Source organism: Phoca vitulina, unplaced genomic scaffold (assembly GCF_004348235.1).
Source record: "Phoca vitulina isolate PV1807 unplaced genomic scaffold, GSC_HSeal_1.0 scaffold14, whole genome shotgun sequence".
Taxonomy (NCBI): domain Eukaryota; kingdom Metazoa; phylum Chordata; class Mammalia; order Carnivora; family Phocidae; genus Phoca; species Phoca vitulina.
The window spans coordinates 36,124,566-36,196,654 of NW_022589717.1; positions in this window are offsets into that span (position 1 = coordinate 36,124,566).

Here is a 72,089-nt window from a genome sequence, read left to right on the forward strand (position 1 = left end):
TTAAAAGTAGTATATAAAAGACAAGTTATATACTTATCTGATACCTCTGATCAAGAATCTTCCAAAGCATTCTTCTCAGATGGTGATAAAGATAGATAGTGAACAATATCTTCTTTAACCTCCTGTCAGTGGCTTTGCCAAGGCACATGAAATATGGCAGATTTACAGTGTATCAGTAAATGAGTGTAAATGACCATCAGACATTTCATCGTTACAGTGGTTAGAGTCGTTTGTTATAAAAATCTAACACAGGTCCTTGATTGATTTCTTAATATTCACTTAGTACTAGTATGAGTTTGGCTGTATATATTATTATGAAGCTCAGAGATCTATGTTACACTTGAGCAGGACATATCCTATTTATATTGCTTCTAATCTCTTGGGAAAAAAAGCATAGTATCTGAATCAAATGTAGTCTTAAAATATTTTTTTTAAGATATTTAATTTCAGCTGTTAATTTCAGCTAGCAATTGTAGAACATAGCACCTTGATACTATTAGGAAAAAAAAGTTAAAATAAAGATATGAATAATAGTCTCTTGCTGTACCTGCCAACTTGTTATGGTGGAAAAATGTTAAGCAGTAAAGCTGAAAAGAGTTAACTGCTTTTATTGACTAGAAATATTTAGGCTGTGACAATAGCAATGGGAAGTCAAACTACATATATTTAGAATTTTTCAAAAGACACCATTTTGTGTTCTAGGTGCTTTTTTATGTAATTATTTCTTAGTCTATAATTCTTAGAAATGGGAGTGGATTAAAAAGGGAGATGAGAAAATAAATTATCAAAAAAACAAAGAAAAGAAATCACAGAGGAAGTGATCTGATTTTTCTAGAGTGACCAGTCTTACTAGAAGTTTCCTTACCATACTTAATTGTGGCATAGGAGTGAATTGACTTTCTAAAAATATTGAGAGTAAAGATGAAATAAGTCACTGGAACTTAAGCATCTGTGTATACAAGAAAGCTTATATCAACGGAGATGTGAAGTCATTAGAATGAGTCCTATGTAGCCAAGAATCTAAACTGGTAAAAATAGTTCATGTATGTGGTTTGGGGAGAAAATAAAATACATTAAGACATTAACACCATGTTTCTACAGCCTAGCTCTTCAGTCAGGATTCAGTGAGGCAAGCAGAGTCACTATGGGTATGATGGGATAAGGGATTTACTGGGCTAATTTGACATTTTACATTTATGGATGAAGGTTGGACAGCCAAAGCCTGCAAGGAGAAACTAGGAAGAAAGAAGTCAGTCACTAACTAGTCAGTCTGCAAAGACAAGCACTTCTGCCCCCAAATGTGGGCTTGGGAAGAAGAAACTTATGGTGAGATCTATGGGCAGTTGCTGCCTCTGAGTAACTTTATCTCTTTCCACAGCTAAGCATATGGTGGTGAGCTTAGGGTCTCTGTTGTTCAACAAGTTCAACAATCTGAAAGAAGAGCTAAAGAGATCAAAGAGAAATTGAAACCCATGGATGTGTGACAATCTTCAGTAATGGCCCCCTGCTTCTTTTCTGTTTTCCAAATCTTTTGGCCAACTCTCACCTAGGATCATGCAAGGAAGAAGATTCTGGAAAATATTGTTCCAGCTTAACCGAATCATGAGAACACAAACCGTGACCAATGTTTTTGCCCTTTTGAATACCAAGTTGTCTAAAACCAGCCTTTAGAAGAGGGAGTTTTACAAAGAAAGTGTACAACCTTGAGAAATGCATTCAGAATGGCACATATTCAGTAGAGGAGATAGGCAACATTTTAACTTGATTAAATCTAACCAATTTTGACGAAAACTTCGGTATTTATATAAGTATAGCTTTTGACTGTGACTATAAAAGGATGGCCCATATTAACTAACTCCAATATAGAACAGTGTAATATGACAAAAGCAAATTACAAATGATTGAAGAGTTGTTTTCCTAATAGACAGAGGAACTGTCTTGCACTTAGCAGTGAAACATAAAGAATGAATATACAAATGTAAGGAGACTGAGACAGATGAAAGATGCAACCAGTTGTAATAGCAGCAGGAACTAAAGAAAAGTAGCACCCATTACAGCTTGAAGAAATTAGTGTGTAGGGAATCTGAGAGGCCCTGGGACCAATAACTTTTAAATACCACTGCCTCAGGAGAAAATTACTAGTTTGGAGAGACAATAGAGATTCCAAGGACAGAGTGACAAAACAGAAAACTGGGACAGAACAGGACATTGTCTTTGGCTACTTTTTGTTAAAATATTTAGACAATTCTTGACAAAAGAAAAATGGGCCACTAAACAAGAAGAGGACTATTAATAGATCATAAAATAAATATGCATATCAATATACATATTACCATATTAGTTATTTTATGACCATTTCCTTGTAGTGGTATTACAGATTATTTTAGAATTGGTCTTTAATTCCTAAGCACAATTTGAAGTAATCCATTTGTTGTAATCCATTTGTTGTTAAAATAGAAATCCTTTCATCCAAGTGAAATCAACTAACCATTTGGAAATGATCTTGACATACTTACTGGTGACTGCTAAACAACTGGCACATTTACAGTTTATTGAGCTGTCTTTCAAATGTGAACTGACCATAACTGGTGTCTCTCCCAGAAACAGTCTTATATGTGGTGCTGCATAACCCAACTGGAATTTATCAGACATTTTCAACTCTTCAACCCCTACCCTCCTCTTTTATCACAGTGGTTGGGAAGCAGAAGCTGCATTTGTTATTCTCCCTTGAAGCTACAGTTCTGCAGCTATTTACATAATAGAAATAAAGAACACACTCTTGGAATTTGAAAGAAATTTTAACTTAGACCATTTTCTTGCACTTTTGATGTCTCGAAATCAAGATCCAACATGTATGAATATTTGTAGCAGATTCCATATTTTTGTGCTTAGCTCTAAGTTTCATAGATACGAGACAAACATAGAGGGTGTGTAACTGAAGATTCCTTACATTCTGCGTTTCTAGCCCTTCAATCAATATTGTAACCACAAAATTCCTTGTATTAAATTCTTGTTGGTTGAAATACCTCAAGTGGATTCTTACACTGTTTGTTTCATTATACGCTGACAGATACTCAGGTACCTCTTAGAATCCTTATTTGATCATGCTTACACTGAAATCCTAATAAAACACCACAGTAGAAACTGAATTACAACATTGTAATATAATATCCACTTTATTTGGAAAAGAAAACATGACCAGTAGGATTGTGAGATTATGACTGAATAGTTTCAAATATCAAAGTAACCTGAGAACATGAACAGTAGGGCTTGCCTTAAACTTTTGTGTGATCTTGCTCAATTGGCCCAAATCATCTGCACTTAGAAATAAGATGAGTCATGTGCAAACATTGGAATACTCCTAAGCAGCAATTATGAGTTACTTTCAACAATTACATTTGAAGTTATTTAAAGGTAATGTGATAGTATTTTTTTTTAAGTTTTAATTTATTTATTTGAGAGAAAGAGAGAGAGAGCAGGAACACAAGCAGGGGAAGTGGGAGAGGGAGAAGCAGGCCTCCCACAGAGCAGGGAGCAATGTGGGGCTTGATCCCAGGACCCTGGAATCATGACCTGAGCCGAAGGCACACGCTTAATGACTGAGCCACTCAGGCGCCCCAGGGTGATAGTACTTCTTACCAAAGCAGATATTTTTGACTCTACAACTTAAAAAAAAAAAAAAGGAAACAAATAGGGGAAATGTATTTAAATTAAATCAGTTATTTGGGGAAAACTGGTCTATTATCTGTTTTTTTCCTACCATTATAATGTTTCAGTTATGTTTAATATTAAAGACTCACTCATTTGATCTGTTGGTTGGCTTATTTAATTCAGAATATGGTATCCAAACTTGCTTTACTCCTTGGCTTTTCACAGTTTAAATTAAAAATGTTTATTAACTAAAGGCTCAGTCTGCCCATATCTTAAGCAAAGTAGTCAATACATTGGCAATCTCATATTCAGCAGCTGATAGGCTCTGCAATTACTCTTGCTGAAGACCTGGTATTCGGTGTGCAGGAAAGCCCTGGTTATATGTAAGTCCACTGTCTTTTCTTTCTCTCTTTCATCACTACCCTTCCCATTGCCATATTGCTACATCAGTATAACTAAACCTCATCCAGCCTTGATATCCTTGCTCAATACTTACGTGTTCAAATCTGGTACTACATCAATCAAAAACAAGCTAGTTGGAGCCTTGACACTCAATCTTCCTTTTGTCAATCTCCCTCAAATTGTGCTCCTTCAGCAGTGACGCTATTCTAAGCAGGCTGGTCCACTATCTCCTGTCTGATTCCAAGCATTGCTTATCACCGATCATCTCACTGTATCATAACTCAACCATTTTGATGGGTCTGTTAAGTTTTCCAGGGCTGCCCAAACCAAGCCAGAGTTAAGTATGACCTCTTGGAAACAATGCAGTTCTGAAGTACCATATTGTTCTGCCAAACATGACATCCCTAGTCAAGTTACCTTCATCTGTCTTTTTGCTCCTGGATCCCATTTGCTTCAATGCCTACACATTTTTGTCTGAAAGCCAGCTTTTTCTCTCTGGGACATGATGAAAGCATTTCAGTTTTCCTTTTCTGTCATATTTCATGGATCTCATAAATCTTACACTCCTTGAGAGCAAGATAAATGGCTTTCAAGCATATAAAAACTTATTTAAGCATGTTTTCCTGGATGTGTAGCTTTTTATCCTGAACAATTGGAAGTTTATATGAAGCTAAATAATTATCAACAGATAGTATCAGACTATTTCATATGCTAGGAGCAAAAGAAAAATTGATTAAAAAGACTTTCAAGCTGTTCTATAGCACATAAACTCTTTATAGCCTTTATACTTTTTGATTTCTCAACAAATCTTCCTGACCTGCTATTTCAATGAAAACATCTTCCCCAGAAGTTTACATAGATCAGAAACATGGGACAAAGAAATGTTAGATGTCTTCTTGTCTATAACACCTACTTGCTTCACATATTTTTCTTATGAAAAGAAAATCCCTTTATGATGTATTAACTGCTATCAATTATAATGAGTACTATTTGTATTTAAGATATATTTGGCATACTCAGAGTTAATTTTGCTGACACATTAATAAGAAGTTATAAAATGTAAAATAGGAAAACACATATTGAAGAAAAAATATGCAAAATAAATGAATGCTTAATAGTTGTACATGAATGCCCATTACTAGAGAAATATTTGCATAATTGAAAAACAATCCTGTGTAAATTCTATTTTCTTGATCTTCCTTTCATATTTTTAATAATTCAATAAATTAAGAAAATAATTTATATGATTGCATACAAGCCCTGAAATTCTATAGTTCTAGGAATACATAATAAGCCGAGATCTCATACACTTAATTCAGTAAATATGTCTCAAAAGATAGTGCCTCATGAAAAGATAAATTGCTCTCATCATTTCGTTGAATTGTAAAACTGTCTTATCTTGAAAATCAACTTAATATAAAACTCTCATAAAATTCTTTTTTTTTTTTTTTAAAGATTTTATTTATTTATTTGAGAGAGAGAGAATGAGAGAGAGCACATGAGAGGGGGGAGGGTCAGAGGGAGAAGCAGACTCCCTGCCGAGCAGGGAGCCCAATGCGGGACTCGATCCAGGGACTCCAGGATCATGACCTGAGCCGAAGGCAGTCGCTTAACCAACTGAGCCACCCAGGCGCCCCTCTCATAAAATTCTTAAAAAAAACAAGTAAAACATCAAACTATCTTTAAATAAAATAAAACTATTTGAAAGTTAAGCATTCTTCCAAAAGGCTGAGCACACATTGAATATATTCTTAATGGGAAATTTCCAAAAATAATTGAACTGTATGGTGATGTGTAATAAAAAATAGATATTCTGAATTGTGACTTTTTAAAAATCTAAATTCCACTAAGTTTAAACTAGAAGTTATAATTCAAGTGCATTTTTATTCTTTAAATCTATTACTTTTACCATTATGGCTAAACCACCCATATATTTTATCCCTCTTCAATCCATACCTAAATGTCAAATAAAGAAATGCACTGTTAATATAATGTAATTATTTGTAACTTGGGTTCTTTGGCAATCTAAAAATAACTTTAGACAACAAAAGCAAAAATAAACAAACAAACAAACAAAAACCAAGTGGGACTACACTAACCTTAAAACCTGCATGGCAAAGGAAACCATCAACAAAATGAAAAGGCAACATACTGAAAAGGAAAAAAAAATTGCAAATTATATGTCTGATAAAGAGTTAATATCTAAAAATATAAAAAACTCATACAACTCAATGACAAAAAAAATCTGACTAAAAAAAATGGACAGGGGGGCGCCTGGGTGGCTCAGTCGGTTAAGCGGCTGCCTTCGGCTCAGGTCATGATCCCAGCGTCCTGGGATCGATCCCCGCATCGGGCTCCCTGCTCAGCAGAGAGCCTGCTTGTCCCTTTCCCTCTGCCTGCCGCTCTGCCTGCTTGTGCTATCTCTCTGTCAAATAAATAAATTAAAAAAAAATTAAATTAAATTAAAAAAAATGGACGGGAAATATGAATAGACACTTTTCCAAAGAAGGCACAGATGGCTGATCGGTACATGAAAAGACACTCAACATTATTAATTGTCAGGGAAATTAAAGTAAAAAAAATGAGATATCATCTCACACTTGTTAGAATGGCTAATATATAAAAAAAAAAGACAAGAAATAACAAGTGTTGGCAAGGATGTGGAGAAAGGGAAACCTTGTGCATCGTTGGTGAAAATGTAAATTGGTGCAGCCACTATGGGAATCAGTACGGAGGCTCCTGAAAAAAATTAAGAATAGAACTACCATACGATTCCACTTCTGCTTATCTATTTAAAGAGAATGAAAACACCAACTTTAAAAGATAGGCACCCCCATGTTCATTGTAGCATTAGGTACAATAGCCAAGACATGGAAACAACCTACATGTCCACTGGTGGATGAGTGGATAAAGAAAATGTGAAATATATATACACAGTGGAATATTCCTTAGCCATAAAAAAGAGTGAAATCTTGCCATTTTCAACAACATGGATGGACCTTGAGGGCTTTATACTAAGTGAAATAAGTGAGGGAGAAAAAGATAAACACTATGTGATCTCACTTATATGTGGAATCTAAGAACAAACAAACAAAAACCAAGCTTATAGATATAGAGAACAGATTGGTGGTTGCCTGAGGCAAGGAGTGGAGTTGGGTGAAATGGGTAAATGTGGCAAAGGTACAAACTTCCAGTTTTAAATGAGTACATCAAGGAGATATAACGTATAGCATGGTGACTATAATTAATAATACTTTATTGTATTTTGACGTACATAGGAGAGTGGATCTTAAAAGTTCTAATAACAAGAAAAAAAGATTTTATAACTATGTATGCTGAGAGATATTAACTACTTATTGTAATGATCATTTTGCAATATATACACATTTTCAGTCATTACATTGTACATCTAAAACTAATATGTTACATCAATCATACCTCAATAAAAAATAAGCAGTAAATGCAATACACTATATTGTTCATACATCTTACAAGAAGCATTAATTTATGATACAACATGTCAAATGCAATATAATAAACAGCTTTAGAAAAAATGCAGAACATAGTATACAATTTAAAAAAAAATTAGCTGGGGAGGGGCCAGGTGTGGTTGAGGAGATATGAGAATTGGGATCAGCAGCCGAAAAAGGTTTTGGTACCATCCCTGATTATCTGCATTACCTTGATTATTCTTTTAAGAAGTCTGACATAAAATCTTTCATAAAATGGGTGAGCTGGACTGAAAAATCTATTTGGCTCCTTTCAACTCTAAGATCTTGAATTTTTATGAGTCTTAGTTTTATAGATGTATTGCCATTTCTTTCTAAATCAAAAATCTGGACATATAATCTCCTGATGAAATTCTGTACTCCCCCATTTGTGAGAGGGCAGTTTAGGCAATGTGAAGATATCAAAATGATGATGTGAGAAAAACGGCATAGCATAGTGCCTGGAGCATAACAAGCATAGAACAAGTATTAGCTTCTCTTATTTTTACTCTCTATCTATACACACTATAGCTACAATGATTTCTTAATAGTAAATTTTAATGGGTAGAGGATGTGCCGGAGTTGATTCTGGAGAAAAAAAAAGTAAAGTATACAAACCCGTCTCCACCCTGTACGTGAAGTTGGCTCTCAATCTTTTCAGTTCACATCTAAGTGTCCTGGTCTATTCTGTTGTGTATGTCTGTTACTTATTTATTTATTTTTTTAATTTACAAATATATTTGTGGTTTAAGTACAAACTTGCACTGAGGATTACTTCACAGACAGGCATCCTAAGTAATATTGATTTGATCTGGCTCATAGGAAAGACTTCTTAAAAAAAAAAAAAAAAAAAAAGTGAGTCATCTGAGCAAAATATAAACCCTGAAACTTACTGTGTTCAACACTGAGAAGAGTTTCTCAACAAAATCACTTTCTATCTAGGTGCATATCACAATAACTCATGGAGCTTTTCCAAACTACAAGTACTGCTCTTAACCTGTCTGGTGAGTATGTATGGCACATTGCAAGTTCTTACCCCTTCTCCCTTCTGATAATTACTGCTGTTGTAGTATGGTGAGACATGATGTAACCTTCACGTAAGGATAAATGATAGTACAAATGGTTGAAAATGTAGCATACTGCTACATTTATTGATTAGTCCAAGGAACCTGTTGATCTTATGTAACTCTTCCCATTTTTACAGTATATCACCTTATCCAATGTATATCATTACAGTAGATGTTATGTAGTTTCTTGCTTTGATGCATTTACTAATGAAATGGCACTGAAAGTTGAATGAAGTGACCGTTTTTTAATTCCCACCATTTTCTAACCATGTGAACTTGGGCATGCAGTAGCCAAGCTGCCTGAGGTAGACATGTACAGGCATATATCATTTTATTGCAGATATTGTGTTTTTTACAGATTGAAGGTTTGCAACAACCCTACACCCAACAAATCTATTGGTGCCATTTTCCAACAACTTTGCTCATTTCATACCTCTGTGTCACATTTTGGCAATTCTTGCAATATTTTAAACTTTTTCTTTATTATTATATTTGTTATGGTAATCTGTGATCAGTGACTACAATTGCTGAAAGCTCAGATGATAACATTTTTTAGCATTGTTATTTTTTAGTTATGTACACTTTTTTAGACATAATGTTATTGCACACTTAATAGATTATAGTATAGTTTAAATATTTATAAACTTTTACATCCAGTAGGAAACAAAAAAAAAAAATCATTTGACTCTCTACTGCAATATTTGCTTTATTGTGGTGGTCTGGAACCAAACCCACAATGTCTCTGAAGTATGCCTATGTAACAAATAACTGTTACATATATCTGAAACTCCAGGCCATGCCAGAGATACTGATAGGAGCAAGCAGTTGTTTAAAATTATCTGTGCTAAATAAATTTAATTTTTTTAGATTCTTCAGAGTCAAATTTATTCTAATATTTAAGGAAGCTTGGCTGAGAAAATAAGCAATGATACTTTGAAAATATAGATGTATATTGAAGGGAAGGGGTGACAGTTAAAGATATTTAAGAGCTGCGAGTGAGTAGAGATGAAGACGGTAAGAGTGTAGAAGAGAGATAGAACAGAGAGTAATCAGAAGAAATTTGTTACAGAATTTAAGGGTCATACAACCAACGGCCACATAAACAAATCCCATGTGTTTTCAAAATTAACCACTCAAATCACTTACTGAACATCATGAATTTTCACTCAATGAATGTTTATAGAATGGATGAATAAGATATATATATATATATATACACACAATATTTTTACTGTGTGTGTATATATATATATATATATATATATATATATATATATATATAATAAAAGTGTTATGATTAATACTTTGGCCTCTACAGCATTTGAACCACACTGTAAGGAAACAAAATACTTCAAAGGGAAGATATTTTGATGAAAAAGTACTCAAAGTTGTTCAGTGTATAGAACAAAAACTCTATGACATAGAAAATATATTTGTCATATTCCTGCACTTTCTAAGTCACGACTGATTAATAATTTACTAAATGAAAAGAAGTTCTAAATTATGATTCTCAAAATTCCTGACCTTGTGGGATTTCCCTTCCAAGAAAAGGAACCAAAGCGAGTTCCAAAATAAATAGCATTCTAAGTTCTAATATGTCTAATATTTGGACAAAGTTGATTATTGTGCAAGATATTTTAATCATACAGTTATTAAAAGAAGTGACTCTATGAAGCGATAGATTAAAATTGCTGAAGTAAATTCTAAATTGTGGATTCTTGCATATTTTAGAATCCATTATAATTTGATTGTTTTTGTTTGATTCCCTCCCCCCCACCTTCGGGAGATTTAGGTAATGAGAGGAAAACTGTTCTGTTTTTTGTTTTTAATTTTTCCAGATTCTTTCATGTTAATCAGTTACCCTCAGTATAGACATTCACTCAGCCTCTGGAATGATCTGTAACTGCAAGTCTCTCAAGCTTACAGCTTATGCACAAGGCCACATACAATTAGGTTTTTGATCTTGCTCTATACTTCTTTTGATCAGCAGGCTCCAATAAAAACATAATGTGAGCCACGTATCTAATTTTCAATTCTGTTAGCCACGTTAAAAAACAAAATAAAATATCTATTTGGAAAAATAGATCTTATTTTTTAGAACAGATTTAGATTTACAGGAAAACTGATGTAACTAGTGCAGATAAAAAATGTGAGCTGAGATTCTCTTAGGGATTGCGCTGAATCCATAGACTAATTTGGAAGTATTGTCATTTTAACAATATTAGGTTTACCAATACATGAATATGAAATGTTCTTCCATTTATTTTGAATATCTTTTATTTCTTTCAACATTGTTTTTTAGTGCAGAGAATAAATTTTGCATTTCTTTTGTTAAATTTATTCCTATGTAGTTTATTCTTTTCGATGCTATTATAAGGGGAAATGTCTTAATTTTCTTTTTGGAATGTTCACTCCAAGCGTACAGACATACAATTGATTTTTGTAATCACCTTTACTGAAAATCTGCTGATTATAAATGTTAACCACATCTACAAAATATCTTTACAGCAAAGCATAAATTAATGTGTGATCAAATAACTGAGTGCTATGGCCTAACCAAGTTGGAAAATCAAAATAATCATTACCTTCCAACCCTTGTCAACTTAATACCCATACACATATCCTTAAACCATAATTAATCTTTAAGTAGTGACAACAGCAAAGTCACATTTCCACATAACATGGTAAAATTATCCTACATACAACCAAAAATGTATTAACCCTTTTCCCAAAAGAGAAAGCAAATTTCTTGGATGATATTCACTCTTCTCATAGTTACAACAAACATTGTGATGTTAACTGTATAAATACGTCTTATGTTATATGATAAAGGAATAAGAAGAAAGCATATATATCTGATGTATATCACATACACACAAATATATTCATAACAAAATAAGGAAGAAATATTCATAATAATTATAGTCTTAGTCTATGCACCTTGTCATGTGGTCATAGCTGGTATTTATAACTATCTTTTTCTAATACCCATTTGATATTCCATTTTCTTTCATAAACTACTTAAGCTATTTGTGGTTCTTTGGTTGGTGGGGTCACCCTAAATTTCACTCCTAAAGTAAATGGGCCATAAGTAGTCCTGCCTGGTTTTGAGTTGTTGTAATTATCCATTTTTTAATTTAAATTCAATTAGCCAACATATAGTACATCATTAGTTTCAGATGTAGAGTTCAATAAATAATCATTTGCGTATAACACCCAGAGCGCCTCACATCATGTGCCCTCCTTAATGCTCATCACGCTCACCCACCTCCCCTCCAGCAGCCTTCAGTTTGTTATCTATAGTTCAGTGTCTCTCATGGTTTGTCTCCCTGTCTGATGACTTCCCATTCAGTTTTCCTTCACTTCCTCTAAGATCCTTTGTGCTGTTTCTTATATTCCACATATAAGTGAAACCATATAATTGTCTTTCTCTGATTGACTTATTTAACTCAACATAATCCCCTCCAGTTCCATCCATATCAATGTAAATGGCAAGTATTCATCCTTTCTTATGGCTGAGTAAAATTCCAATGTGTATATATATATATACACACCACATTTTTATCCATACATCTGTCAATGGACATATCGGCTCTTTCCAGAGTTTGGTTATTGTGGACATTGCTACTATAAATATCGGGGTGTAGGTGACCTTTCTGATCATTATATTTGTATCTTTGGGGTAAATACCTAGTAGTACAATTACTGGGTCCTAGGGAAACTCTATTTTTAATTTCTTGAGGAACCTCCAAACTGTTTCCCGGTTTGCATTCTCACCAACAGTGTAGGAGGGTTCCCCTTTCTCTGCATCTTTTCCAACATCTGTCGTTTCCTGACTTGTTAATTTTAGCCATTCTGACTGGTGTGAGGTGGTATCTCATTGAGGTTTTGATTTGTATTTCCCTGATGTTGAGTGATATGGAGCAGTTTTTCATGTGTCTGTTGGCCATTTGTATGTCATCTTTGGAGAAATGTCTGTTCGTGTCTTCTGCCCATTTCTTGACTGGGTTATTTGTTTTTTGGGTGTCAGGTTTGATAAACTCTTTATAGATCTTGGATACTAGCCCTTTCTCTGATATGTCATTTGCAAATATCTTCTCCCATTCCGTAGGTTGCCTTTTAGTTTTGTTGACTGTTTCCTTTGCTGTGCAGAAGATTTTTATCTTGATGAAATCCCAATAGCTCATTTTTGCTTTTGTTTCCCTTGCCTTTGGAGACGTGTCTAGCAAGAAGTTGCTATGGCCGAGGTCAAAGAGGTTGCTGCCTGCTTTCTCCTATAGGATTTTGATGGATTCGTATCTCACATTTAAGTCTTTCATTCATGTGTAGAGTTTATCTTTGTGTATGGTATAAGAAAATGGTCTAGTTTCATTCTTCTGCATGCGGCTGTCCAATTTTACCAACAGAGTTTGTAGAAGAGACTGTCTTTTTTCCATTGGGTATTCTTTCCTGCTTTGTCAGAGATTAGTTGACAGTAGAGTTGAGGATCCATTTCTGGGTTCTCTATTCTGTCCCATTGATCTATGTGTCTGTTTTTGTGCCAGTACCATACTGTCTTGATGATTACAGCTTTTATAATAGAGCTTGAAGTCCAGGATTATGATGCCAACAGCTTTGCTTTTCTTTTTCAACATTCTTCTGGATTCTCAGGGTCTTTTCTGGTTCCATAAAAATTTTAGGATTATTTGTTCCAGCTCTGTGAAAAATGTCTATGGTATTTTGATAGGGATTGCACTGAATGTATATATTGCTCTAAATAGCATAGACATTTTAACAATTTTTATTCTCCCAATCCATGAGCATGGAAAGTTTTTCCATTTTTTTCTGTCTTCCTCAATTTCTTTCATTAGTGTTCTGTAGTTTTCAAAGTACAGATCCTTTACCTCTTTGGTTAGGTTTATTCATAAGTATCAGATGGTTTTGGTGCAATTATAAATGCGATCAATTCCTTAATTTCTCTTTCTTCTGTCTCATTGTTAGTGTATAGAAATGCAACTGATTTCTGTGCATTGATTTTGTATCCTGCCATGTTGCTGAATTGTTGTATGAGTTCTAGCAATTTTGGGGTGAGTCTTTTGGGTTTTCTACATAAAGTTGCAGGTCATCTGCAAAGAGTGAGAGTTTGATTTCTTCTTGGCCAATTTGAATGCCTTTTATTTCTTTTTGTTGTCTGATTGCTGAAGCTAGGACTTCTAGTACTATGTTGAACAACAGTGGTGAGAGTGGGCATCCCTGTCATGTTCCTGACCTTAGGGGAAAAGCTCTCAGTTTTCCCCATTGAGAATGATATTCACTGTGGACTTTTCATAGATGGCTTTTATGATATTGAAGTATATTCCCCCTATCCCTACACTGTGGAGAGTTTTAATCAAGAAAGGATGCTGTAGGATTTCTGACATCCTTTGAGCCACGTATATGTTCTGTGTAACACGTTCTGATCAATATCTATGTAAGGATCAGCTTCAAGGAAACATCTTAAAACAAAAGCTGACAACCAAGTGCTCCCAGAAGGGTCATCATTCCCAAAAGCACTGAAAGAGCCATCTTCCCTCTGATAGAGAAGTTCTCTCTGGTAAACTTGCCTCATAAATGAAAGGGCTTTTTCTTTTAACTTTTCTGTCAGTTGTCTCTTTTTAGTCAGGTAATCCAAAACATAAATATTGGGAGCAAAATTTATCGTGTTCTGTTCACCACAGCCATAAGGCATCCAAATCAATGAGGCTAAGACATTGATGGAAGAACCGAGGATATCTCCAATTGCAGTGATATGAAGTTCCCCCCTCACCCCCAGTGGTCTCAGTATATCCTTTTTAATTGGATAGCACTTCTTCCTTTTTAGTGGGGGGTAATTTTTTTTTTTTTTTAGTTGTGTTTTTTTTTTTTTTTTTTTTTTTCCACTCCAATTATAATCTCATCCCCCAACCTTTACCTTTCCTGTTTTTCTTCTGGAGAGAAGGAGAGAGGGAATGTGTGATTCAGAGCTTGAGGAGTGTACAGAAAACTGCCCTAAGGAGGAGTCTTGGGTGCACTGCCCTCCTTCTCACTTCCTCAGCCCCACACATTGGCTCTGGTTCAGGGATGCAAGTCAGAGGGCATGGCAGTATGTGCCCCGGGTGATTTAGACTAGAAGATCCTAGGCCAGAAGATGCAGCTTTGTTGGTAACAGGGGACGATTAACCAGGGCACTACAAGATCCTGTCGAAGACACGGCAGGCTGACCTCTCTGTGGTCTGGGAAAGAAGCTGGGGCTTGACAGGGACCGAGAGAGGTGAACATGACTGCTGACCTCAAGTATGGTAGGGGGTTGCCCCGGGTCCTTTAGAAGCTTTCCTAGACTCAGGTGTTTGAGCGCAGAGAGCCAGCTGTCTGGTGACATCTAATGCTTGTGTGAATCTTTAAGATATCTGAACTTTGAACACCTGGATAAATGGTTACCCTGTATTCTGAAGGGTAATATTCATTTATCTGGGTGAAATTTTTAAGAAAATTTTAAAGAAAAATTCCTTTCCTTCCACCTCCCTCCTTTTCCTCCTTTCTCTCTTTTCTTTCTTACTTTCCTTCCTTCTTCTTGTCTTCTTTTCCTTCTAAATACATTGAAATATTTAGATATATCAAAAATAAAGATCTCTTATTAAAAAAAACAAAAAGAAATGATGCTGTATTTTTTCAAATGCGTTTTCTGCATCAATTGAGAGGATCGTATGGTTCTTATCCTATCTTTTATTAATGGAGTGTATCACATTGATTGATTTGGGGATCTTGTACCATCCTTGCAGCCCAGGAATAAATCCCACTTGGTTGTAGTAAATAACCCTTTTAATATACTGTTAGATTTTATTGGCTAGTCCCTTGGTGAGAATTCTGGCATCCATGTTCATCCGGGGTATTGGTCTGTAATTCTTTTGGTGGGGTCTTTGTCTGCTTTGGGGATCAAGGAAATGCTGGCCTCATAGAATGAGTTTAGAAGTTTTCCTTCCATTTCTATTTTTTGAAACAGCTTCAGAAAAATAGGTATTAGTTCTTCTTAAAATGTTTGGTAGAATTCCCATGGGAAGCCATCCAACCCTGGGCTCTTATGTTTTGAGAGATTTTTGAGTACTGCTTCAATTTCCTTGCTGATTATTGGTCTGTTCAGGTTTTCTATTTCTTCCTGTTTCGGTTTTGGTGTTTATAAGTTTCTTGGAATGCATTCATTTCTTCCAGATTGCCTAATTTGTTGACATATAGTTGCTCATAATATGTTCTTAAAGTTGTTTGTATTTCCTTGGTGTTGGTCAAGATCTCTCCTCTTTCATTTATGATTTTATTAATTTGGGTCCTTTCTCTTCTTTTTGATAAGTCTGGCTAGGAGTTTATTAATCTTATGAATTCTTTCAAAGAACCAACTTCTAGTTGTGTTGATCTGTTCTACTGTTCTTTTGGTTTCTATTTCATTGATTTCTGCTCTAATCTTTATTATTTCTCTTCTCCTGCTGGGTTTAGGCTTTATTTGCTGTTCTTTCTCCAGTTCCTTTAGGTGTAGGTTAGGTTGTGCATCTGAGATATTTCTTGTTTCTTGAGAAATGCTTGTATTGCTATGTATTTCCTTCTTAGGACTGCCTTTGCTGCATCCCAAAGGTTCTGAACAGTTGTGTTTTCATTTTCACTTTTTCCATGAATTGTTTAAGTTTTTCTTTAATTTCCTGGTAACCCATTCATTCTTTAGTAGGATGCTCTTTAATCTCCAAGTATTTGAATTATTTCCAAATTTCCTCTTGTGATTGAATTCAAGTTTCAAAGCATTGTGGTCTGAAAGCATGCAGGGAATAATCCAAATCTTTTGGTACAAGTTGAGACCTGATTTGTGACCCATGATGTGATCTATTCTGTAGAATGTTCCCGTGCACTCGAGAAGAGTGTGTATTCTCTTGCTTTAGGATGGAATGCTCTATATATCTGTGAAGTCCATCTGGTCCAGTGTGTCATTCAAAGTCCTTGTTTCCTTGTTGATCTTCTGCTTAGATAATCTGTCCATTGCTGTGAGTGGGGTGTTAAAGTCCCCTACTATTCTACTATTCAATATATTTCTTTAATTTTGTTATTAATTGGTTGATATAATTGGCTGCTCCCAAGTTAGGAGCATAAATATTTCTAATTATTATATCTTTTTGTCATATAAACCCTTTATGTATGATATAGTGTCCCTCTTCATCCCTTACCACAGTCTTTGGTTTAAAATCTAATTTATCTGATATAAGGATTGCTACCCCAGCTGTCTTTTGATATCCATTAACATGATAAATGGTTTTCCACATCCTCACTTTCAACCTAGAGGTGTTTTGGGGTCAAAAATGAGTTTCTTGTAGACAGCATATGGATGGGTCTTGTTTTTTTTATCCAATCCACTACCCTGTGTCTTTTGATTGGAGCATTTAGCCCATTTTCATTCAGAGTAACTATTGAAAGATATGAATTTAGTGCCATTGTATTACCTGTAAACTCCCTGTTTCTGTAGATTGTTTCTTTCTGTTTTATTTCACTTTTGGGCTCTCTCTTCTCTTACAGGATCCCCTTTAATATTTCTTGCAGGGCTGGTTTAGTGATTACAAATTCTTTTATTTTCTGGTTGTCCTGGAAGCTCTTTTTCTCTCCCTCCATCCTGAATGAGAGCTTTGCTAGATAAGGTACTCTTGGCTTCATGTTTTTCTCATTTAACACCCTGAATATATCCTTCCAGCCCTTTCTGGCCTGCCAGGTCACCGTGGATAGGTCTGTTGCCAGCCTTATGTTTCTACCTCTGTAGGTTAAGGATCTCATGTCTCGAGCTGCTTTCAGGATTTTCTCTTTATCTCTGAAATTTGTAAGCTTCATTATTATACGTCAGAGTGTTGACCTATTTTTTTTTAAATTTTGAGGGGAATTCTCTGTGCCTCCTAGCCTTGAATGCCTGTTTCCTTCCCCAGATTAGGGAAGTTCTCAGCTACGATTTCCTCCAATATACTTTCTGTTCCTCTCTCTCTTTCTTCTTCCTCTGGGACCCTGATAATTCTAATATTGTTTCACTTTATGGTATCACTGATTTCTTGAAGCCTCCCTCATCGTCCATTAGTTGTTTTTCTTGCTTTTCCTCAGTTTCCTTCCTTTCCATCATTTTGTCTTCTATGTCACTTACTCTCTCTTCTGCATCATTTACCCTAGCTGTTGAGTGTCTATTCTAGACTGCATCTCAGTTAAAGCATTTTTAATTTTGGCCTGATTAGACTTTATTTCTGCTCTGAGACATTCTGTAGTGTTTTTAGTGCTTTTTTCAAGCCCAGGTAGTAATTTTATAATCATTATTCTGAATTCAATTTCTGACATTTTACTTATATCCGTATCAATTAGATCTATGGCAAAGAGTATTACCTCTCATTCTCTCTTTTGCTGTGACTTTCTCCTTTTAGTCATTTGTCCAGAGAAGAATAGATGAATGAGAAAAAAAATCAAAAATATCAACCATGACCCCAGCAAAATACACACTAGATAAATCTGAAGTGGTCAGGAACAACAACAAAAAAAGATAAGAAAAGAAAAAAGAGAGAATATAATCTCCTAAGTAGACAAAACAGGGTGATCCACTTAGTCTTGGGTGTATTTTTGTCTGTTTGTTGGAAGACACTAAATTCCAAAATTGTAAAGAAAGAAAAACTTATATATATTCAGGTTATTATATATATATATAATTGAATACAGTGAAAGAAGGCAAAAATACAGAATATATGTATAAAATATAAATGTAAATCTGAAAATTAAAAAAGACTTAAAAACAAAGAGTTGATAAAATGAGAAACTAGTTGAAAAGAAAGAAAAAGAAAAAGAAAATATTAAACTGAAAGACTAAAGACTCATGAGAAAAAAACCTCGAATTCTATATACTATTTTCCCCTCGCACAGGAGTTTTTCAGATCTGAGTGATCCATAAACCTAATATTCAACTGATGTTCCTGCTGGTCTTCTGGGAAAAGGGCCTGTTGCCCTCATCCTCAGGTGTCTTTGCCTGTGCAGAGTTGCACTGCCCCTTGCCAGGCGGCCAGGCTCAGTGTAAGCTGCTTTGGGTTTCTCTATGTGGCTTTTGTTCCCTGAATGTTTTCTGTGCCTCTTTAGAGGTTGAAAAAAATAAAAATAAAAAATGGCAGTGCCCCATATCTAGCCCTGGAGCTGAAAGATCAGGGCCCCCACTCTTCAGTGAACCTTCAGGGAAATGCAGTCAATCCCTTTTGTGTGCGCCAAACTCTGCAGTCTCCTGTGGTGCACATCTGCACCAATCCTCCCAGGGGAGGGAGGGGGGTTGCCATGGTTTTTCCACTTGCAGGACCCCTGCCCAGGGGGCTGTTACCAGATTGTGCATGTACCCGCACAATTCCTCCCTGGAGAATGAGGGTCCCCACTTTTCTGCTGCTTACAGGGCCCTTGCTCTGAGTACAAATGCCTGATAGTGCCACCGTTCTCATTTTATGGCAGACCGAGCTGAGTGCCCACTCCCAGTCTTGCTGATTGTAGCCTGTTTCCCTGCTCCAATGCTTGGCAACTCTGCCAACCTATGCACCCCCATTCTTTCTGTGACCCTGGGGATCCTGAGACTACACTGTCCCACTTAGGATTCTGCCGGGCTTTGCAACCTGAACATCTTTCAGGCAGGAACATCCCTCATGGGAGCAGACTTCTAAAAGTTCCAATTTTGTGCTCCACTGCTATATCACTTTCTGATAGCCAGCTTATGGAGGCTCCCTCCCCCCACCATTTATCTTCCTATATATCCCTTCAGATTCACTTCTCTGCCCTTCCTGCCTTGCAAAATGTGATCACTTTTCTATTTGTAGAATTCCAGCAATTCTCTTCTTCATCTCAGGTTGAATTCACAGGTGTTTAGAATGATTTGATAGAATGAATTCAAGAGACCAGATGAAACACAGATCCACTACCCTTCCACCATTTCCCTCCTTCCCTAGAAGCATTTTCTGCATTGATTTTAATCACAGAGCATGGTAGTACTCTTCCTTTTTATAAATATATATATATTTTTAATTTGAGATAAAGTGAGTGAGAGAGAGAGAGCACAAGCAGGGGGGTGGGGCAGAGGGAGAGGGAGAAGCAGGCACTCCACTGAACAGGGAGCCTGACACGGGGCTCAGTCCCAGGACCCTGGGATCATGACCTGACATGAAGGCAGATGTTTAACTGACTGAGCCACCCAGGTGCCCCCAGACATACTCTTCCTTGAGTAGCAAGCAGCCCAGTTTCCCCTTGGAGATCAGAGTCAGCAGTATAGGAAATCCTTTCTCTGCCTGCCTATTGATGCCGAGAAAGGTGGATCCTAAAGTAGCTGGGTGGCAGTTTTAATTTACAGTTCAAGGAATCATTGTGTTTCCTGATACAACTGCTCTTCCTTTGGAACTAACATCTCTAGACCCACAAACCATAAAGTAATAGGAACTGAAAATGAAAATATTTCTTAGTGGATCACCATGTATTAGACACAAATTCAAAGCATATACAACCTTGTAGAGAAACTTGCCACAGCCCTGCAAGCTATTGCCACCCAGCTGGCATTGTCTACATATTCAAAAGGCCATTCCACCATTGGACTGAGTGGATCATATGGGCCAAGTAGAAGAGGAGCTTGTGTAGCAGCCTGGATCTGTTACAAAACCTTCTTTTGGTCTGGGACCCAATCAAAAGTAGGAGCTTTTTGAATGACTTGGTAAATGAGCCAGAGTAGCACATCCAGATGAGGAATATGTTGCCTTCAAAATCCAGAGGCCCAGTAGGTGTTGTGTCTCTTTTTGTGTTATAGGAAATGTTAAATGCAGCTATTTATCCTTCACCTCAGAAGAGATATCTCAACGGGTGCCTGGATACTCAGTGGTTTAAGCATCTGACTTGATTTTGGCTCATGATCTCAGGGTTGTGAGATTGAGCCCCGTATTGGGTTCTGCACTGGGCATGGAGTCTGCTTAAGATTCCCTCTCTCCCTCTCCTTTGTCCCCCACCCAAAACCCCCCATACTCAATCTATCTCAAAAAAAAAAAAGATATATATAGATACCTCAACATGTTCCACACCACTGGCTCCCTAGAAATTTTACTGAGATATAAGGCACTGAATTTTTCTCTGATTTATTTCTCAACCTCTGGCATGTGAATGTCTTACCAGTAAGTCTAAAGCAGTGGCTATTTCTCAGTCACTGGGTTCAAACAGCATAATGCCACCAATGTAGTAGACCAGTGGGATATCTTATGGAAGGGAAAAGTGATCAAGGTCTCTGTGGACTAAATTATGACATATGACTACAGAGTTGGTATACTCAGGAAATAAGTAGCAGACATTCTTGTCTTATGTCTGATCTTAGGAGGAAACCATCTAGTCTTTCACCATTAATTTTGTTGTTAACTGTAGGGTTTTTGTAAATGTTATTTGTCAGGTTGATGAACTTCCCTTCTATTATTAGTTTGTTGATTATTTCCTCATGAAAGGATTTGGATTTTACCAAATGTTTTTCTACATCTATTGAGAGAATCGTGGGATTCTTGAGTTCTATTATTATAATATATTACATTAATTGATTTATTGTAATCAATTAGTATATGTGTCTATACTAACATCTGTGTGTACATATATCTCTAAAAATGTCTTATATGCAACCACCATATCTATATTAAGCTAAATATGAATTCATACTATCTCCAACTTTATTCCATTGCCAGATGGATCATTGCAGCCTCAGTGCTTACTTACCCATAATTCATGCTTCAACAGTGAGAAATCTGTTTGCCACCATCAACTGTTTATATACTTAATTATACATTTTCAATATACATGCATAACAGTATCAGAATACTTAACCTGTACCCCTGGAATATTATTTATTTTAGCAAATAAAATACAGTACTTACATGCAGTTATTTTGGCTTTCGATCTTATAGATGCCCTTGTTTCTAAAGTTACTTAGGTCAGCCATTCCATCTTCCTTCACTGAGGGTGTTCCATGTATTTGGAATTCCAAATTTGGTATTTCGATTAGATTCTCTTGTCAGAGTATGAATTCCTTTCTATGATTCTCTCAATTTCCTACATGATTTTTTAGAATTTGCATACATAAAGTCCACTCTTTCTACTGTAAATGTCTACGGGTTTTAATAAATGCAAAATATTGTGGATCCACCATTACACTATCAGAATAGTTTCACCACCCCCCAAATCCCCAAGTTTTACCTGTTTAAACTTTCTCTGCTGCCCTTCCAAACTCCTGGAAATCGCTGATCATTTTACTGACTATAATTTTCTCTGTTCAAGAATTCTGTCTAATTGGAATCACATGGTATTTAGCCTTTATAGACTGGCTTCTTTCACTTAGCAATATGCATTTAAGGTTTACCCGTGTATTTAAATGGATGTACCAGTTTGTTAATCTACTTACCTATTGGAGGACATTTTGGTTGCATTCAAGCTTTGGCAATTATGAATAAAGCTGTTATAAATACATTTTCAGGTTTTTGTGTAGACAAGTGTTTTTAAATTAGTTAGGTAAATACCTCGGTGTGCAAATGCTGGATTGCATGGTAATACCATGTTTATCTTTGAAAAAAACTACCCAATCACCTTAAAAAGTGGTGTACCAGTTAGCATTCCCACCCCAATGCATGAAAGGTCCTGCTGTTTCAGATCCTCACCAGCATTTGGTATTGTCAGTTTTTCAGGTTTTAGTCATTCAATAAATATAAGTATCTTATTACTTAATCTGCAGTTCCCTAATGCAGAATATTTTGGTATCTTTCTATATACTTGTTATCTGTATATTGTCTTGGTGAGATGTTCAGATCTTTGCCCATTTTTATTTGTGTTCATTTTCTTATCATTGAGTATTAAGAATTTTTTGCATATTTTGGATATAAGCCCTTAATCGGGATAATATTTATTTTAGTAATCATTTTATATAAAACAATGTAGATATTAAAATGTGTATTTTAAAGAACTGGCTCATTTGACTGTAGCAGTCGGTAAGTCTGTAATCTTTAGGAAAGACTGGCAGGCTGAAAAGTCAAACAAGAGTAGATGTTGCAGTCTTGAGGCAGAATTTCTTCTCCTCTGGAACACCTAGGTTCTGGCTCTTAAAGTGTTTAGATTTATTGGATAAAGCTCATCCACATTATAGAAGGTAATTTCCCTTACCTAAGAGTCAACAAATTGTAGGTATTTACTACATCTACAAAATACTTTCACAGTTATCCCTAGATTATTGTTTGATTAAATAAATTTAAATAAACTTAAATGTCTAGAAATATTTTTATAGACTGGGTAATATAGTCTAAACAAGTTGACACATAAAACTTAACTATCACAGGGGGCGCCTGGGTGGCTCAGTTGGTTAAGCGACTGCCTTCGGCTCAGGTCATGATCCTGGAGTCCCTGGATCGAGTCCCGCATCGGGCTCCCTGCTCAGCAGGGAGTCTGCTTCTCCCTCTGACCCTCCCCCCTCTCATGTACTCGCTCTCTCTCATTCTGTCTCAAATAAATAAATAAAATCTTTAAAAAAAAAAAAAAAAAACTTAACTATCACAGAAACCATCAAATTTACAATTGAAAAAATAAACAATACCAGAGTTAGCATATATGTAAATATTTTCCAATGCCTAAGTAGAATATCAATTTTTAAACTGAAGGTTAGATTAATTAAAATGCACAAAATTTAAAATTCAGTTTTTCAGACTCACTAGCCACATCTCAAGGGCTCCATAGCCACATTTGATTATTTGCTATCATATTAAACAACACAGCTCTAGACATCTTACTGGTTTTCTTGCCATCAAGCATCAATTTATTTGGGTAATTCTTAAATATATTTTCCATCTTAACATTTCTCAACATAACTGTATATTTCCAAAGGAATTCTATGAGACAGCTTCATTTGTTCTTAACACTTAATTTATTTGAAAACTGAACCCATATACTACTTTTATAATCCTTAGTCTTCATTATTAGAACTGCCTTATTTGTCTTCATTCTATAATTATATTGTATTAGGGAGTAGAAATTACCTGAAGTTAGGAACAAGACCCAGGTGTAAATACCTGTGTTAGCACTTTCTAGCTAACCATTTCATCTCTATGGAGCTTAATTTCCTAATCTTTGAAATTGGCATAATAATACCTTCCAAAATGTCTTGTTATGGAAATTAGATATGATAAGGTATGTGAGGTTATTAACAAAACAAGCAAAAGTAGCTGCTCAATAAATATCACTTACCCTATTTCCTGTTACATTTTTCTCTACATAGTTACTTTAGTTATTCTCTCATTTACATGCCAAATACATTTTGCCCAGGTCAGTTCCTTACTGTATTTCTGGACTGATTTTATATTTCCAGGCCTGTATAACCATACCTATAACTTTTGATCAGATAAATCATCACAAAACTCTAACTCTGTTTACATGCTTATCCTGTTTTTTTTTTTTTTTTTTTTTTTTAAGGCAATATCTATCCATGTTCAACCAAAACTCTAATACCTATTTAGATGAGAATAAAATAGTCATGGCATTTCACAATACTGACCCTTTCCAAACTCTTTGCAGTTTCAATCAATACCCAAATTTAAAAAGAATATATGCCATTTCCAGAGAGGTCTTATATTTTTAATTATATTAGAGTCTCTTCTTAAATACTGGTTTTCTTCAACTGAGCTATTGTTTCTATTTCAATCTGACTACTTAATTTCAGAAAAGAAGTTTATTACATTTAGATTTGTACATTATAATTCTTATACATTATATTATGAATAAAATTACACTCCAGTAAATTCTGTCTATTCAGTTTGAATAAAGTATTCCCATTAGAATGATAATTTCTCTTGAAGTAAACATGACCATTTTCTTTTTGTCTGTTAAGTTAAATCATCTCTGATTTTTTTTTTTTTCCTTAGAGAGAATTTGACCCTTTACAGCTTATTTCTTTACCTTGTTTGACTATCTGTCTGTATTCATTTGAACTGAGATTTCTTGGATCAACTAAATATATGACTGTGTGAAAACCTCACAGATGTGTAAATTATAAATTGTGTATTACAGGGCATTGGTGATATTAAAATAGCACATTAACACAGAGATAAGGTCAATGCACACTCATAGAACAAACATTGAGGCTCCAATTTGAATTGAATTTTGACTGAATTGAAGGTTACTATAATATAACATGCATCTTCACTACATTTTGAATGTAAATGAAGTTGAAGGGATGAACAGAGAAGGAAATCTGAAGTGCAAAATACCGTAGTGAGGTTATATACTGCATTTTAGTTTTGTGCATAGACTGATATTTGTAGTATCCCGGTTTCACAATTTCAAAAGCTAAAATATTTATGTCTATACCCACGGAGAGAATATGAAAAACAAAACAAAACAAAAAAACCTCTATTCAAAGCAAAGTCAAATGACTATCAAAGCTAGATTCTAATTCTGTAAAGAAGGCATGTGATTCACGTATTTGTGAAAGCTTTTAATTCTGAAGGTTTCAAGCAACACGTCTTTAACTGAAAAACTCAAAAGACATTTAAAAAATCATCCTTGAACTGGAGATTTAGAGATAATCTCTTCATGTTTATAAGTCATGTTGTTTCTTTCTAAGTTCTATAGAAACCACATACTTTACATTTTCTTGAGTTAATCTAGATCTCGATATTCCCAATATATACATATATACTATAAATATATATGTATGTATATGCAATAACTTGTACTACACTTATTTTACATTAATTTATTTAAATTAAGGATGAAAAATCTCTGGATTCATGAAACTTCCTCAGATCAAGGCAGTATGACTAAAATCTCAAGAATCAAGTAGTAAACAAGTAAACACAATGTGTAGACAGATACGGCCACAAATTCTATAAATGGGAATCTTATTTTCTGGAAACCTGTACTAGGAAACAAAGGTTTTTGATTCCTTCATTTCAAAGACATACCCCTCATGGACTTCATTGTTTAATTTCACAGTAAAGATCTCAAACTGGACACATGTTGTCTCTAAATACAAGGCTTGGCCACCTTTCTCTATCACCTCTTGACCAGGTGCTCACAACTAGTTGCCCTAAATTTGTCCACTGAACTTTGGCTTGACCAAATTTTAGTTAAGCTTCTCTTCTCTCCACAGGCCCCTGAACTTTGGCTTGCCTCCAAGTTTGGGTAAGCACTAAAACACTAGGTGCAGAACATCCCTCCTGACCAGCTCATTCTGAGAATCAGTCAACCACACAGGGAAACATTTCTTGTTGATGCACACTGATTTGCCACCTGCACATTCACAGTGCTTGACCGCCTCTCTCGCAGAGTCCCTGCTAGCCCTGCTTAAGCACTCACATAAAAGAAAAGCCTTTTTTTATTTGTTTGAGACTGACATGCTGGCAAATTACTAAGATCAGAGCCTCCTCTGTATCACAACAGTCTTTTAAAAATAAAGTTTCTACTTATCTATGTCCAGATGTGTTTTTATTTTCAATACATTCACTTTTCTCTCACCAGGATAGCTAATCACCAGTCAATTATGTCCTTTATAGAAAACTCTATACCCTACCTAGATGTGGTTAGACTAGTTATTAGTTCTTTTTTTTAAAAAAACACATAGGAAAAAAAAGCACATGGAATTTTTTTTTAATTCTTTTTTTTTTTATTTTTTTATTGTTATGTTAATCCCCATACATTACATCATTAGTTTTAGATATAGTGTTCCATGATTCATTGTTCGTGCATAACACCCAGTGCTCCATGCAGAACGTGCCCTCCTCAATACCCATCACCAGGCTAACCCATCCTCCCATCCCCCTCCCCTCTAGAACCCTCAGTTTGTTTTTCAGAGTCCATTGTCTCTCATGGTTCTTCTCCCCCTCCGATTTCCCCCCCTTCATTCTTCCCCTCCTGCTACATTCTTCTTCTTCTTTTTTTCTTTCTTAAGATATATTGCATTATTTGTTTCAGAGGTACAGATCTGAGATACAAAAGTAGGGACCCGAAAGGCTACGTGCACCCCGATGTTTATAGCAGCAATGTCCACAATAGCCAAACTGTGGAAAGAGCCAAGATGTCCATCAACAGATGAATGGATAAAGAAGATTTGGTATATATATACAATGGAATATTATGCAGCCATCAAAAGGAATAAGATTCTGGGCGCCTGGGTGGCTCAGTTGGTTAAGCGACTGCCTTCGGCTCAGGTCATGATCCTGGAGTCCCGGGATCGAGTCCCGCATCGGGCTCCCTGCTCAGCAGGGAGTCTGCTTCTCCCTCCGACCCTCCTCCCTCTCATGCTCTCTGTCTCTCAGTCTCTCTCTCTCAAATAAATAAATAAAATCTTTAAAAAAAAAAAAAGGAATAAGATTTTGCCATTTGCAACGACGTGGATGGAACTGGAGGGTATTATGCTGAGCGAAATAAGTCAAACAGAGAAAGACATGTATCATATGACCTCACTGATATGAGGAATTCTTAATCTCAGGAAACAAACTGAGGGTTGCTGGAGTGGGGGGTGGGGTGGGAGGGATGGGGTGACTGGGTGATGGACACTGGGGAAGGTATGTGTTCTGGTAAGCGCTGTGAATTGTGCAAGCACATGGAATTTTTAGGGCAGTGAAAACCTTCTCTATCATACCAACATGGTGGATATCGGTCATTATACATTTGTTCAAATAGAATGTACAACTCCAAGAATGAACCGTCAGGTAAACTGTGGACTCTGAGAAATTATGATGACAATATAGGTTCATCACTTGTAATAATGTATCACTTTGGTATAAGATATTGATAATGGGGGATTAGTTTTTATATGTGTGGGGGCAGGTGGTACATGGGAAATCTCTGCACCTTCCTCTCAAGGTTGATGTGAATCTAATAGTGCTCTAAAAAAAATAAAATCTGTTCTATTCAGGTTAGGCTCTGGTTAACTATTTTTTCCTGAGGGCAGAATGTTTTAAGAATAACAGTGCTTTGGCATATTTCAAAATGGTTCCATTTCCCTCCCACTGCTGGAAGTATGAGGTGATTTTTCTCCAACATTTACTGTGAGACCTTAGTCAAAGTTTTGGAAGCAAAACTTAAAAAAGGAAAGGGGCCTCCATAAGTGGTCCCACTAGAGTTTTTAATGTTCACACTTGTCCTCTCTCAACCTCCAATAATTTGTTAATTATAACTCAGATTTTCCTATCCCATCAGAGTTTTCTGCTTGTGAATCTCAGCTCTGGAGAACTGTATTCTCCTGTTTGTCTCACCATGCTTGGGGGCTGACATTTGCCCTGTTCCCTCTCCTCTATTAGAGATTTAAGAAGCATTGTTGTTTATTCAGTCTATTCAACTTTTTACTTGTTAGAACCGAGTGGCAATCTTCAGGTTCCTTACATGCAGAAGTGTAAACCAGAAGTTTCTGTTAGTTCTTTTTTTTATTCTTGCTCTTAGACATTAAGACAATCAGGGGTGCCTGGGTGGCTCAGTCAGTTAAGCATCTGCCTTCAGCTCAGGTCCTGGTCCCAGAGTCTTGGGATTGAGCCCCACCATCAGTCTCCCTGCTCAGCGGGGAGTCTGCTCATCCTTCTCCCTCTTCCCCTCTCCCTGCTCATGATTTCTCTCTCTCTCTCTCTCTCAAATAAATAAATAAATAAATAAATAAATAAATAAATATTTTTTTAAAAGACAATCAAATTTATGTTCCTAAAAATTAGTATTTTCAATTTTGTTATCAATGCTGTATAACAAATGGTTCACATAGATTTGAGGAACGCTGCTTATCATCTTGCTGTAGATATCTGTTAGATGCTACACAACAGTAGGCGCTTCTGCTTGAACTTTGTAAGATTAGCCATGCGAAGATTTTTACCTTAACTATTATTACATCTTTATACTATTTTCAAATAGTTGAGAATTTCTGCCTTTGATATTTTCAGGAAAAAAAGAAAAGATAATCACCACACAGATATTTAAAAGTTTTATCAAGGTCTTGCACTGGGTTTTACATGCTATTCAACACTTAACGGTATTTATCTTTTAATTAACTCTCTACTACAATTTCTCCACCCTCCTTCCTTCTCTTAATATTAGCCACAAATCACTTCAGGCAAATATCTCTGGCTCTTACTTAATTGAATTTCTATTCTTCAGTTCACATGGCCTATACACGTAGTAAACAAATGTTATTTCTTCTTATCATAAATACATACTCATTAATCACTTTATGCTTTCTTAGACATTGCTTTCTTGTTTTTCTTTTTTTTTTTTGCTTTTTAATTTCACTGCCAATATCCTTTTTCCTGAATTTTAGAACAGCCCTTTGATTTATCTCTATTTTAATTTAGTTTTATTCAAGTGAAACTTGCAGATGATTCAGTTATCCTTCCTGTATGTTTAATTATAAAATGGTCTATTCAAAACTTTCAAAAACACCTTATGTTATACTGTAAAAAGTTGTAACTCCTCATCCTATATTGAAGATCACTACTATATGTTACTGCTTATCTTTCTGGTGCATTTTTGAAGTCTCTTAAAATAACCATTAACTTAGTCCAAATAATCCATCCACTGTTTCTGAATAGACTTTATTCTTTCTTTTCCCATTATTTTAAATTCTTTAAATTCCTTCTCCTAATTTAATTCTATCTCACACATGATAAAAAAAATTCAACAACTTTCAGGAGGATTAATAACTTAAATAAGAAAAGCAAAATTTCAAAAATTTTCTACAAATGAGAATATCTTTAAATGACTTTGGGCCTGGGAAGGAATTTCTTAGAGTTACCATACAAATCATAAAAATAAGGACTAATACATTTGACTACATGTAGCCTTTTTATAATGAAAAAAAAAACACATAAGAGATGAAAAGACAAGACATAAACTGGGAGAAAATATTAGCTTTATATATAATTTCAAAAGTTGCAGTTTCAGAATACATTGTTTCCTATCTATTGATAAAAGAAACACAAGCACCGCAACAGAATATTGGGCTAAAGTCATGGTCAAATATTTCACAATAGAAAAATTTATAACTCAATGTTAAAGATAACAAACAACTTCAACTTTTAATTCTGGGAGAGTAAAAACTCACCTATGTATGTTGTGTCATTTATGTAGATAAATAATAACTTGAACATAATAGAAACATTAAAATCAATAAATATTTGTTGATTTTAATAACATTGTTTCATTGTTTATTATAAGAAAACAAACTCTTGTTCTATACACACACACACACACACACGCACGCACACACACACACACACACCATGAATGTTCTGTCTTCTGTCAACCTCTTCAGCCTCCTCAAAATAGGACATGACCTTCTGTTGGTTCTTCAGACAACATCTTCTCTGCCTTTTTATGTACTGTTTCATCTATATAGTAGTTTCTTCACTTAACTCTTTACATATTTGGCTCACCCCCATACATTAATTCTGGACAATGTTTCCCCTACTAAGGTAGGCCTTATACAACATCCCTAACCAAAACGTAAATCTGTATGACGTTGATTATATTCTTTTCATAGGGCCTTCCACAGAAATCCATATTATTACTTGTTTGTTTTCTCCTTCGTCTCAACACACAACTAAATTTTATGGAGTCAGGAACTATTCAGTCTTGCTTACCACTGTATCCCCAACACCAAAAAATGTGTCTAGTACAGAGTAGGTGCTTGATATTTAGTCATTAAATAAGTGGATGAATATATGACAGAACAAGTTAATAAATTAATACATTCTGCTCTTGAATATTGTTGGGTATTTAACAAATACTTGATAATTTCATGACATTAATTGCCTATTTATATTCTTCAGCTATCTAAATTATGTATAAGTCATGGCCTTTTTTTTTTTTTTTGGATGACCAAAGGATTGTTTTAACAAAATATTTTGCTAAATATCACAGTGATTGTGTTAGCAGAAGATTTCAGTAGAATAGATCCAAAAGTCCACATTGGTCTTTTGAAAAATATGATTTTTTCTCTTTCATTTATTCAGACAAGTAAAAATAATTCCTGCAGTATAGCTTGAAGAGTGGTGCCCTACCCCAGTTATAAAATTATTTAGATGGAGAGGTTGCTTGATATAAGCAATACTAAAACTTTTGCAAAATTGTATTAAAGATATCTATTAAATAAAAACTAGCAAGAATAAACCTATTGAGAAACAGTTATTAAACACAAAATTTATACTTCTAAATTACTTTTTTCATTTTATTATGTTATGTTAATCAGCATACATTACATCATTAGTTTTTGATGTAGTGTTCCATGATTCATTGTTTGCGTATAACACCCAGTGCTCCATTCAGTACGTGCCCTCTTTAATACCCATCACCAGGCTAACCCATCCCCCAGGTCCCCCCCTTTTTTATGATAATCTGACTTTAATATTGCCAGTGATTTTGAAACAGTTAATACACTTGACAGGAAGTTGCAGATATTTGTTCTTTTTTTTTTTGCAGATATTTGTTCTTACTATAAAATTAGGGTTTTAGAGCTACTTAAAGAAATAAGGTTTGTCTTAATGATATGAAATGAGGGTGGAAAGTGGGAAATACTTATAAATTGATGCAAACTTTATATTACTTACAAATTTTGCTTTCTATGTTTGTACGTATTCTCCCTCATTCTCAGGGAAGCTATAACTGCATTTCCCGTGTCAGTGTTGTCCAGAAACAATTTGGATTGCAAGATTATGAAGCATCTTTAAGTATTTACAAATACCTTACCCCAAATGGAAACATAATTTAATAAAGAGGTTGAGTGTAAATAGATGAGGGATATAAATGAAAACTAAATTAAAATGCCACACCAAATTTAAATAAGTAAATAAACAAACAAGAAAACCACTTTGAAACTAAAGAATCCAACAAAAATAAGGCTATTCATTGATCAGTTCAGTCTGTTACTTGTTTTTTTTTTATTTTTTTAAAAACACACTTCATGGATTATAAATAAAAATCTTCTATAGAAAACTTCGTGTTTAAAGAACAAAAATGATGTAATGAATCAAATTCCTCAGTTTCAACAATCAATGTAAGAAATCTTCCACACACAGTGACTGTGGTTCAGCAAGCTGTTTCAAATGGTCTTCTTCATGAGAGTCTGACAGCAGGACCCTCAGTAGGGAACTACATCAATCGCTGGCAAATCATTCTAGCTCGTCTAGTAATAAGAGGTAGTAAAAGGCATCATAGAGTTTAAACTGATTTAAACCTGGTATAACAAACTTGAAAAACTATACTTTTTAAGGGTTACATATCAGTTGCGAGTATCCTGAACTATCTAAAAAATAACTTGATGTGATTGGATTTCTAACATTCTTTGACTTTTTACAGACTGTTACTTTTTTTTTTCTTTTTTAAGTTTTTATTTAAATTCCAGTTAGACAATATACAGTGTAATATTAGTTTCAGGAGTAGAATTTAGTGATTCATCACTTACATACAACACCCAGTGTTCATCACAAGTGCCCTCCTTAATACCCATCACCTATTTTGCCCATCCCCCACACACCTCCCTTCCAGCAACCCTCAATTTGTTCTCTGTCATTAAGAGTCTCTTACGGTTTGCCTCTATCTTTTTCTTTCCCCGTTGCTTTTAACATAAAGTCTTTGCTTATGGATGACAGCAATGTAGGCTGCTTGTTTTTTTGATTCATACTATATTATTTATAAGAATCACATACGAGTTTTACACTTTCAGTTACGGGGTAGGTATGTCATAACAAATTCATTCATCCACTGTGATGCTAAACAAGTTGTGAATATTAAAACTCATGAAATATTTCTATAAAAAATTCACTGATTTTGAGAATTTAAAGAGAAATTAAAAAAAATATGGATGACCTACAAAATATTTTATTTATAAAATAAATAAAGCTTGTGAACTTAATAATTGATACTATTAATGAAATCAAGAACAAAACAGTATTTGACTGATTCATCAGTGTTACTTATAGAGCCTGCCACCAAGGAAATAAATAGAAAGGGTTCAATTTCTTTCCCTAACAGAGGTTCTAAAATGGAGAACAGTAATGAAAACTTTGTTATGGAAGATTATTGAAATTTTACCACAACTTGGTCTCTGCTTTACTTTAAACACTGAATGGGATACTAATAAAGCATTAGACATAAGTAAAAATTACTGGAAATGTTAGTTTGGGGTTCTCTTGTAATCAGAGGCAGCATAGTATAGTTGATAATATTCAAAAAGCACGAACAACTTTAGTTTAAGAGTAGCTGCCATACTGATAAACTTTGACCTTTTGACCAGAAAATCTGAACCTCTCTCTGTTCTTTCTTTTCCCTGGTTAAAAAAATAAATAAATAAAAGAAGAACTTCTCAGGTTTACCTCCAAGTGTCATTTATTTAATATTACACAATGCACTTAGAACGGACACTGGCACCACTATTGAATATATATATATATATATATATTTCTAGATTATTTTGAAATTTTGTAATTTTGGTCTTCTATAGGAGAACTTTATTTTATTTAGAAACAATATAAAATACTACATATTATCACTATGAACACATTTATGAGGTTTTCTAGGATTTTCTCCTTTTAAAATATTATTTTCCATTGCTTCCACTATTGTCACCCTTACATTCATACCTGTGAGGTGTGTAAGCTTTGATTATTATGAATACTAATGCCATGAAATAATGAAAAAGAAAATTCAGTTAGGAAGTGACTATAGTTAACGATACTGTAATTGTACGTTTGAAAGTTGCTAAGAGTATAGAACTTAAAAGTTCTTATCACAAGGAAGAAAATTGTATTACTATATATGGTAACGGATATTAGCTAGACTTATTGTGGTGATCATTTCACAATATATACAAACATCAAATCATTTTGTTGCACACCTGAAACTAATATAATGTTATATGTCTAGTATATCTTAGTTAAAAATAGTCTAAAACTCTTTTTTAACAAAAATTAATAAACTATACTATGAAACAAACAAAAATCTAATTATAAAAAAATGTAAATAAAAGCAATTTGACCATCCTCTATAGGACTACATGTCTTTTGTGCTACAATTCATGAATGGTAATGTTTTCTTTTCACAAAACACAGAAGTAGCCAACACAAGGTTTTTCTAAGGGCTTTCATATAAAATAAAAAGGGCTCTGTCTATCATAATTCTAGTGTCTAAAAAAAGGATTATTGGGATGAAATAAAGTCAAACACCTTGCTCCATTGAGTATTTAAGAATGTCTATCATAACACCAATAAGAGGTAAGTATGAGTAGGGAAAGAAAATCTCTCAGGTAGTTTTTAGAATAAACGAGAAGTGGAACTCTCAAACTGTCATGCTGAGTGTTTTCCTAAGGGGCCTTTATTTTTACTCAGGGCCTAACTGTCTGAAACATTTCTTTTCTGCACATTCGGTAAGTCAAATTTAATATCGCTGTTTCTATGAGAAAACCTAGAGAGTGAATTAAACAAAAAATAGAAAGCATTTGTGCTTTATTTGCAATATAAGACAACAAAAGAACATCCAAATGTTTTCCTGGGTCTTCTAAGTCTGCATGCTTGGCCGGATATCATATATAAATATAAATGAATATTTAAATCAAATCACAGATTATGAAATTTTCATATAGTTGCTGTCATATTTGTCTCTGAAAAAACATATGGGATGGGAAGTAGTTCTCTATAATTCAATATAAGTAATTATTATAAAGTTTTCTCAAGGAAACGTGTTCTTCTAATTATATATTAGTAATCACTTTAAAAAGTATATACTATAAGACATTTCAGCTTCCACTTGAATTTTTATCTCTCATTGAGGATGACATCTTTTTATTTCTGCTTCTTAATTATCTGTGGTTTGAAAGACATTTTCCTACTTCTAGTTTGGGTCATAATTGATCCCTCTATGATACAACAGACATTCAAGCAGAGTTGGAAAGCTATTCTTCATTGAGGATTACCATTTTTAAAAAAAGGACAAAATCCTATTGAATAAATACATAAATGTTGAATAAGTCCAGGAAATTAAACAACAAATTTATTTAATATATTTTATGATATGAGTAATGCTACCCACCTGATTTATTTGCATTATTTAAAAATATTTATGATAAAATTATATATGCATATGTAAAAATTAATGTAAATGTTTGAAATATTAAAAAAACCTCAGAAAAAAGAAATTTTTTTAAATTTCTTTTACACATAACCTAGAATAAACTCTCTAAACATTTCTATGCACATACTTTTATTCATTCATTTTCTATGAATAGAGATGGTATGCAAGAAGAGCACAAGTTTCAAATGGCCAGGCTACAATTAAGTTGTTTGTATTCACTAAGGTTCTCTTCAAAAATAGGTGTATATTTGTTTTTCAAAATAGCATTTACGATAAGAATAAATTATTTAAAAGAAGTATAAAATGTATGGTGACTAACATAATAAAATAAAATTTAAAAAAATAAAATAAGTATAAAAGGGTGAAAATATACAAATCTCAGTAAATAAGAAAATTGAATGCCAAAAAATATATATTTTTAACATCATTCAACTTTCATTCAGAAGACCAAAGAGAGACATGAATGTGAAGGATACTTTCCTTCTGTCCCACTGGAACTATATAATGAAAAGATTAATCACTCCTCCAGGATTTATGTGAGAGTCTAACTTGATAAAATACATTTGAGTCCTTTGAGACTTGACTGAGGTATTGTTAAAGTATTCAGCTTAACACCTTTCCTTTATGAGTAAAACGAAATATTATAAGGAGCACTGAACTATAGAAAAAAACAGCAAGGTAAAAGGCCAGAAGTGGAAATAGAGAGTTGATGTAAGAGAGTTTATGTTATATTTGATCATTGTTCCAAAGCCTCCACTATCCCTCTGTAATTAATTACACATCCATCCAGTTTTGCAATTTGCCTTTGTAGTTGTTATCAGTAGAATAGGCAGAGTATATATTACCATCCCATTGACTATGTAACTCACTTGGACAATAAAATGTTAGTAGATGTGATGTAAACAGATGTTTCAAAATGGGCTTTTGTTTAGTTAGTCATTTGGGCTTCTACCACTGCCAGAAAAGAACATAACCTGGATAACTGTTGGTCTCCAGAATGAAGAAGATAAATGAACAAGAAGCCCAGAGTCTCAGCTGAGCCCTGCTAAAACCAAATACGTCAAGTTAAGATCAGCCAAACTTCATCAAACCTAAAGATCCATAAACCAGAAAAATAAATATTTTTTCCTGCAAGCCATCAGCTTTAGGGATTATTTGTTATACATTCACACAGCAATACCTAGGTAATACTGTGTGTAAGGCTTTCGTGTCAGTCAAGCTTGACTCAGACTGCCTGTGTTTTAATTTTAACCATCATATTTTTTTTTTTTTACATTTTGAAAACATTTTATTTGATTACAGAAATAGGGCATCTTCTTTTTTATTATTATTTAAATTCAATTAGCCAAGGTATAGTACATCACTGGTTTTTTATATAATGTTTAATGATAAAAAGCTTCTGCACAGCAAAAGAAACCACACTATTTTTTTAAGTGAATGACTTTGGTTAAGTTGCTGGCACCATACTGTAGGATCCTCTTTTATTTTTATTTTTTTTTTTTAAAGATTTTATTTATTTATTTGACAGAGAGACATAGCGGGAGAGGGAACACAAGCAGGGGGAGTGGGAGAGGGAGAGGGAGAAGCAGGCTTCCCACGGAGCAGGGAGCCCAATGCGGGGCTCGATCCCAGGACCCTGGGATCATGACCTGAGGCGAAGGCAGATGCTTAATGGCTGAGCCACCCAGGCACCCCATGTAGGATCCTCTTTTAAGAAAGAGAAGAGTAAATAAACTTAGACAATTGTGAGAATTACATGAGTTGTGGCATGCATGTTTAGAACAATAGCTGGAATGTACAAGTGCTTGTTACATGTAAATAAGTTACAATTCTTGATAAAGTCTAAAATTTCATGTAATTTCACCTAGAATGGTGATCTTTATGTAAAAAAGAAAATATATAGGGGTGCCTGGGTGGCTCAGTCCTGATCCTCAGATCCCAGCGTCCTGGAATGGAGCCCCACATTAGGCCCCCTGCTGAGCAGGGAGCTTGCTTCTTCCTCTCCAGCTCCCCCTGCTTGTGTTCCCTCTCTCACTGTCTCTCTCTGTCAAATAAATAAAATCTTAAAAAAAAAAAAAAAGAAAATATATATTAACCCTCAGCATCTAAACATAAGTAGAAAGGCTAACTAAAATTTATAGATTGTAAATTTGAGTACATCTATGTACTTCTAAATCTCAAATGTAACTGCTAAGTAATTGAATTACCTGCAATAGGTCAACATTTTAATTTTTTCTGACATTATAATATTATAGAGAAAATTAAACTGGATGGCCATAAATATTTGGATGAGGATTTTGAAAATTCTGGATAGAAACCTATCCAAATCTTTATTAGTTTCTGAATGTAATAAATTACCATAAATTTAGTGGCTTCAAAAATTCAAATTTATTATCTTATAATCAGGCATGTAGAAACCCCAAATGGATCTCACTGGACTAAAGTCAAGGTGTCCTCAGGGTTGGATTGCTTCTAGAAGCTCCAGGGCAGAACCCAATCCTTTGCTTTTTCATCTTTTAGAGGTAGCCTGTATTTTTTTGGTTTGTGGCCCATTTTTCCATCTTAAAAGCCAGCACAGTTGCAATCTCTCTTGTTTTTTCCTCCCCAATTCCCTTTCCATTTTAAGGACCCTTGCGATTACATCGAGCTCATCCAGATAATGGAGAACAGGCTCTCTATTTTAAGGTCAGTTGATTAGAAAACTTAATTCCATCTGTACCCTGCTTCTTCTTTGCCACAAAATCTAATATTCACAGGTTCTGGAGATTGGATGTGCATCTCTTTGGAGGGAAGCACTACTCTACCTAACACAAATACTCAATTTAATTTCTACAGATAAAATAAGAATATATCCAATTCTACCTATTATAGTGAAAAACAAGAATATATTGCCACAATGAAGTGTTCATCTAGTCACATTATAATATTTCTGTGTGTTGCTCTGTATTTAAATCTTCATTGGGTAACTGAATATTTTCATATGTCTTATTTTCCATTTGCATGCATGTGCATATTGGTCTGAAAGAGATTGTTTCAGTGTGCAAATCTGCCCATTTTATTTACACCAATAAGTCTCTCAGGAAATAATATTATATATTACATGTATATTTTATGTACTTATATATATTTTTTCCTATTCCAAGACTTCCTCTCAAGAGATGTATTTTTAAATTGACTGGTTTGTGATAAAAAGTCAGTACACATCTCTTTTTTATCATGGTTGTTCTGTTATACAAGTTTTATTTTCAATCCATTACTTTTTTACCCTTCTACTCTAATACTAACCATGCTTCAGTACTATAATAAAATATACTTTTTTTTTTTTTAAAGATTTTATTTATTTATTTGAGACAGAGAGAATGAGAGAGGGAGAGCACATGAGAGGGGGGAGGGTCAGAGGGAGAAGCAGGCTCCTTGCTGAGCAGGGAGCCCGATGCAGGACTCGATCCAGGGACTCCAGGATCATGACCTGAGCCGAAGGCAGTCGCTTAACCAACTGAGCCACCCAGGTGCCCTAAAATATACTTTTTTTATGAAACTAAGTAAAATTCCACTGGGTAATTTTTGTCCAGTTACGGCAGAGAATAACCCATAGAACCTCAACTGAAACATGAAATCTAAAGAGCCTATGTTTTTATTCTTTTATTTTATAATTTTAGTAAAGTTTGTGTTTTCCTATTGCTTTTGTTTTTTCCCCTTGAATTCTACATAAAAACCATATAGAGCAAGAGATGAAATACTTTAAAATTTGTTTTTAGGACATGGTTAAACATGAACATATGATATAATTATTTTAAATAGATGTGATCTGTAGTCCATCAACATACAAAAAATCAAGAAAAAAAAACTTAACTGAGGACATAGATCTTATTTCTTTCAATCCCTTCATCCTCTTTCTGGAAAGAGGAAGAAATTATTGAAAATTGGAGGGATCTAATACTATTATAATCACTATCACTCTGTTGAGTCCTGGGCATCATTTGACAGTGAAATTTTATACTTCGAAATACTCCTCTTCCTTCCTCACTTATTTTGCCATATGTCAAACAACTATTAGATTTAATATGGCATCTATGATGTCATTTAATTCTTGAGCCCTGAGAGCACAGTTGAATAAAAATTGTATATTGGCATGACCATGCTAAACAATTCCAGGATGAATCCTGCCGACAGAGAGACTTTGCTAAAGAAAATTATCATCAGCCATGTAACCTTCCAATGTGAAAGAAAAAGACATATTGCTGTGGAATCTGAAGAATGCCACAAAACATCAGTTATACTGAGCTTCTAAAAGCCTGTAGGCCTGCAAGTAGCAAAAACTACATAATTTAAAAAGAAAGCTAAAATCACTAAGGGTAGAGTAGAGCACTTCTGAGGTCAATAGGGTTTTAGTGACTAGCCCAGCAAAATTGGAATCATCATCGCGTATTTCTAACCTTGAGGTCATTCTACTATTTTTCTTTTTAAGATCAAGAATAAATTTTGGGGAAGATGGCCACCAGACAAAACTCAACTCTAAAGTTGTTTGTCTTCAGGTTTCAAAATGACAGGCCCATTTAAAAACTATCATAGTTCCTCAGATTGTTCCAAGAACAATGCTATAATCCTTTAGGTGACTTCGAACACATTATCTTTATCTTGTTTATGCATTTGTTTTTGTTTGATTTTAAGATCCTCTAAGGGAGAATTTCCTTCCTCTGTTCTCAGCTAGTTCTGATCTATCATGCTATTTTCAAGTGTTCACAACTCTATAGGGTTTTCATTTATGGCTTTAATTTTCAGTGTCATGTTCTTTCCAAATGCCAATAAAAACTAAGTCTAAAAACACAAAAGCAGGAAATGGTTGACTATGTTGCCTTAATTGGCCTATCCAAAATAGAAATAAATAAGTTACCAACAACTGATCATTTTTTTTACCACAAATATGAAAGAGAAACAATTATAATGGCAAGGTGTTCATTCTACCTCCTAATTAAATTCAAAATATACTTTAATTCCAAATGTATCTAAAGGAAATGTAAACTTTAAAAACAATGACTACACACTAATTATATTTATTCTAACAAACTATAGAAGTGATCCCTGAAAGTATAGTCTTTAATTATATTTATTCTAATGAAAAATGCCTAGATGAAAAAGAATTTAAAATACGATGTGTATGAAAAAGAATATTCACAACACAAACTAATTTTCTCTTACTCCCTTGGGCAGCCTGAAATTAATTATAGCCCAAATTATTCCCCTTCATACATTATTTGAGAATCAGAAAATACAATTATTTGCCATTACATTTTTTAATTTAAAAAATCTTTGTTAGATGATATAATTTGAAAATAATAATGAGTAGTAATAATAGTAAATAAAAAGCCTCAAAGCATAAAAATATTTCTGTACATTTTAAATGTGCATAGTCATGACATTAGATAGATGTACTGCTGGAGGAATGCTATTTTGAAAAAAATAAATTTAATTAAATGTCTTTGCCTTAAAATATGTTCCAAAATAATACCTCCCATGCCATGCCACCTTGGTATTTTGGAGAAATATATAATGAATAAAAGTTTAAAGTTTGCATGATCTACACCACAATATCCACACACTTTTCATTACTCATTTATTTCAGTTCAAGTCCAGAACCACTCATTCCATCTTTGACTCAACAAAACAGGTACATGTATAATGCAATGGTGAATCTATACAGAATTGTGTTCACTGTGTCCAAAAATAGGTTTCTTTTTTTTCCCAGTTAATGCTTTAATTTTTTTCTAAAATAAAAAATGCAGATCAATTAATATATTTTAATGTAAAACCATATCTGGAAGGATTATTTTTTGTGCTTTTCCTAAACATTCACTTTCATTTCTCAAAGAACTGTATGTTGATTCTCCTGGCACACATTCTTGGCTAAGAATGTAATTTATATATCCATCATCACTTCCTCAAATTTTCCTAGTTGCCAGTTTCCTCCTCAGAATACAGCTTTATGCAATGACCTAAAACATCTTCCCAAACTTGCAAGCTTTTGTATTATACAAATGGTATGTTAGAAAAGCAGAAATTCCTCTCTGAGCAAAATTGAAACCATATTCATTTATTGAATTACATGCCGATGTGAAAATGCATACAAAACTGTTTATTCTTCTTCCTAGATAAACAGCTAGATTACATTGTTGTTAGACATGGTCATGCAGTGTGATTAAGCAACAGAATGTAAGTTCAAGTGTCAGACACTATTTCTAGGCTTGACCCATGTAACTTCCTGTACAGCATCCTCCATGTTTTTTTCTTTTTTTCCTTTCTTTGGGCATGATCCAATGTGCATGAATGCCCAAGAGTTGAAAAGCACATAGACTCAAGATAAAAGAAATCCTGATTTGTAAATTACTACTAGGAAGGAAGACACAGACCAGTTAAGAACACTAGTCTTGGAATTTACCCAAATAATAAATAAATCTCACTCATGTTTGAGTGCATATATTTATTACAGCAACTAGCATTACATCAGTTTATTCCCAAACTGGTAACTGGAAATGGATTGTTGCCTTTATAGGCACCTAAAGTGTTTGGTTTAGTGATTGGATGACAAGTGGTAAAAAAAAATGTACATACTGCAAATTGTAAAGCTGTGTTAACTGAAGCTCTGTGTTAGATAATTGAAAAATGTTCAGTAAAACTATTTCCTATAAAACTGTTGAGGGGCACCTGGGTGGCTCAGTCGTTAAGCGTCTGCCTTCAGCTCAGGTCATGATCCCGGGGTCCTGGGATCGAGCCCCGCATGGGGCTCCCTGCTCCGCGGGAAGCCTGCTTCTTCCTCTCCCACTCCCCCTGCTTGTGTTCCCTCTCTCGGTGTGTCTCTCTCTGTCAAATAAATAAATAAAATCTTAAAAAAAAAAAAAAAAACTGTTGAAAATTTTCAAAATAGACTATATGCTCACTGAGCATGATTTCAGGAAAATGGAGTTAAAACAGATATACTGTATATTAGCTATGATTGGCTTTTAGCTTTTAGCTAGGTATTATAGCAAGCTATTATAAGATATGAGATCAAGCAAGAATTGACTGGTTTCAAATATAGATATAAATAGAGAAAATATAGAAATAAAGTTATGGGGTTGGAAAAACCACCAACCCCTTTTAGACCCACGTAAAAAGATACGACATTGGAAAAAACTTAGCAATAAAGATTCAATAATACTCCCTAATTGAACAAGCGTCCAGTCCAGAGACAAAGATCACTGAAGCTAATACTGACACATCTGAATCTTTTCCTTCAGTCTACTTCAAATTGGCCAAAATTAAGTGGGAAAAGGAGCATAAGATTAATAAACCAGATAAATAAAGTGTACCCAAGAATTATGCACCAAGAGGACTTTGTGTGAATTTATTGGCACATTTTAAATGCCTGTAAGCAAACAGATCCGAAATCTACTACATTTCGAGGAAATTGTTTTGTCAAAGAAACAACAAATCTGGAATTTAAAAAACCCTTTGACTTTTTTTTTTTTTTTAACTTCAAATCAATCCTTGATGTTCAGAGTTGCACAAGTAGGAAGAACATTGTGAAAACTCTACATTACCAAATAGGTAATTTTCTCCAGATTACACCCACTTCAGATGTAGCTTTGGAGAGTAACAAACAAGGAAAAATGTCAGAAAGAAGAGGGGAGCCTGGGTGGCTCAGTTGGTTAAGGGTCCAAGACTTGATTTCAGCTCAGGTCATGATCTCAGGGTCATAAGATTGAGCCCCATGTCAGGCTTCACACTGCATATGGAGCCTGCTTGGGATTCTCTTTCTCCCCCTCCCTCTTAGTAGAAAGAAAGGAAGAAAGAAAGAAAGAGAGAGAGAGAGAAAGAAAGAAAAGAAAAGAAGTTTTAAAAAGCCAGCAATTATAAAGAACATAATATAAGAGGAAAATTAAGGAGAGTCTCATTAAGGTGATTCTCCAACAGTCAAAGTAATCTTAACAATACTTGGACTGTAAGATTTTACTATTTCTCTGGAAAAGTGATTTCAAGTTGTCTTCCATTCTCCACTTTTCCAGATGATAATTTTTATTATGGTTATTCAGCCCCTGCTTCTCAATTATACAAACTGAAATTTGAAAACTAGATAAGATGTCTTTTGGTTTATATGTTATCAGACGATTAGGAACTCAGCAAGACCAAATGGATTGTCTAGAGATCTTGAACTTTAAGTTGGGCACAGTAATTGAATGTCTTCATTTATTTTCTTTGAAAAGGGATTGATTCTGTACTATATATGGGGCTGTGAGTGAATCTGGTATTTTGTGACCAGATGGGTTGACTGTAGCAGAGACAGAATCATGTTTGCTAAACCCATTTCCTCTTCTTGGAGAACCAGCTACAGTATTTGCTAACTCCCTTAATTGAATTATAGCCAATATAGCCAATATAATATAATATAAACAGAATTTATGTGAACCACTTATATGACTGGCCTCTAAAATCTTCCCATGTGCATTCTTCATAATTTCTCTTTTCTGTCAGCTTCTTTGAGATATGCATAGCAACCTTGAAAATCACATGTTGAAGGTAGTGGGCCTAAAAAATGGGACTGCCTTGCTCCTTGAATTATCTATTTTAGAAACACCAATTTTAGACTTCATATGAGGAAAAATAAATTAATTAATTTAATATAAATAAAATACATAATTAAGATAAATACACAATAAATAATGAACTAGAATTCTTCTATGTTCTTACCTATGCGTTCTGTGTTTTTATATATGTTTAAGGTTATTTACAATCTTCCAGCTGTGCTTTAGCTAGTTCACATAGGTTACTGCCAGGCATATGAAACATAAAGACGTAATATGTACTTTGTATTAATTATAATTATATAATTATTTTGTATTATATATTATGTCAAAACTGCCTCTCATTATATTTTTATAGTGTATTTCACAGAACATCTCCAATTAATCCACTCAATTAAGCACATAGTTTTGAATTGTTTTTGTGTGTGATCCTGGGCTAGTACTGGACATAAAGCAGTGAATAAGACAGAAACTTGTCTTGAAGAAGCTCAGGGCCCAGTGGAATTCATATAAATAAAAAATAATAATAGAATGTGGTAAATGCTACTGTGAAGAGAGTTTAAATTCTAGAGAAGTACAAATTAGAGAATTTGAACAAGTGCTAGATGGTAGAAGGACTTCAGAGAGAAATGACCAATGCTAGACATCAAGAAGTAGGAGTTATCTAGGCAAGGGTAATTGGGAAGAAGAAGAAGGAGACAGTGATGTAGAAGCTTGTAAATGTAACCAATTTTTTTTTTGCCATATTAAAAAGTTGTGATGTTTCCTAAAGACAGAAAGTCTCTATTTATAGGTTAAAATCAGAAGAGTAACAATAGTGGATTAGTAACTTTGGAAAGACCTCTTTAACCTTTTAATTAAAATGGGTTAAGTATAAATTCAAGATACAAGAGAATGTTAAAAATTCCATGTGGAAAAATGTGCATCTGAACTAAGGTAAGGATAGTGAGTAAAAAGAGAAGTAGCAATATTCAAGAGTTGTAAGGAAGAGTTATCAATAGGGCAAAGTTATTAAATGCATGATTGATGGATAAATATGTTCAGGGTGAAAAGTAGTTAATCAAGGACTTTTTAATCATGAGTCAGAGAAAATGGGAGGTGGAACAGGTTTTGAAGTAAAGACCACAATTTAAGTTTTAGATGTACCATGTGGAATTACGTGTTAGCAATGTGGAAGTGCTAAATGGGGTTATTTTATGGTTTCGTTGAAATTTCTTTGAAACCATAAAATTGAACTTCATTGAAAATAACTATGCACCCAAAATGAGCACACCAAAGACATAGAAAACTTAACATAAAAACTTGTACAATATGTTATCCCGTAATGTAGTATTTGTGGCATCATCAAAATCAACATTGTAAATGGGTACAACTAAGATGATTTGTTTTTAAATTTAATACTTCTGGGGCGCCTGGGTGGCTCAGTCGGTTAAGCATCTGCCTTCGGCTCAGGTCATGATCCCAGGGTCCTGGGATCGAGCCCCGCGTCGGGCTCCCTGCTCAATGGGAAGCCTGCTTCTCCCTCTCTCATTCCCCCTGCTTGGGTTCCTGCTCTCGCTGTCTCTCTCTCTCTGTCAAATAAATAAATTAAAAAAATCTTAAAAAAAAAATAATACTTTATTCCTTATTCCTCTGACCTTAATTTCATGGAAATGCCAAAGTCAAACAGAAAATTTTTTTAAATGAACAATATGAAACTATGTATTTCTGTTTGCTATTGTGTACTACTTGAGACATTAAACACTCTCAGTAAGCACTGTTTACTACTATCAGGCCTGAAATTTACTGGCCTTGGAGTTCACACTGTTCTCTCTTATTCTGGCATTTCATGTTCTCTATTCCTTGAACTCTAGTTCTAGATGATGTACGAAAAATGTGATGCAGATTTATCTATTCTTACATATAATATCTAAGGGCATATCAATGGAAGTGCAGTTTTTCGACTTTGTGAGAGATTCACTAAAATTAACAAAGACACTGATCAGGTACACTTAGGATATTTAGTAGTGGCACAATGTGTATGTTTACAAAATGCTCATATTAGATAACATTAAGGGAAAGGAGAAAATCATAGTTTCCCTTGCAGCAAATGCTAACATGTCTACTTTGATCTGAAATCCAGTGATTAAAAAAAATAGGGAGAAATTGTTCAATATATATCATGTATATATTGTATATCATGAAAGAAACTGCCCATGCATGCATAGCACCATGAGCGTTAACTAAAAAAAACAAAATGTGTTAATCAATTTTGTCATATGCACAGGTCTATTTAATATCATTGTGAAACCATTTAATAGTTTAAGTAGAGCAAGTCCTAGATAATGTAACAGTTGTGGTTGTATTAATACTCTCAGATAGTTCCAGCAGAACTGTGCTGACTCTCCTATTGTTTGATTATTCTTTCCAAACACAGGGGAAAGGTTTTACTGTTAAGATTTATTTATTTTATGTGGCTTGAAAGTATTTTATCACTTATTTACTGCTTTGGTGTGCATCATTATACATTATTATCATCAAAATATGCTTTTGTAAGTGCTGTATTTTTATGTTTGGGGATACTCCATATATAACATGTACTTAACTAATGACATTTCTCAGTTCTATCATTTGTAGAAATGTCTATAACCTATCCCTCATAAATGGCAAGAAATCTCTATATAAAAGGTAGAGGACTGTTTATTTATACCTCATCAGTAGAGTTGCCTATAAGTTGCATTGTTTCGCTGACAAGTCCAATTTTTCAAAATAATAGAATGTAAACTCACACTGTTTCTGTGCAATTGCAGGATTCTACAAGACTCCTGAAATAAGTACTATACTTTTGAAAACCAATATATAAATGTTTAAAGATTTTAAAATTGAGAAGAAAAGTTAGCTGTTTATCACACTCTGTACTTTGTTCATATCTGACTTCACTTTGAAGCATATTAATTGAAACTTCTTACTTTGAAAACTATATCAATATAGTTGTGTTTTATTTTTTACTACCAAATTTGTTTCCAGGTCTCTCTGTCTTTTAATTATACAACCTGAACAATATTATGAACTTAAAAATGACTGTTAGGGGCGCCTGGGTGGCTCAGTCGTTAAGTGTCTGCCTTTGGCTCAGGTCGTGATCCCAAGGTCCTGGGATGGAGCGCTGCATCGGGCTCCCTGCTTGGCGGGAAGGCTGCCTCTCCCTCTCCCACTCCCACTGCCTTGTGTTCCCTCTCTCGTTGTGTCTCTCTCTGTCAAATAAATAAATAAAATATTTTTAAAAAATGGACTGTTAAACTGAGAACAATAGTCCAATGATTTTTGTAACTATAAATTTTGTACTTTTGAGATGGCATAATATTCTATAATGATGCTGAACCCAGAAGTTATAACACTGTCCAAATATTTCTATTATATATTAATAAGCTACTATTGAATATTCACCTAATAACATTTCCCCCTTACTAATATTGTAAACGTGCGTTATTCTTTTAAATAGCAGTTATTATTTTTTATTTAAATTATAGACTGATAGTTCTTAAATGTTGTATTCTCTCAGTTTTGATTCTGTCTAATAGAATGAAAAATCAATGTGGAATCAAAAGTCATAGGTCCAAGTGCTAACTATGTTAAGCAATTCAGTTGTGAACTTTCTTTTTTGCTGAGTCTCCTTTGTCAAGAGACAGTGAGAGATTCTGGAGCTGAATAAAACAGAATATCATCACAAAGATTCCTTGCAATTCTAAAGTCTATATCAAATGTAACTCTCCATATGTTTGTTTTGTAATCTTCCAATTTATGGATAATACTCATTATTTTCATAATTATAGTTACTTTTTATTTTCATATTTAGTTTCATCTTTCATGAGATGGTGTGTATCAATATTACTGTAGATGAGGATTCATATTGTTCTACATTGAATAAGTTACATAATTGTTTTTCTTCTCTATAGGTTTACCTATTAGACACTGTGCAAGAGTTACATCCATACAAGGAGCTTCTATGGTAGCAGAAGATAAATGTAGAAACAACACACTGAATAAAATACATTTACGCTGAGCATATTGATAGTCTACAGCATCCTCTGTAATTTGTACTTGATAACACAAAAAAATGAGATCAAAGATGACTAAAATCTAAACATATTTAGCAACTTGTCAATAGATAAACTTCTGACCCACAGTGATCTTTGGGGGAGCATTTTAATGAAAGAAAATGATTGTGTTCAATCTTTATTTGGTCATCCAGTGCCAAAAATATAGTGGCAGATCTCAAAAGCAAAGTCTCTAATGACTGTTACATGTTTGTGATAATCCCCAAACACTAATAAGCTGTGAGAATGTTCATTAAGATCTGACAAGCTATCCCTAAGTGAACAAAGTTGTCAGCAATTTTCAGTGTAGGCAAATAAAATAAATTTACTGGGGAAAGGTAATTCTGAAAATGGAAGCATGAATTGTTAGAATCGCAAGGAACGAGAGAAATCACAGTTTAAAACTCTATTCTTGAGAAAATTCTTTTCTACAATATTTCTTATAAGTCATCCTGATACTCTTTTAGTACTTCCAGTGATATAATTTTCATTGCCTTTTTAAAAAAAACATATTTATTGGCCTACAGTTATGTGAAGTTGGGTATAAAAATATGAGTAAGATATTGATTTTGCCATATGCAAACTAGGAGATTTGAAACAAGTTACTAAAATATTGTTCAATAGAGAAAGAACAATAAACCCCCCCTTTTTTTCTTTTTTCTATGCCTATCCCATTTTAAGTCTGTCACTGAAATTAGCCTATAGTGTTATGATTACTGTTTCCTTGCTCCTTTAGGACATAGTCTTTATTATTTGTATTTATAACTTCAAGATGTAGCATATGCTTTATCACATAGGAGATGACCCATAAATATAAGTTGCATGACCAAATCAACTAGAGATAAAATAAGATTTTATGAGGAAGTGATTTAATCTGAATCTTAAATATGAAAAATATATGTCTTGAAGGGAAAAGAGCAAAATATAAAAGAATGTCTTTCAGTCCTGTAAGAAATTGTATATGAAAGAATAGCGGCCATAAGGAGTAATAGCAACTTGAAGTTGAGGAGATATGATCTGTCAAAAACCCAACAGTAATCACAGGATGGCTAGTATTCCAACATAATTGGAATACATTTAACCACAGAAAATGAATCTTTGTCTTTATTCTCAAAGTGTTTAACACAATTTTCTCTTAAAAATTTTAATGTCCTTTTTTCAAACTTTAACAACTTTATTGAAATATCTTGGACATGTGAAAATGATGTATATTTAAGGTGCACAATTTGGTGTGTTGATATATGTATATCTTGTAGAAAGATAGCCACAATCAAGCTAATTAGCATACCTATCACCTCTACATAGTTACCATTTTGCATGTGTGAGAGAGAATGCTAGCACCACATTCTTGAAGTATTATGTAAAATGTCAAAAGGCTCTGTTATGATTTGCTTCCTCCTGTTGTTTTAGAATTGTATTCCAAAGATATTATAAGAATTCCTTTGCTAAGGAGAGAAAGCTTTTTTATGGGGAGTCAGATTAGAACACCAAACTATTTATTATTTAGAAAACAGTTTTTTCAGAAAATTGCATGATGACCTCAAACCAGTTACGCTTACTGAGGAAAAAAAAGAAAAAAAAAAAAAAAGATCAAGGTGAGAAGAGTGAGAATATAAAGCTGAGGTGTCAAAGATTTGGTTGATGTGCTACGGATGGGTGTGCTATGCCAAGGAGTTGTTCAATTTGATACCATAGTATCGAGTAGGAGTTTTTCAGGTAAGAAGGTAAAGGCAAGTGGTAGAGAGAAGCTACCAGGAAGGGAACTAAAGGTAAGAGAAATCTAGATTTTCTTCCAGGAATTACATGGAGTACCGAATAGCCAAATGGTAAAGTGTCCCAAGAAGTTAAGTAGGTGATAATATGAAATAGTCTTCATTAAATCTCCTGGGATTCCAATAAGAGTTTAGTTGGAAGAACACTGATGTTAATATTATTCTTAGAGTAGTACTAAAATTAATATGCATATTTTGCAGAAGGACTAAAAGTCTCCAAAATCTAAGCTCCAGATGTTTTTCTCCAGATGTTTTTTTAGTGCAGATACACTAAAAGCAAAAAAAAAAAAAAAAAAAAGGCTACAGAGTATTTTGTTACTACTAAAGCTTTCTCTGTAAGGATGTAAGTTCACTGAGGGCACAAACTCAGTCTATAGCTGTTTGCCCTTGCCCGGCATAATATAAAGCAGGTGCTATATCTACACATATTAGTATTTATCTAAGTTAGTAAAAATAAGGTTATCCAATGGTGAATTAAAGAGACTATGAAAAAGGTCAATAGCGTACAGATTGGCTGGATCTTTTTGTCATTTATATTCTTAGACCTAGCCACTTGTATTTAACCTTGCCTCTGCACTTATAATTCCTTATTGTATTATTGATTTGTTCATTTCTCTTCCATTTTAGAGTTCAAACTACTTAAGGAAGCCACTACGCATTGTTCACAGTTGTATTTTCTAAAGAAGAAAGCTGACACTTAGTTTTGAGGTAAATAAATAAATTATAGCAAAGCAATAATAGCTTAAATCATAATTAACTGATAGAATAAAGACAGTGAAAAGAAAATAGTTTTTAAAGTACTCTTAAGCTAAACAAATTATTTGATTTGGAAAAACATGACTTAATGGGGAAGAGTTTTGAGGGACTCAAGGGACAGGATATTAAGTTGGAGCCTTGACATGTGGTGATCATCAATACTTATCTACCCTAGCCAATGAGAATCTGAAAGTATCAGAGGAATTAGAGGTTTCGTTTTGTTTTGTTTCATTTCCTAACACAAAGTCCAAACCAAAAAATGATAACAGGGAAGACAAGCAAAACTATGTCATTAATGTGTAAAATATGTATAAGTCCTAGTCCTACACATGTAAGAACACATGCACATGTAAGCACGCACACATGCACAAACAATAGGAAGTTTAATGAGTTAAATTTCAACTGACTCAAAGGCAGTTGGTTTTAGTGAAAATAAATATGGTTGGAGTCAGAACTTAATTTAAATTCTGGCTATACCATTTTTTCACCTTTATTTAGGTAGACATACCAAAAAATGCACATATTTAATGTATATGTTTTGTTGATAATTCTACTGTGACCTTAGTAAGATATTTAATTATCTTGAGACCCAGTTTTCTCTTCTGTAAAATGGAAATGATAGTATCCCCTGGGCTATTTATGAGGATAAACTATAATAATATAAAAAAGTTCTAACACAGTGACTGAGTTAAAGAAGGAACTTCCTAAATATTAATTCCAGTGTCTATTATCAAATAGATATTTCTTATGAGTTTCTGTAGATTCAATAATTCGTTGCACTGAATTTGAAAGCAACAAAACTGAAAAGTTGGTGACAAATATGTGTGGAAAAATGTACACTGATGGACTTCTTGGATTAGGCAGAATGTGTAGATATTTGTGCCACATATAAATGATCATCAAAGTACATCCCCTGTGGAGGAGAGTCCCAGTAATCACAGACAAGATGACTTATCATATGACTTTGGTGCAGGGATAAGGCTTTCTCTGGGATTAATAACAAATTCTTCCCCTCACTGAGGCTGTTTTGTCTGCCAGAGCTTTTGAATGAATGCATAATCTTCCAAGAGCAAATTCCAACACTGAGCTCTTAATATGGTGCCAGAGGGCTACCTGGTATCTGGTTCATTATAGTGAACCCCTTTTATCACCAAGGAGCATTACTGTGCTCTAAGAGAGATAGACAAATATTCCAGATAAGAATATGCCTCTCCTTTCCCCAGAGCTTCTGTCAGCACCATGATCCCTTAACCTTTATTTTTTAAAATTATCTGACACAGAATTCTTTGGGTTCAGGAAGCACGTTGTGCAGCAAAGGAATATGGCAATTACACTGAACTCATGAACTGCATTGATTATAATACATGTTCCACCACCCAGAAGCAGCAATCTTGTTCTTATCAATCAAGTCTCCAATTTAATGTCATGTTACCTAATAGACCTTGATGAATATATATATAATTCTTGCTTCAAGAACTTCGTAACTACTAAATATCAAATTATAAGCCCAAGTGAAGGATTCTAATTGCATATCTGAAGTCCTACTGTTTCCTAAAATTGCAGGGTGACATTTATAATACCTAGTAGACATTTAAGTAAATATACCTGAATGTTTTACCAGCAGCAGCCTACATTCAGTGTTTTCAAACCTGAAAGCCCAAGATATCAGAAACCATCAAGCCAAGAGAGAATCATCAGCACAAGTGTGGACTCTCCTACTCTTCCTATACCTGAATGTCCTATCCCATCTACCTCTCCTTTCCCTCCACTTGCTGCCTGAATTGAGTAAACCAATAGAATATGAATTAAATAGATACATCCCAGGCTTGTATTACAGGATATTTTGACTCAAAAGGTCTCTTCCATCTAAAGATGCTTTCCCATTTCTTCTAATCAATTCAGCTGTTATTTTGGGAAACAACACTCCATTAATATTTCATATCTCCACATGGTTTGGTTCTCTGAGCAAAAGGCACTGAAAATCTTCCCTGAGGAGCGTAGGGGTGGCTCAGTCGGTTAAGCGGCTGCCTTCGGCTCAGGTCATGATCCCGGGGTCCTGGGATCGAGCCCCACGTCCGGCTCCCTGCTCAGCGGAGAGCCTGCTTCTCCCTCTCCCTCTGCCTACTTGTGCTCTCTCTCTGTCAAATAAATAAATAAAATCTTTAAAAAAAAAAAAGAAAGAAAGAAAAAAGAAAATCTTCCCTGGAAGCTAGAGATAGTGTCTCCATCTGAGTCAAAGGGCATTTGTTTCCTGACCAATATAATAAACATAGAGAACTTTATTATATACTTTTTTTCCAGGAATCATTCCAGGCAAGTAAAGTATCCTTTTCCTCTCCAGAGATTTGTTTATCTTCCAGAGTAAAGATAAGGCTTTTTTTTTTTTTTTTTCCTCATTTAAGGGGAGAGTGGGTAGGTCACTAGCAGCCCTAGGTAAGATCAGCATTTCTTAATTTCTGAGTTCCTCTCCTGTAATGTACCCCACTACATGTGCAGATAGAATCTGTCCACTGTGTCACCATATGGGGATTTAAGCTTAGGAAACTAATACAAGCTATTGCTCTGGGTGCTGCTTTCATCATCAGTTGTAGCTAGTCTTTGTCTCTGACAGTAGGTTCTCATGTTTACCAGGTGTATGTATAATACTGAGGCAGGCTCACTTGTTAACTTGCAAGTAAGGCAAAATCTCAGCCCCTTCACAATTTCTAACTTAATACCCACCTTCGAGAGGCCTTGCAGATCCTTCTAAATGTAATCTTTAAACCCTCTAGGATTTTCTCATTTTTAAATCACCTAATCTCTTTTTTTGTTGCTATACTTAGTATAGTCACAATGAACTTCTTTACCAGTAGTATGTTACCAGGAGGCAGAATTATACTGATGGTAGGTAATAACTCCTTTCTTTTGCTTTGCACACATTGTCTGGCCCTTAGGAAACATTCAATAAATATTGAGTTTTATTAATATAAACCGAACTAGACTTCAGAATATTCTTTAAAAGTCTGACATTTTCTCCTACTTGGAAATTTGCCTTATTTTCACTTTTCTTTGAGTTTTGAGCATTCCAGTGTCATATTTCTTCATGTGCAGTACTTTTCCCCCATACATTAAAAATTGCAAGAGCAAGAAGTTTTGTATTTAGTAACACTTGTTCTAGTAGCATCACGTCTGCCACAGCTGTTCTTGTTTTAAATCAGACTTAATGGTTTTTCATTCTAATCAATATTTTCTGATGTAGCTATAATATGAAGCTATTTTATCATGTTTTCTTTATTATCTAAACAGGTTATATATTTTTTTCTAATTTTTGTATTTTATACACTGTTTATGTAGTTTTTAAGTATGCTAAAAATAAGAAATTCTTATAAACAAATATTTTTCTATGAAAGGGATTGAATGAGGTATCTGGAGGGATTAATACAATATCTATTGACTTTAAAGTTTTAGTGGTAACATTTGACCGGTACAATTTGCTTTAAATAAAAGATTATATCATCAAGCACATCATCATGCCCCTGTTCAGATACACATTATGTTGAAGAGCCTCTGAAAACATTAATATGTGTACTTAAAAGTATTATAATTCTCTCTCAAGATACTTTTTCTTCTGTTTCATTTTTAAAGGAACCATTCTTTGTGTGTTTGACCTCCTGCTGTTTTAAATAGGCTGCTTAATCAAAAATTTAAACTACTGTACACATATTGAAAACAAATCTATAATAAATCTTTGAACTTCATTCCATCTATGAAACTCCATTCATGCTGTAGCTTTTTCATACAAAAAGAATGTCAATATTCTATAAATAGATTTTCAGTAGTGATCCAGTTTTCCGTAAGTAACCTTGCAGTTTTGCTTTTCAGCAAACACACAACAAATACGCATGCGTAACCACAAATGCCTGTGCCTTTTCTTTGGGGTAAGACAAGATACTCAATGAAAAGGCACAAGCATTTGTGTTTATACTTGCATATTTGACTCTTAGTTATGTGTTTGTGAGTATGAGTATGTTAGAGTGTATATGTGGATATGAGTGTGTTGTGTGTGTGTGTGTGTGTGTGTGAATGTGTTCTATCTCTTTAACTAGCAAGGATGGAATTTCACCTAGAGTTTGTTGTTGTTATCACAGACCTGTACCCCTGAAACAAATAATACCTTATATGTTATTTGGTTTATTTTTAAGAAATATATTTCACTTTAAGAACAAGTCAAAATCTTCACATAATTTAAAAAGTACTTTTTATTGCTGGTTCAAGAAAAATGTCACATTTCCTAATGAAATTATAATAATAATGTTAACCCTTTATCTGGATGGTTGTGCCCCATGTCTTAATAAAAACATCTTCTTTTCTCTCAGAATTTTATGCTGCTGCTGTGCCAAGGGTCCTCTGTGTCTTCTAGCACAAGTACTTTCTTTACTGATTAAGTTCACCCAAGCTCAAATGTCTACTACTTCATTCCTAGAAAGAGAAATAACTTACTCTTAAAGTTCAAACTACAAGCATATCATTAACATGTCAGGAGTTTTAACTGATATAAAATAACAATCAGATATGAATTATTAAATTTGGGTAAGAACAGTCATACATTATTTAACGTGATTTAAATTACTTAATTACAATAATAATTTACTAAAGTACTTTTGAAATGAAAAGTTATTATCTTATCTATCTGCTATCATTTATACTACTCTTCTTTGTTTTAATTTGATGGTAGCATACAGATTTTAATCTTTTCTGAATTTATTGTTGCACTGGGCCGCCATGGTGTTGGATTCTTTTGTTCTGTCCCACTAGGGCATTAACTCCACCCCAGCATGCATCCTTTTTGCTCAGCTGACATTGTTGCACCTGACAGGCTCCCATGCCCTTAACCCAAGCCCGTTCTGTCCCTGCTTGACCTTCTGGTTTCTATCAGTGACTATTCTCTCAATAATGTTCAAACATTTTCTAGGTTTGAAAGCTTAGATCCCTAGATTGCATTTTCTGCAATCCTTAGGTACATTTTCCTTATTGAAACTTGTCTTTTACTAAGGGCAGTCTTTACTTTGCCTTCCTTTTGAGTGGACCTCTTTATTTGGTCACCAATTATTAAGAGCTGAAGCTTATAAGGGAAGCTGCTAGCATTCTGTTAGTCTTCTGATCCCTGACCAGAGTGTAAGGGAAAACGCTTCTGTTTCTCCTTTACTCTCAATATGTCTCTTCTGAAACCAGACCTGTGAATTTTCCCATACATCCAACAATTCTCTGACACCAGCTAGGGGTCCTGCAATTCAACTCAATTCTGACACCATCTAACTGGATTTATCATCAGATCCCACAGGTTAAGGGCTCAGTCCCTCAACTGCCCCCACTTCAGATATTAATCTCAAGTCCCAGTTGTCACCTGTGTTTATGACTGGCCAACTCTAATGGGAGTTCCCCCTGACTCCCTATTCTGGTTCATTAATTTGCTAGAGGAGCTCACAGAACTCAGGAAAACTGTTTACTTCCTAGCTTATCCATTTATTATGTAAGGATATAATTCAAGAACAGTGAGATGGAAGAGATGCACAGAACAAAATATGTGGGAAAGGGCATGAAGCTTCCATGCCTTCCCCAGGTGTGCCACCATCCCAGCTCCTCCACAGGTTTGTTCACCGATCCGGATGTTCTTTAAACCCATCCTTTTAGGGTTTTACAGTGGCTTCGTTATATAGGCAAAATGGATGAAATCATTGGCCATTGGTCATTCCATAATGCACTGACAAGAATCTCAAATACATTGGTAAATAGATATGGTGAATGCAAACATCCTTTCTTTTTCCTGGTCTTAAGACAAAGTATATAGTCTTTCATTATTTAGCAGCATGATAGCTGTAGATTTTTACTGATGCCCTTTATCAGGTGGAGAGAGTGCCCTTACATTGTAAATTGATTTTCCTTCAGCTTTTGACATGACCATAGAGTTTAACTATCCAAGCTTTTTCATTAACATGGTGAATTATACTGATTGATTTTCAGATGTTAAACCAACTTTGTATTCTTTATTTTTTTATTTTTTTATGTTATGTTAATCACGATACATTACTACATTAGTTTTTGATGTAGAGTTCCATGATTTATTGTTTGCGTATAACACCCAGTGCTCCATTCAGTAGTGCCCTCTTTTTTTTTTTTTTTTTTAGATTTTATTTATTTATTTGACAGAGAGAGAGACAGTGAGAGAGGGAACACAAGCAGGAGGAGTGGGAGAGGGAGAAGCAGGCTCTCCGCCAAGCAGGGAGCCCGATGCTCCAGGACCCTGGGATCATGACCTGAGCCGAAGGCAGCCACCCAGGCGCCCTGTACGTGCCCTCTTTAATACCCATCACCAGGCTAACCCAACCCCCCACCCCCCTCCCCTCTAGAACCCTCAGTTTGTTTCTCAGAGTCCATAGTCTCTCATTTTTCGTCTCCCCCTCTGTTTTCTCCCTCTTCGTTTTTCCCTTCCTACTATCTTCTTTTTTTTTAAACATATAATGCATTATTTGTTTCAGAGGTACACGTCTGTTATTCAACAGTTTTACACAATTCACAGCGCTCACCATAGCACATACCCTCCCCAATGTCTATCACCCAGCCACCCCATCCCTCCCACCCCTACCACTCCAGCAACCCTCAGTTTGTTTCCTGAGATTAAGAATTCTTCATATCAGTGAGATCATATGATACATATCTTTACAGACACATAGATCCATGGAACAGAATAGAGAGCCCAGAAATGGACCCTCAACTCTAGGGTCAACTAATCTTCGACAAAGCAGGAAAGAATGTCCAAGGGAAAAAAGACAGTCTCTTCAACAAATGGTGTTGGGAAAATTGGACAGCCGCATGCAGAAGAATGAAACTGGACCATTTCCTTACACCACACACAAAAATAGACTCCAAATGGTTGAAAGACCTCAATGTGATACAGGAGTCCATCAAAATCCTAAAGGAGAACACAGGCAGCAACCTCTTTGACCTCAGCCACAGCAACTTCTTCCTAGAAACATCGCCAAAGGCAAAGGAAGCAAGGGGAAAAATGAACTATTGGGACTTCATCAAGATAAAAAGCTTTTGCACAGCAAAAGAAACAGTCAACAAAACCAAAAGACAACCAACAGAATGGGAGAAGATATTTGCAAATGACATATCAGATAAAGGGCTAGTATCCAAAATCTATAAAGAACTTACCAAACTCAACACCCAAAGAACTCATGTGGTTATGAGATACTTATACTGTGGCATAAGTATCTGTTTCATTTTTAAAGGAACAAATGATCTAATCAAGAAATGGGCAACTTTGTATTCTTTAGATAAGCTCCATTTGTACACTGATCTGTATTTTTGTTTCTGATATGTGTTTACTTAATTTTGAAATCAATGCAGTAAACTGAAAGAATGAATTTAGAATTATTCATTCCTTTTCAGTTTTCTGCAAGGGTGTATATAGAATTTTATTTTATTTTTTCTTCCTATGTTTGCTAGAATTTATCAATGAAGCCATCAGGATGTAGCATTTCCTTTGTGGGTAGTTTTTAGTTATAATTTTACTTTCTTTAATGGATGCAAACTCTCATTTCTTCTGTGAACTTTGGTAGTTTATGTTTTTCAAAAAATATGTCCATTAAGTTTTTAATATGTTGGTATAAATTTGTTCATAATAATTTCTTATTGTCCTTTCAGTCTCTACACAATTTGCAAATTGATGTCTCCTCTCTAATTGTTTATATTGGTCATTTGTGTCTTCCCTCTTCTTTCTCCAATTAGTCAGACTTGAAGTTAATCAATTTAATTTTTCCCCCAATGGGAGAGTTTTTGGCTTAATTGTAGTTCTTCCATTTTTTTGTTGTCTAATTATTCCATTTACCTCTTATATTTATTAATTAATTTATTTTGCTTTATTAGTTGCTCATCACTTCCTAGTTTCTTAGTTTGGAAACTGAGGCAACTGATCTGAGACTTCTTTTCTAATGTTTTTACTTCTAATGCAGTATTTTAGTAAATTTACTATATAATTATCCCTCTAAGTCCCACTTTAGCTGAATACTACACATTTAGATATACTATGTTTTTATTCAGTTTAAAATGCTGTCTAATTATAGCATTGATGCCCTTTTTGACCCATAGATTACGTAGAAGCATGATATTTAGTTACCACCTACTTGAGGATTTTCTAGAGACTTTTCTGTTATAGATTGCTAATTTAAGTATGTTGTAGTCAGGGAGCATACTCTGCATAACTTTAACTCTTGTAAATACATGGACTTTTTTTAATGGCTTATAATGTAGTCTATTTTTAAATGTTTCCTGTGCAATTGAGAAGAATGTGTATGTTGTTTAGTGGAGTGTTCTATAAATGTCAAGTAGGTCTACTTGATTGATAGTGTTGTTCACATCTTCTATATCTTTATTATATCCCAATAATTACTATCAATTATTGAGAGGGGGATGCTAAATCTCTGACTATAACTGAGAATTTTACTATTTCTACTTTCAGTTTTATCAATTTTTGCTTAGTAGTGTATCTTAAAGCTCTCTTATTAAACATATAGACATTTAGGATTGTTATGTCTTTTTAGTGAATTTTCACTTTTATTATGAAATTACTTTCCTCATACCTGATAATATTCTTTGTTCTAAACTCTAATTTTTCAGTTATTATTTTAATAGCCACCTTAGCTTTCTTTTGATTAATGTTATCATAATATAACTTCTTCCAGGCTTTTACTTTTAACCTATTTTTCTTTATATTTAAGTTGACTTCTTGTAGGGAACATATAGTTGCATCCTGTTTTATTATCAGAGAGTGCTCATTTAATTTGGGTTTTAATATCACTTACAGTCTTATGATTATTGATAACACTAGGTATAAATTTATCATCTTTTTTTTTTTTTTAATTTTCTATTTGTCCCATCTGTTTTTGGTTCATTTCCCCCCTTTTTTTCTGCCTTGCTTTGAATTATGTTTACTGATTAGTGATTTTATCTCCTTTGTTGCCCTATTAGCTTAACTCTTATTGTGTTCATGTTTACTGTTCACTTTAGAATTTATGGAATTCATTTTAATCTGTCACCTGCTACCTTCAAGCTTTGTTCTGCCACAGTATAAGTATCTCATAACCACATGTTTCCATTTCTCCTCCCCTGTCGTTTTTGTTATGGTTGTCAATATGTTATCTTCCACATATGTTATAATCTCCACAAATATCTTTTTTTTTGCCCTAAGTAGTCAATATTCACTTAATAAGATTTAAGTTTTAATAGAAATATATTTTATATTTATATACATATATATATACTGTTTCATTCATTTGTATTTGAAATCTAGTTTTCATCTGATGTGATTTTTCTTTTGCCTTCAGGATTTCCTTTAACTTTTCCTGTAGTGCAGTCTGCTGATGAATCAATTTAGTATGTCTAAAACATGTTATCTATATTAAAAGATATTTTTGCTGGATATAGAATACAAGATTAACAGTCTTGTTCTTTTTGTACAAAAGAACAAAGCAAAAAACGAAAGATGTTGCAGATGTTTCTCTGCAACTACTGTCTTTTTTTTTTTCTTGTGCTGCCTGTAAGGTTTTCTCTTTATGATTTTCCTTAAGCAATTAATGAGGATGTGCCTTGGTGCAGTTTTGTTCATGTCTCTTGTATTTGGGATTCTTTGATCTTCCTGGAACTTCTTGGAACTATGGTTTTGATCTTCTTGAAAGCATGGTTTTATTTTATCAAATTTGAAATGTTTCTATTATTTAGTCAAATGTTTTTATGCCTTATGAAATTTTTGGTTTTCTATTATCGCTGATGAGGCTAGTATCTACCTCTAGTCCTGTTTGAGGACAGGGGATACTACCCTCTGATCTAGGTGATTCCTTCTCCAGCCTTGACTTGATCTTATACACATGCACTGATCAGTACTCAGCTGGAGACTTCAGGAAGATCTTCTGCAGATCTCTGTCTGGATCTCTTTGTGCAGTTCTCCCTTCTCTGATCATCTGTCCTGTGAAAACTATCTACTTTTTCTTCTCAGATCTCTCAGTTTCATCTTCTCAGTTGAGGGAGACCCTCAGGCTCCCTCTGGGACCCTGAGCCTTGTGATGTGGACTGGAACTCTGCCCATAAACTGAGGACGTCAAGTCTTCCCTCAATTGTTTCCTATTTTTCATGGATTCATTGCCTGATGTCCATGTCTTGAAAAGTGTTTTATATATTTCATCTGTTTTGAGTTTTCATTGGGGTTGTAATCTGGTCCCTACTACTAAACAATATTTTCAGTGTTTTTCTCTTTATTTCTTTTTCATCTTCATATTTTTTAACTTATTAGAATACTGGGAGTAGATTAGGTACAAAATGAACTGTTTTTCCCCTTATATATATGCTATAAAAGTACGTGCTTATATGGGAAGGTTTTTTTTTTCCTCCCCTGGCTTTATGTTTTCAAAGGGAGAATGGTTACAGTAGAATAACATCTTGTTTGTCTCTCTTCTCCTATCTCATGCTGCCTCACATGATAAAAAGTGAATTATCTGTTTCATAAAATTGGGAGCAATAACTAATATGTGTGTCTCAACCATATCCCCCCTCATTTCTTTCAGGAAATAGCTATTTGAAGGTGTTTGAAGGAAACTCATATTCTACTCTGAATTACTATGTGTTAATTCCATTTTATATTGAGATTGAATTCACATATAATATTTACTAAGTTAAGGTGTACAATTTAGTGGTTTTATTATATTTACAAAGCTCTGCAACTAGTACCACTATCAAATTACAGAACACGTTCATTACTTCAAAGAAAAACCCCATATTTGTTAGCAGTCTTTCTTCTTTCTCCACCATCCCCACTGCCAGGCCCTGGCAACCACTAAAATAACTTTTTTTTTTTTTTCCAGAATTTGTGTGTTCTGGACATTTCATGTATATGGAATCATGCAATTTGTGGTGTTTTGTGTCTGGCTCTTTTCTCTTCTCACAATGCTTTCAAGGTTCATTTATGTTGAAATACTAACCAGTACTTCATTCCTTTTTATGCTGAAGAATATTCCATTGTATGGATAGATCACATTTTGTTTCTCCATTAATCAGTAAATGGACATTTAAGTTATTCTCACTTTTTGACAATTATGGAGAGCACAGCTATGAACCTTCATGTAAAAGTTTTTGTGTGGACGTGTTTTCAATTTTCTTGGGCATATACGTAGTAGTGGATTGCTGGATCATATGTTAATTCTATGTTTACACCTTAAGGAACTGCCAAACTCTTTTCCAAAGTGGCTGTAACATTTTAAATTCTCACCACCAATATATGAGGGTTCCAATTTCTCCATATTCTCATCAACTCTTGATATCGACTATCTTTTACATTATAGCCATTCCATTGAGTGTGAAGTGGTATTTTAGTGTGGTTTTAACTTTTATTTCCCTAATGATTAATAATGTTGAACACTTTTTTCATATACTTATTGGCTCTTTGGATATCTTATTTATAGGAATGTTTATTCAATTGTTTTGCCCATTTGTAAATTGTATAATTTATCTTTGTTATTATTGAGTTGTAATAGTTCTTTATATATTGTAGATACTAGTCCCTTATCAAATATATGAATTGCAAATATTTTCTTCCAATCTATGGATAAACTTTCACTTTCTTGATTCTTTGAAGTGAAGTATTTATTTATTTATTTATTTATTTATTTTTATTTTTTAAAGATTTTATTTATTTATTTGACAGAGAGAGACACAGCAAGAGAGGGAACACAAGCAGGGGGAGTGGGAGAGGGAGAAGCAGGCTTCCCGCGGAGCAGGGAGCCCCATGTGGGGCTCTATCCCAGGACCCCGGGATTATGACCTGAGCCGAAGGCAGACGCTTAACGACTGAGCCACCCAGGCATCCCTGAAGTCTTTATTTTTGAAAAGTGTAATTTATCTATGTTGTTTTTGTTGTTTGTTGTGCATTTGCTGTTATATCTAAAAAGATTTTCTCTAAATCAAGCTCACAAAGACTTATAATTTCTTCTAAGAGTTTAATAGCTTTAGTTATTATATTTATATTTCTGTCTATTTTGAGTTACTTTTTGTATATGGTATGACTTAGATATCTAGCTTCATTCTTTTGCATGTGGATATCTAGTTTCCCCAGAACTATTTGTTGACTTTTCTTTCCACATTGAATTGCTTTGACACCCTTATAAAAAATTAATTGGTTGCAAATGTGTGGTTTAATTTCTGGATTCCAAAGTATAGTTCATTGATCTGTATGTCTCTCCTTATGTCTTGGTTACATTGGCTTTGCAGTTTGTTTTGCAACCAGGAAGTGTGGATCTTCTAAACTTGTTCTTCTTTTTCAAGATTGCTTTGAATTTTCTGGATCAACTGTACTTCCACATAAATTTTAGAATCAGCTTGTCAAACTCTGTAAAAAGACAGCTGGAATTTTATAGGGATTAAGATAAATCTGTAGACCAATTTTTGTGTATTGTTGATATCTTAACAATATTATGTTTTCTATATCATGAACATGAAATGTTTGTCCATTTATTAGGTTTTTAATTTCCTTCAGCAAGATATTGTACCTTCAGTGTACAAGTTTTACATGTCTTTAGATAAATTTATTCATGAGTGTTTGATGCAATTGCAGATTGAATTATCTAAGTTTTGTTTTTATATTGTTCACTGTTACAGTTCAGAAATACAATTAATTTTTGTATGTGGATCTTATATACAACTTTGCTGATTCATTAAGTAAAAGTTATTACTCAGATAGTTGTGTGTGTGTGTGTGTGTGTTCCTAAGTATTTTCTATGTATAAAAACACATCTTTGAAAAAAAATTGTTTTATTTATTTCTTTCTAATTTTAAAGATTTTATTTAATTCTCCTTACCTAATTGCCTTGGCTAAATCCTCTAGTACAAAGTTGAATAGAAGTGGACATCCTTGTCTTCTCCTTGCTCTTTTGAGGAAAGCTTTCAGTCTTTTAGCATAAAATATGATGTTAGCTGTGGGCTTTTCATAGATGGCCTTTATCAGGTTGAGGAAGTTCTCTTTTATTCCCAGTTTGTCAACTGTTTTAAAATGTAAAGGTATTGTATTTGGTTAAATATTTCCAGTATCTTTTGAGATGATCTTTTCTTTGTCCTTTATTCTATTAATATGGTGCATTACATTTATTGATTTTCATATTGCCATGGACTGAATGCTTGTTCCCACACACCCCCACCCCCAAATTCATATGTTGAAACCCTAATCTCAGTGTGATTATATTTGGAAGTAGGACCTCTGAGAAGCATTAGGTCATTGAGATTGAAACTAGAGTCCTCAGGAATGAGACTAGTACCCTTATAAAAAGAGACCAGAGAGCTAGCTAGTGTTTTTCTGCCATGGGTGGGCACAGCAAGAAGACGATGTCTTCAATCCAAGAAGACTCTTATCAGAAATCAGTCATAATGGCATCCTAATCTTGGACTAGCAGCCTCCAAAACTGGGAAACATAAATTTCTATTGTTTAAGCTACCTAGATTATGGTATTTTGTTATAGCAGCCAGAGCTAAAACAGATGTTGAACTAACCTTGCATTACCTGGATTAATCCCACTTGATTCCTGTGTATAATTGTTTTACATGTTGCTAAATTCTAGTATTTGCTAGTAATTTCTTGTGTCTTGTATTTTTGTGTCTATGTTCAGAAGGGATATTGGCCTGTAGTTTCTTGTGATATTTTTGTCTGGTTTTGGGTTCAGTGTAGTAATGGCCTCATAGAATGATTAAGAAGTGTTCTCACCTCTTCTGTTTAAAAAAAAAATATGAAAAAATTAGTGTTAATTCTTCAAACATTTGGTTGAATTTGTCAGTGAAATCATGTAACCTGGACTTTTCTTTGTGGGAATATCTTTGATTACTAAATTAATGTCCTCATTTGTATGTCTTTTCAGATTTTCTATTTCTTCTTGTACACGACAAATCACTTCTCTTTTCCTAGTCTCTATTTGTCTTTGGTTTTCTGCAATTTGATTATGATATGCCTAGATGTGAATCTGTCTTTTTTTTTTTTCTTTTTTTTGCCAGTATTCTTACTGCTTTATGGAGAAGAAAATTTTTGAATGTCCTTACTTTTCTATTTTTGCTGACATTATTTTATAGCCTTAACTTTTACAAGGGCAGTCTCTACCCCTCCTGGTGGTCAGCAAGTATGTAACTAAGTGAATAAATATGTCTACTCTGGAGATTAGTACTATGAGGTCATTTTTTTTTAACATTCTATTGGTAATTAAACTGATATTGCTATGTCTTAACCTCTACCTCTCAATTGGTTCAGAACTTAAGCAAGGAACGTGGCTGTAATTCACTAGCCCTCTCATGTCTCAACAGTTTGTATGACAAACACTGTGAAATTATGTAGGACTAAAGGCAAGGATCCCTGATCATACCTCAACAGATTTCATTGTAGACAAATTAGCAAGAACTCAAGGAGAACTTTTCTCCTTAGTGTATGCCAAAATGCTATTCAGACTTTAAGTCAAATTCTTCTTCATACTCAGAGTACTTACTAAAATATTTTAGTAACAACTAATATCTAAGATAGTCTGACAATACAATATATTCTTATCTACAATAATTAAGCTTTTTTATGAGTTTTTTTTTTAAAGATTTTATTCATTTATTTGACAGAGAGAGAAACTGCGAGAGAGGGAACACAAGCAGGGGGAGTGGGAGAGGGAGAAGCAGGCTTCCTGCTGAGCAGGGAGCACGATGCAGGGCTTGATCCCAGGACCCTGGGATCATGACCTGAGCCAAAGGCAGACATTTAACGACTGAGCCACCCAGGCACCACTAAAATTTTTCTTATTTCTAATTATGTCATATGTTATATCTTCCCAAAAAGAGATGTGTCTTCCAAAGAAGGAATGAAGCTTAATTTTTTTAGTCTTTTAGTGTGTTAATTCATAGAAAATTAATAAGCATTCAGTTAATATTTATTGATTAAGGATATGTAAAGTATAGTAAAATATGAACTAACAAACAACATGGTAAACTAGTAGAATTACTGACTTCAGTTATAAATACTTTTTATTACTTAAAAATAATTATGTTGGGAAAGTTTCTCAAATTCTTTGCTCATCTATGAAATGGAATAACACTAATTAAATACAGTAATTTATATAAAGTATAAGGCTTAATAAATGTCAGTTTGTTCCCTGCTTGTTCCAGGGACCAAATAACTACTTGAAATAAATATGGCTTAATGTGTTTAATAAAACCATTTGACTAATCTGCTCATAAATTGTGGCTTATAGCCTACATGTTCACTCCAAATATATGTGATAGTACACAGATTGTCCTGTTTTGTTTTGTAGTTCTCCACAATCTAGATCAATGATAATGTTAAGAAGTTACTGGTTTTTTTTTATTATGTTATGTTAATCACCATACATTACATCATTAGTTTTGATGTAGTGTTCCTTGATTCATTGTTTGCGTATAACACCCAGTGCTCCATGCAGAATGTGCCCTCTTTAATACCCATCACCAGGCTAACCCAGAAGTTATTGCTTTTTTTAAATAAGAACCTTGGAGGGCACCTGGGTGGCTCAGTTGGTTAAGCGATTGCTGTCGGCTCAAGTCATGATCCAGGAGTCCTGGGATCAAGTCCTGCATTGGGCTCCCTGCTCAGCGGGAAGTCTGCTTCTCCCTCTGACCCTACCCCCTCTTGTGCTCTCTCTCTCTCTCTCTCTCAAATAAATAAAATAAAATCTTTAAAAAAATAAATAAATAAGAACCTTGGAGACATATGAGAACACTGTTGAGATTAAGTATAAGATCTTTATCTATGCTATTTTTTTCTTCATATAATGTCAGTTCTCACATTCAAACTTCAAAAAACAAGATTTTCAGAGGCACAATTCAGTGAGTTGTCACTTGACTAGGAATGTTATGTAAGCGCTCTTCCTTGAGTTTAACAGAATCTTCAGAAATGAGTAATATCTTAGATATCTTAGAAATATCTACTCAACAGATTTCATACATTTGATTTGTCTTCTGGCTTTGCTTACTACTTACATGCAAGGAAGATGGCTGATTACCACACTATAGGCCTTTTCAGTTCAAGGTTATTTGTGAGTTTGCTTAGAACTTTAATACTGATCTATTCATTCTCTACATTGTTGTTGTTTTTTTTAAGTTTTCCTCTTTCTTGTTTACCTCCCACACACTTTCATGTATTTTAGAGAACTCTATAAATAAAACTTATTTTAATAGCTAACATTTATTGAGCACTTATTACATACCATTATATATATATATGTATTTTATATATATAATATATATGCATGTATCTATATTGATATCTATCTATATCTATATCTATATATATGCTTACTTAGTCTTTATAACATCACCTTAAGGTGGATACTACTATATTCAGAAGCTCAGAAATGAGAAACCTGGATCGCGAACAGGTTAAAAATCTATTAGCGTATTTTCCTGGCTATTAAGGTATAGACCTCATTGCATCATGTCCACCTTGCTAATCTCTATGTTAAGATGCTGAGTTTGAAAATCAGCAAGCTGTCTTTTTGTTACATTCTGACAATAGGGAGCAGCACAATAAAGAAATTACAAGGTAAACAAAGGGAAGAATGTCTTCCTTCTTTCCTGTGCTTGCTATTTATGTCACCACCACCTCAGTCACAGGACTTTACCTCAGGAGCAGCAATTGGTTCCAGCCTCCAGATCCTTTTTGTTCTCCTAACACCAGTATTATTGAAACCCCTCCCGGTACTGCATTTGTGTTCTGCGGGACTATTCTTCCTAGTCTGTATTATGATAATCCCAACCTTTCCTCTTTATTCCCCCAGATGTAAGGGTGATAGATTCTTCTTGTAGCTATTCCTGGCTTACTTCAGTGGTTTTGTTTTTTGTTTTTTGGTTTTTTTTAAGATTTTATTTATTTATTTGCGAGAGACAGACACAGAGACAGAGAGCACAAGCAGGGCAGAGGGAAAGGGACAAGCAGACTCCCTGCCAAGCAGGGAGCCTGATGTGGGGCTTGATCCCAGAACCCTGGGATCATGACCTGAGCCAAAGGCAGATGCTTAACCAACTAAGCCACCCGGGCACCCCTCTGTTTTTGTTTTTTACTCATTCAGTTTATTCAGCACGAGCATAACCAATTCTCTGTTAAATTCCTTCATTTCAAATACTTAATTTGGTTTCTATTTTTCCTGCCAAGTCCCCTGATTCATAAACTCTCTTGGCTCATTTCTTTGCATTGTTAGATCTCTTAATGTAGGTCCCTTATGGGGTGAAAATAAAATTGTTCATTTTATAACATTTTCAAATAATTATTGATATAAACAAATACAACTACTTCTTACATCCTGGACAAGAATAATGCTCAACTTTAAAGCTATCATATGTTCATGCCTGCTCTGAGAGCTGACAGTGCTAAAGCCACACCTTCTAGAATTGGGAGGTAGCATGCCTTTAAGCTCATATCTGTGAGGTTCTTGGTCTCCCAGGTTCTGAACCAACACTATGTGTGCCCAAAACCTGCCAATATTTTTCAACTCTCCAACAATCAAAATCCAAATCTCATGCCAATATTTACATTTCCCTCATCAGCAACCTTCCATTTCACTGTACCCCATTTTTTAGAATCTGAATTCATACCCAAGATTCAAAAGAAAATTAGGCATTACCAAATATATTAACTCATGCAAATAGGGTATATATATGAGTGTGTGTGTGTGTGTGTGTGTGTGTGTGTGTATGTGTGTTGGAGAGGGTATGGCGATTCTACATGCCTAGTAATCCTTCTGTTTTAACCAGTCCAGCTGAACCATCTGAATTAACCACGCTGAACAGAACTGATTTTGCCATTTACTAGTTCTGGGATTTGAATAAACTACTCAGAGTCCACACACCTGTTTCCTCACCTCTAAACTGGGGATTTTAAAAGTATCTGAATCAAGGATTATGTGAAGTTGAGTTAATAAATATAAAATGCTTAGCATGGCATCGTCACATGGCAATTGTTAAATGAATGTCACCTACTGTTATTGCTTTTATTTCTGTAACATCTTAGAATGGCATCGCCTGAACAAACATGTACTGGAGAAAAAATAATGTATTCTAAAACATGCAAGGGAAATTTCCATAAACTAGAAATAGTTTGCTCAAAAATATGGAGAGTACAAATTTATCAATTTCTCCTGTAACAGAAATATCTGAAATGAAGTCAAGAATGTCAATGGAGGCAACAGGCCATTGGGGATGTTAGTCTTATGGATGGAGCATGAACTTTTAGACTGTGCCAACCATAAACTGCCATGTCCTGTTGCAGTTCTCAGAATGAGGCTTATTTCACTAAACTCCAACCTAGCAACTAGCACAGTAACTTGTATTAGAGTATAGACCAAAGTTAGTTACTTTTGCTTACACCAATCATAATCCTTTCAAAACAACTTATATAAGCTTGCAGTGTTTACCTTTATAAACTCTGTGTCTTTCCCCTCACCGTTCAGAGCCCATTTCAGGTTCCTCCTGAATCTGTATCTCCTGGATTTGAATTCCTAAAGACCCCAAATAAACTTTTGGTTTGCTTAGCAGCCTCAGTTCTTTCTTGTTCGACATTCCCTTATACTTGGTTTATTCATTGTGTGGAACTGTTTCACACTTCTGGAGAAGAGAGACTCTCTGGTAAAAGGAAGTGTGAAAACACTCTCTTCACCTCCCTACCCTTCATTTCTCCCTTACCATATGTTCTTAGAAGCAATGTGAAAGCAGATGCCAACAGCATGTAAAATTTTGATACTACTTGTAGAAAACAAGTGCAGATTAAGTAAGGTTGCTATATTGTTTGTTTCATTTAAACAAATTTTCTTAATCCCATAAAGAACAATTTTCTAGTTCTTTGGCAGGAAACTGAGCACTCCCCCTCAACACCAGGTCCCACCCTGTATGTATGTATGTATGTATGTATGTATCTATCTATCTATCTATCTATATATCTATCTATCTATCTATCTATCTATCTATCTATCTATCTATCTATCTATCATCTATCTATATCAGTACTAGGCAGATCTTTTCTTTCCTGTTTTGGGTTTCTCTGATTTCCATATAAACTGCTATTTATTTTTGGACGTATTTTTTGTAATTTATTCAAATTGACCTTGGTTATCATTCTTCCTTATGAGTAATAGAGTTGAATCCTAGAAGCCAAATGCCTGAATATAGTGGTTGAGTCAATTCTAAACTAGATCTAAACTGACCCTTGGCCTGGCATCTTTTGTTAATGTGTAGGTTAGAGGTACATGTTTGTCCTTTTCTAGGGCAAGGGTGCACAGCTTCTATTAGATTCGCATATGGATATATGATGAAAAACTGGTAATAACCAGAATTTTAAATATTACAGGAAGCTGATTTTGGGATAGTGAAAAGCACTGGGTTCATTACTAGTAGATGTGGTGAACACATTTCAGGTCTATTGTGCTAACCCTGTTTCCCTGTGGGTGGGAGGGACCCAAGTGATTCAGACTAAAGACAGTTTTCATTTCTCCTTATCTTCTGTGCTGACCCTGCCTAGCTGAGACAAAAAGACTAAATATTTAGTTCAGAATAAATGTTTTTATAATTTTTCAATATAGTGGAGACAGAGGTTGGAGAAAATATATAACAAAACTTCAACTTTGCCAGTTGGGTTCCAATCATAGGATATTGCAAATTTTTTGTTTGTTTTAATTAGAACATATTTTCTACTAAAAATATGAGAAATAGTTATCTGAATGTGCTACATTTTCCTTGGAGCATAACATGTTGCAGAGAAATATAAAACATACCGCACTAGGTCCATATATATCCAGTCCTGGAGATTCTTGGACTCTATTTCTATTTCAGAAGAGAATTCCTTGGAGCAGGCAGCCAAGACAACATGGCAGGCAGGATATAAAGAGAAAACATCCCACACTGAGTAACCTGACTCCTCATCCATTCTACAAAAAAAAAAATATATATATATATATATAAGTGTAAAGAGGTATGGAATCTACTTACATGAACAGTCTCACAATGAGATGCATTCATAACTGCAATACCTGCACTTTGTCTCTAGTGTGAAATGTAATCATCTCTGAGGTTAATATACCTTTCCTTTTCCATTCTGAAAATCTGTTAGTGTGGTCCTAGAAATCTCTCTTTTTCTTTCCCTCTCTCTCTTTCATTCCCTCTCTTTCATTTATTCCCTCTTCCCTTTCTTTCTTTACACATCTGAAGTTTCCTCCATAATTTAATGCATTTTGTTTCATAAAATTTAATATTTTAATTGACTGAGCAGCATGCTATCTCAAGTCATAAAATTTTTATATGCTTACTTATTCCTTAAGAACAGCAACCAACACCCTCAAAAGAAATACAAATAAACAAAAAACCCAGTGGGAAGAGAAAGTTACAGGGACACCACATTTCCTAAATGATACTGATGTTCTTGTTTGTTACTAATTCCTAAATTCGCCTCAATCCATCCCTGTTGAGTCCTCATTTCTAGCAACTTTACCACGAAAACTTCTGCTCCTCTAAAAGCTTGTTTGCATTAAAACCAAGGAAACTCTAAGAGTTAGGTTTATAAGAAACAAAAGAAATTGTCCTGCTTGATTCTGTTGCATTTTCTTGTATTTTTTTAACAAAACTCAATTTATCAATTCGAGAGAGGGTAGAACATAAAAGTAAAGGATGTTGCCATAAAAGTTGGAAATATATCCTCCATAACAGCTTCTGGGGCCGATCTGCATAGCAAGCTCTTGGTTGTTTATTCAGTGTGAAAGCTAATAAATCTATTTGTGAGAACTCCTAAAAGGCAATCATTTTCAGAAAGAGCGAATTCTGGCAAAACCTATTGTTTCAGCAAATCCAAATGACAAGTGTTTTAATATGACAACATTTGCAGTTCCGGGAGCACAGTACATTTTGGAATCTTAAAAGTAGCAACACATTCTGTGTGGCAAAACATACTGTGTTTAAATCTGTCCTACTGAAACATGCTGCTAATGGTTATGCACAATACATTAAGGAGAGGAAGGATGACAAATTATAAACCTACACAGATCTCGTCATGTTGCAAGAAAATCTTTATTTTCTTTCCTTATTTTTTCTTTTCGTCCATCTGTTTTAGTTATACACCCTCTCCAAATTCAGCTAGAAATCTGTCTCTCAAGAACTTTCTCACACTGCATTCTACCTTTCTTTACAGGGTATGCATTAGATTTTCCATTAACAATATTTTTCTACTTTATTGATAACAGCAAATAAAATATATTTTTAGATTAATGAATTAAACAATGTTTTTGCTATGTGTAAAAAGTAATGATTTGTGTTGGGGCGCCTGGGTGGCTCAGTCGTTAAGTGTGTGCCTTCGGCTCAGGTCATGGTCCCAGGGTCTTGGGATCGAGCCCCGCATTGGACTCCCTGCTCTGTGGGAAGCCTGCTTCTCCCTCTCCCACTCCCCCTGCTTGTGTTCCCTCTCTCGCTATGTCTCTATCTGTCAAATAAATAAATAAAATCTTTTTTAAAAAAAGTAATGATTTGTGATGCTTAGTAAGGTGAAATTCAGTTCTCATTTAACTTACTTCTTCAGCTTCTATTCTCAGTTTGTCACTGGGATACAGGACACCAAACATTGTGGAAAATGAAAAGTTGATAGTCTTTGCCCTGAAGCATACAGTCTGAGAATGAAAACTTGAGACAGGCAGAGTCAAAATAGGAAAGCTGTACCAAAGTGAAATAAACATTGTTAGAGGTGAGGCAGTAAGAAAACAATATACTGTGAACTTGGAAGTAGAGACAAAAAATTGTGTTTATTTAAGAATTGTCAATCTCTCCAACTTCATGCTGCAAGATGACCCCTGTTACAGTGAGCTTAGATTTTTTTCTTAAGGTTTCATGGAGGTACCTTCTTGTTTGGACTTTCTGATTTGTACTCCAAACCACAATGCAGAGAATTGCCCGGAAAGCACAGCAAGTTTTCGATGGCATTCCTTCATACACTGTAATCTGACTCCATCTTTTTCTGTCGCATTTAATCTAAACTTGTTACCCAGTTTTTCAAAGCTCTCTATTATGTGAATCTGCCATTCCTAATGGGTCCACCCTTCCTAGTCAATAATCAGGCCAGATTTCCCGTGACCCACTTTCCTGATCTGAAGTGTTCAGT